This window comes from Arachis hypogaea, chromosome 4 (genome assembly GCF_003086295.3).
Source record: "Arachis hypogaea cultivar Tifrunner chromosome 4, arahy.Tifrunner.gnm2.J5K5, whole genome shotgun sequence".
In the NCBI taxonomy this organism is placed as follows: Eukaryota; Viridiplantae; Streptophyta; class Magnoliopsida; order Fabales; family Fabaceae; genus Arachis; species Arachis hypogaea.
This window is the reverse complement of record NC_092039.1, coordinates 121,732,877-121,804,965: the sequence shown is the minus strand read 5'-3', so window position 1 is coordinate 121,804,965 and position 72,089 is coordinate 121,732,877. Positions and strand designations below refer to the sequence as shown.

At 31.0% G+C, this 72,089-nt stretch overlaps 7 protein-coding genes, 1 long non-coding RNA gene and 1 pseudogene across 8 annotated transcripts; 5 read left to right on the top strand and 4 right to left on the bottom strand.

Moving 5' to 3' along the window:
* Window positions 1-7,726: 7,726 nt before the first annotated feature.
* Window positions 7,727-8,706, bottom strand: LOC112795349 (uncharacterized). The gene is made up of 2 exons (XM_025837285.1): window positions 8,565-8,706; window positions 7,727-8,403 (listed from the first exon to the last, which is right to left on the bottom strand). Exons 1-2 carry the CDS (start codon window positions 8,704-8,706, stop codon window positions 7,727-7,729), a joined length of 819 nt encoding a protein of 272 aa, XP_025693070.1.
* A 2,127-nt stretch (window positions 8,707-10,833) lies between these two features.
* LOC112795347 (glucose-1-phosphate adenylyltransferase large subunit 1, chloroplastic-like) lies at window positions 10,834-15,110 on the top strand (annotated as a pseudogene).
* Window positions 15,111-18,831: 3,721 nt separating this feature from the next.
* LOC112797717 (uncharacterized) lies at window positions 18,832-19,974 on the top strand. The gene is made up of 3 exons (XR_003199854.3): window positions 18,832-19,208; window positions 19,294-19,516; window positions 19,620-19,974. It is a non-coding gene; the product is annotated as an uncharacterized lncRNA (long non-coding RNA).
* A 4,375-nt stretch (window positions 19,975-24,349) lies between these two features.
* Window positions 24,350-25,791, top strand: LOC112797716 (putative UDP-rhamnose:rhamnosyltransferase 1). Its single transcript, XM_025840785.3, has one exon. It carries the CDS (start codon window positions 24,384-24,386, stop codon window positions 25,740-25,742), a length of 1,359 nt encoding a protein of 452 aa, XP_025696570.1. The 5' UTR covers window positions 24,350-24,383; the 3' UTR covers window positions 25,743-25,791.
* A 3,999-nt stretch (window positions 25,792-29,790) lies between these two features.
* LOC112797715 (putative UDP-rhamnose:rhamnosyltransferase 1) lies at window positions 29,791-31,351 on the top strand. The gene has a single exon (XM_025840784.3). It carries the CDS (start codon window positions 29,828-29,830, stop codon window positions 31,211-31,213), a length of 1,386 nt encoding a protein of 461 aa, XP_025696569.1. The 5' UTR covers window positions 29,791-29,827; the 3' UTR covers window positions 31,214-31,351.
* A 5,668-nt stretch (window positions 31,352-37,019) lies between these two features.
* Window positions 37,020-38,573, bottom strand: LOC112797714 (putative UDP-rhamnose:rhamnosyltransferase 1). The gene has a single exon (XM_025840783.3). The coding sequence runs from the start codon at window positions 38,539-38,541 to the stop codon at window positions 37,156-37,158; it is 1,386 nt and encodes a 461-aa protein (XP_025696568.1). The 5' UTR covers window positions 38,542-38,573; the 3' UTR covers window positions 37,020-37,155.
* Window positions 38,574-43,204: 4,631 nt separating this feature from the next.
* Window positions 43,205-44,753, bottom strand: LOC112797713 (putative UDP-rhamnose:rhamnosyltransferase 1). The gene has a single exon (XM_025840782.3). It carries the CDS (start codon window positions 44,731-44,733, stop codon window positions 43,351-43,353), a length of 1,383 nt encoding a protein of 460 aa, XP_025696567.3. The 5' UTR covers window positions 44,734-44,753; the 3' UTR covers window positions 43,205-43,350.
* A 5,273-nt stretch (window positions 44,754-50,026) lies between these two features.
* Window positions 50,027-50,868, top strand: LOC112795346 (receptor-like protein 44). Its single transcript, XM_025837283.2, has 2 exons — window positions 50,027-50,064; window positions 50,178-50,868. The coding sequence occupies exons 1-2, from the start codon at window positions 50,027-50,029 to the stop codon at window positions 50,830-50,832; spliced, it is 693 nt and encodes a 230-aa protein (XP_025693068.1). The 3' UTR covers window positions 50,833-50,868.
* Window positions 50,869-63,553: 12,685 nt separating this feature from the next.
* On the bottom strand, window positions 63,554-65,098 carry LOC112797712 (putative UDP-rhamnose:rhamnosyltransferase 1). Its single transcript, XM_025840781.3, has one exon. It carries the CDS (start codon window positions 65,078-65,080, stop codon window positions 63,722-63,724), a length of 1,359 nt encoding a protein of 452 aa, XP_025696566.1. The 5' UTR covers window positions 65,081-65,098; the 3' UTR covers window positions 63,554-63,721.
* Between the last annotated feature and the right edge of the window lie 6,991 nt (window positions 65,099-72,089).

Genomic DNA, 72,089 nt, shown 5'->3' with positions numbered 1-72,089 from the left:
CTAAATTTGTTAGTTCGCTTATTTACTTATATGCCAAATAAAATAACACACTGTTGAAATGTGGCAATCCTTCAGATTTTTGCTCCTGTTTGCCACTCGGGGCATTGGTGGTTATGGCTGATAAATACAACAAAGCAAAAATGTCAAATACTTGACCCGCTACACAAAAAAGCTCCAAGTGATGAGAGAAAGGACATTAATAAATTCACTGTAAGTTGCCTCTGTCTTCTTTACTTTAATAGATGGGTCTATTTCGTTAGTTGTGTTGGGTGTATATTGTGCACTCAGTTGGGTGTATCTTGTCCATTCATTGGGGTGTATTACTGATTTGTTTTGGTATTTAAGGGATATGTATTTTCAAGATTGATAACATATGCTGGCGGGGAACCTCTGGCAAAAAGGGAGAACGAGAAGAAAATTAAAGCATCATATGTTAAAATATCAAGGCAAAAAACAAGGTATAAATTTGTGACTCTGAACATTAAACTTTCCTAAATGAGATTTGTAATTTATTTTCTTCGTTTTCAGTTATGACTGCGCTATCTACGTAATGAAGTGGCTTGAGTTAATTGAGCCGGAAAACATTAAAAAGGGGAAGTATGAATGGGATAATTGGCCACAGGTAACTATCTTTAAAACTATATAACTCTGTATTACTTTACTGAATTAATATTTCTGTTTAAACATAACATACTTCTTAATTGTAGGAGGAGGTGGACCACTATAGAGTGGAGTATGCTTCCCGGATACTATTCAGTGAGATGAATAAACAGAGAGATCAGGCAATTAGAGAGAGTAGTGCTATAAGGCTGTCGAAGCCATCCTCTGTATTATTGAGTCCGTTTTGTCAGATTAATTCTGCTGATATAGAAACTGGGTAATCCAACTGCTGGGTAGTTTGTAAATTGAACAAATGATGTAAATATTTGCCATTTATCAACAACTTCTATTCCATGTATATTTTTTCCCATAGTTAAACTATCTGTGCTGGTAAACTGCCTGTGATGTATTCAAAAGCTGTATTACAGGTGGTAAAATATGAAGCAAAAAATCAAGGCATATATAAACGTAAATTATAAACTGTTACACCCAACGCAAGTCTAATAATACACCCAAGATTGAATAAAATATACACCCAACTGTCTGTGCTGTATTCAAAATGTATGAATTACATGTACTAAAATATGAAGAAAAACATCAAATGAAATATACGCCCATAACCTGCGAATTTTTACAGCTTTTGTTCTATATGTATCTATATAACTGTTACACCCAACGCAAGTCTAATAATACACCCAAGATTGAATAAAATATACACCCAACTGTCTGTGCTGTATTCAAAATGAATGAATTACATGTACTAAAATATGAAGAAAAACATCAAATGAAATATACGCCCATAACCTGTGAATTTTTACAGCTTTTGTTCTATATGTATCTATATATGTGTCTATATATTAATTGTGAATTATAAAAGTACACCCAAAAAGAACAGTGCTTTTACACCCATATTCTATATAACTATACACCCAAAGAGTTATCCCCTGCTGCTGGTACCCTGAACTGATAATTTATAACGTGTCCTTGATATTGGCTGCAATTTGAATGCGCCGCTGATGCAGCATCAAACAGGTTTATCTGAATATAACACTCACACATTAGCTAAACTATTAACGAGAAAAATAAACTCAATCGCCACAAATTTAAAGAACATTACATTTACCTCGCTTAAAACTTTCGTCTTCTTCTTCTTTGTGGCATTTGCAATCTGTTTCTCCAGCTTTGAACCTAGCCTGTTTTTTGGACGTTCTCTTGTTCGAATCCTTGGCAGGCTTTGAAGCTCGTTAACGGATTCCAAGTTGGCGTCTTCGTGGGATAAAGAAGATGTCCCCTTCCTTTTGGCTTTTAATGCTTCCATCTCGGCCATGACGTTATCGTACGCACGGTGCAGAATTGCAGTCAGCTCCTCCGATTCGGAGGCAAATTCGCAAATATTTTGCGAACGAAAAACCAATTGGTCGAACCTCTTGCTTCTTGGCTCCATTAGTGGCTCGTCGTGGCTGCTCTTGATGTGTGTGTGTCGCCTCTTTACCTTCTTGCTCCATCGTTCCAGTATATATCTAGGGGACACTTGGCTTACTTGTTCGAAGCTTAACACGCTTAGTGCGTGACGGCACAGTATCCCTCTCGACTCGAATAATAAGCATTGGCATTTTACCTCGGCTGCAACTGAGTCGTAGGTAACCGAAAACTTGTTGAATATTGAGCTGGAAACTTGTTCCACGACTTCGTATACTGAATAGCCTAGAGCAGAATTCTTTAATCTGGTGATGCAATTCGCCTTTCCTCTGAATTGCGCTTGGACTTCCCTAAACTTTGCGTGAGTTTACGCATCTTGAAACTGAGCTTCAATGGAGGATTTGGTTGCACACGGTATGGCCGTATGAAAATCTGCAGCATCTGATTCTCTCTCTGCTTGCTCCCTGCTTCCGAGGAAATTATCGTACTGTTTGACGAACTAAATAAGCGAGCTGTTCCGGGTGATGTACTTGTTAAAAAATGAATGCATGCTCTCGCTCCTTTGTGTGCTTCTCATCCCTACCCAGAAGTGGTGATCCAGATAGATAGGAACCCATATGTGACGGTCTTCGTACAGATCTGCATAATACACCCAAACACAGACTGTAAAATACACCCGAGAGATCATACAATTTACACCTCTGCTGCAGATTTTAAAAACACATTACCTGAAAGCCACTTGTTGTCCGCAAGACCAAAATTCAGCAGAAAATCGTTTCAATTCCTATAGAATGAGTCTTTGCTATGAGAGTTCCAAACAACATGGCTCATTTCTTGTTCGATATCGGCATGTCCCTTGTACCCGTTTAATTTGCTTGGAATCTTCTTCATGATGTGCCAAATACACCAGCGGTGAACTGTTGTTGGCATACAGGCCTCTAAAGCCCTTTTCATTGATGCGCACTGATCGGTGAGAAACCCTTTCGGAGCGTTTCCTCCCATGCAACCAAGCCAGCATTGAAATAACCATTTGAATGATTCAATTTCTTCGTTCTTCATCAAAGAGCATCCGAGAAGTGTTGACTGACCGTGGTGATTCACCCCGACAAAAGAACCACAGACCAAATTATACCTGAAACAAATTACCATGGTCCAGAATGCAAAATCATTAGGTACACCCCAACAAATGCTTCTAATACACCCAATGAAACAGCCAATATACACCTCTGCCGCGGATTCGTAAAAATAAATTAATTTAGCATCATAAACAGGGACAGTTTGTTACCTGTTTGTATTGTAGGTGGTGTCAAATGAAATGACGTCTCCGAAATACTCAAAGGCGGCTCTGCTTCTTGCATCGGCCCAAAAAGCCAGCTTAATCGATTGATCCTCCTCGAGTTCGAGCTCAAAAAAGAAATTCGGATTCTTCTCTTTCATTCTTAAGAAATATTTCCCGAATTCCTTTGCATCTTCTTGTTCGGAAACATTCCGCACTTCCCTGGTAATGTAATTCCTCACGTCCTTTTCGATAAAATTTAACTCGCGGTGACCCCCGGAAGCCGCAACAAATGATTGGTAGGTTTTGCTTGGTCTGATACCGGCCTCATCGTTATTCTCTATCGTACGACGAATGGACATGCTTAGTTCCCTGTGCTGTTTGAGCATCTCTGCTTTGCTTGGACAGCAGGGGTGTGAATGATCCAGCACAACCTTTGAAATGATCCAAGCACCGACATCCTTCAATGTGTGTATATAAATTCTTGCAGGACAGTTTAAACCGGCTGTCGGATTGGTCTTCTCGGTTGGAGATATTTTAGATTTCCATTTTCCCTCTCTGCTACATGTAATCAGTTGATTCTTAATCTCGTTTCCCTTCCTATTTGTGCACCGAACTCTTGTAGAGAAACCTGCAGCCTTGGCGTAGTTCCTGTAAAATTTTCTGGCATCTTCAAGGGTGGTAAAGGTCATTCCGACCTTCAGAACAAGCTCGTCATCAACAACCGAGAGAGGCTGCACAATACACCGTGTCAGAACTGTGAATACACCCATAGATATGATTCAAATACACCCAATCATGTCTAATATGATACACCCGAACCACAACAACTCAACTACAGAATGACCTTTAAAGCCATTAATTGTCAATACACAGGCTGCAGAATACACCATGTCAAAAACTAAAAACACACCCAATCATGTCTGATATAATACACCTGAACAACAAAAACTCAATTAAAAATAACAAAAAACCAGTAAAGTGTATATACACCCACACTTCTAGCTAAAATACACCCAAAGAAGAATTGATCTACACCCGAGCGTCTGCTATAAATTTCAGGTAATTAATCACAACTAATACATTGAATCGACAGATTTATGTTAACGTGTTACTTTCACAGTCAATGTTCAACAATTTTTAAACTACACAATGCTATACAAATTACTGTAAAACAAACCTCAGGAACTTCGTTAGATTCAAATTCATAATCCACTTCGCCTGGATTCAGCAGACAATCTGAGCTTGAATGATCCATTATCTTCAAAACGAGTTCAAACTTTGATTTCAGAAAATAACAAATCAAAAGAGAAAACGAAGCTCGAGTTGCAGAGAGAGAAAAAGGTAACGTAAACGAAGAACATACCAGTGAGAAAAGGAGAGGAAACGATCGATGGAGAAGAATGAGGGAAGACGCGCGAGAAGAAGAACAACCAAATCTCAAAATAACGAAAACGAAGAAGGAAACAAATATTTTAAATTTGGAAGTTAGATATACGCGGGATGTTATATAGCGCGTGTAATCAACGTACGTGGAGCAACGCGTATTTTGATTTTATTGTTTAATAAACTTGTAAAGCATACAAGCCCTAATGGCTTATATGTAGAGCTTTTCCGTTTTTAATAATAATAATAAACAAGTATATCACAGTAAAAAAGGAACCACGTCACCAAATAATTTATCATCCGAATTATATATAAATCAAATTGATAATATGAGGGCTAACACTACAAAAATCAATAACAAGGTTAGGGACTTACAAAACCTTTCTTAAGATCATAGAAAAAAAACGTTTATATTTGTGTGATATATAAAACAATTATCATATATTATTATTATTATTATTACATTATATATATATATATATATTATATATATATATATATAAGAGCTAAAAAAGTCCAATTGTTTTAAAGTAAAATTGTCTTTTAATATTTGATTAAATGTTCTTGTATTTAGTACTTTTTTGGCACTTCATCTTAGTTAAAAATATAATCATCATAATTTTTTAGTTATTATTGCTAGGGGTGTTTACAGATGGGATATGGTTGAAATTTCGATCCAATCCGCACTAAACTCATTAGATCAAATTTGATATTCGCACTTTTTATGTTTGGATCAGATATCAAATATATCCATAAAATAAAAAATATTAAAAATTTTATTTTTATAAAAAAAAAGTCAATAATTTTTTTGCTTACTTTTTTAAACATATTTACTTCTATCTTATTAGAGTGTGGATCCGATTCGATCCAATCCAATTACAGATCGGATCACATCCTCAAATTACAGATCAGATACGGATAAATACTCTGGATTTATATGGATATGATCTAATCTATGAACACCTAACTACTACTATAGGTTCAGTATTGCAAAAGAATACTTCTTTTATTATAAACCATTATTAGATCTTAATTACCATTAAAACAACTTAATTGTCAACAAAGAGATAATACTTGTTGGTCTCTGAAATTATGTTCATATTTCAATCCATAGTTGTAAAAATCAAACTGGATCAGCTGGTTTGACCGTTTAAGAAATAAAACCGGTGTGAACCGGTAAGAACTGGTGCAAACTGGTCTACTTGAAAAATTTTTTAAAATGTCTCCACAAAGTCTCGAACCAAGAACCTTGAAGCAAAAACAACCTCTACTTGCCATTTAGCCATTGCACTTCTAAGTATTATATTTGACAAATACTAATTATATAGTATACATAAATATCTAATTTAATTTAATTTTTGTTTTTTCTATTTTTAAAATTAATTATATTTTAATTATATACCATTATTAATATAAATATAAATTTCACTAAAAATTTATTAATTTACTTGATCTATTTTATTGCTAGTATTGTGATTAAGGTTATTTGTTTTGATGTTAGTATTAAAATCTACTGATATTATAGTTAGATGATAGGTTTTGTGAATTAATTATTTTTTTATTGTGTCAAAATAAGATACTATTGTAGTATTAAAATTTTATGGTTTTTTTTATATTAGTTATTTTTAGAAGTTGAGACTTGATTCTTCATAAAATATTAGTGAAGATATGTATTTCAGATTTTAATTTTAAGTTTTTAACTATTTTATATTTTATATTTATGTGAGACCGATTTTATCGGTCCAACTAGTGATTTATCGGTTGAACCAATAAACTAGTGAACCAGTAACTTAACCGGTTCGATCACTGGTTCGGTTCTAACAACTATGTTTCAATCTAATTTCAAAAATTTTGATTTACTCAATTTAGTCTCCCAACTTAATAGTTATGACTCACATTGGTTCCTAATCTTATTTTTGTCACTATCTCACAAAATCGTTAACGACATGCTGAGATGGACTAACGACTGCTATATTATACATTCTAGCGACTATTTGATGTGACAATTGAAATTTTTTTTACCTTATTTTTTTTAACTAAACACTTAAAACCCTAATATCAGTCATGAATACCTAAGTTAAAAAATCAAACTAAGTAAATTGAAACTTTAAAAATCAGATTAAAGCTCGAATATAACTTCAAAATAGAACTTTAACTTATGTAGTGATTAATTTAAAGGAGAGTCAAATAAATCAAAATTCAACATAATTTTTATCAATGTTTTCAAATTCGAAATTTCTATACGAAAATTAACTAGGATTTTTCTTTAAATTAAAAATTTAATGAAATAGTGACTTTAATGATCTTAACCAATATCCTAATTAATTACTTTTATATCTTAAAAAAATTGTATATGAGAAGAAAATAATTAATTTGTCTACTTTAATAAATAGTTATTTTACTAAAATGAAAGAAATTATTTTTTTAGAATTTTTTAAGAACAAATTAATATTATATATATTTTGTTACACTACATTTAGTTATAAAAATTTTATTTATTTCTAATGCTTATATTAAAAATAAAAAGAAAATTTAAATTAGTAAATCTTAATCTATAATATAATAATAATATAGTAATTATTTTATATATTATACGAATAAAAATTAATTATTTTTTTATTTATAAAAATTTTAAAAAAATTTTTTTGTGACTAAATTTTAAGAGGTTTCAGCTTGTTATATATATATATATATATGATGTTAATCTATTATCTTTTTGTTTTAATCCAAATTAAATATTTTTTTTATTGTTTTTGGAAAGAAAATTTTTTGAGGAATTTAATAATATGTGATGAAGAATACCAAATAAATTATACAGAGACCAATTAAAATACAATATGAAAACATCTTTAAAAAAAAGACGTTTTAGGCGTCTTTATTTGAGTGACCTCCATGATAAAAATCTATATCCAAATCCAGATAACAATTGAAAGGGTAAAAGTTACTATCATTAACAAGGATAGAATCACGGTCATATACTACTCTAAAGTCTAATCAAACTATGCATGCATTACCTCATTACTAATCTTAGAAATCAAAGGCACCTCATGAGTTCTTCTTCTTGTTAACCTTCTTTTTGGACTTACTAGAATCTTGGCTCTTACCCGCTTCATGTCCGTGGATCATACCATGCAGCTCGAAACCAATGAGGTAGCAAAGATAAGTATCAATGGTGATGAACATTGTCTTCTCATCCGTATACACATTGTAATAACAGCACGAGCTTTCTTCATCGTACCAGTCCAACTTCTCTTCCGGCCTCACCACGTCAAAGTGCTTCCCCAGCATTGTCTTCGCCAACTTGTCAAGATTGTATCGCCACAGATCCACCTTCTCCCCTACCTCCTTCATCCCTTCCACCGCCATCGCCCTAAGGTTCAACGCCTTCTTCAGCTCGATCCCGTGGTGCTTCTCCAGCTTTGCCTTCACCTTTTCGATCTCCATTCCCACCGCGATAACCCTAGGGTTGGCGAAGAAGTCGCAGAGGGGCCTAGGGTTTTGCTTCGCTTTATAAGAGTAGGCTTGTTGGAGAAGAGGGTAGAGGAGGCAGTGAGAGCCAATGCAGAGGGAGATGAAGTCGTAGCCGTGGTCCTTGACGCCGCGCTTGGTGTACTTGGTAAATTGGTGCTCGGCGGTTACGCCCACGATGACCGGGGTGTTTTTGGGAGTGGACTTGAGGAGGTTGGTGAGCCACTTGGAGAGCGTTTGGGACAGGGGCGGAGCTAGAAAAAATATTAGAGGGGGGCTAAAATTATTTACACAATAAAATAATATTAAAATAAAATTTTTAGGGGGGGCTAAACTGAAATTTACATATAATTTACATGTAAAAAATTAAAATTAGGGGGGGCCGTTGCCCCCCTTTCCCAGTATGTAGCTTCGCCCCTGGTTTGGGAAGAGGTGGTGTTGATGCAGAGGATGCGTTCGTCGTCGGCATAAATGGTGTAAGGATAATGGCGGGAAGTGAGGTCGTAAGTCTCGACTTCGGTGATCATGCTGGGTTCAATGCTGATCTCGAGAACCATTGTTGTTAGTGGTTGTAGGATCAGGGACTTGCAACGGTTGTCGGATCGTCTTCTTGGAGTGGCCGGGGTGGTGGAATCTGCAAAGATACTCCGCAATCTGAAAGGTATAAAGTATGAAGAATGAGCTTGTACCTAAGGGTCTCTGGCTCTCCTTTATATAGCTTATGATAGTTATCTTATCTTATCTGATTTATCCGGCTTTATATAATCTACTACTTTTTTGTTATAGTCCAAATTAAATGCTTTTTATTGTTTTTGAAAAGAAAATCTTTTAAGGAATTTAATAATATATGATGAGAAATACCGAATAAATTATACAGAAACTAATTAAAATACAATATAAAAACATCTTTAAAAAAAGACGTTTTAAACGTCTTTATCTGAGTGTCCTTTTATAAAAAATAATGAATGCTTTGTTTCCACGTCAAATAATTTTAAAATTGATTAATACGAATAATTTATTAAATTAAACCTTAAGTTTATCGGTATAACTTGAATAATTATATATTGTGTAGAGGAACTACACCGGCATAAAATAGATATAAATAAATAATGTATTATTTAATGTGTTGTAAAAAATGTTTCAAATTATTTTAAACTAATATAATAAAAAACTGACAATTTTGCTATAAAAACTTTAATTTTACATTAAATATTGTAAAAAAATTCAAATTCAAGTGTGCTTTTCATTTTGTTTTAGATAATAATAATATACAATGATAATAAATCAATTATTTATTCCCATATATATATTGAAAAAATTTAGGAGTCAGCAATTTTATTGCATTTTGATCAGTATGTAACATGAATCATTGGATGAAATCTCACATCATCAAATCATCATTAATGGCTAGTTAATGGCTACCAATCACAAATGTTGCTCGGACCTAGCATGTAGCATTGCTCATATATATTTATATATATTCATGGAGAAATTTTTTTTATACATGGCATGATGGCATGCAGTAGCACTCTCTCCTGTCACTTTTTTTGGTTATATAAATTCAACAACCTCCAAGTATCACAAATTCACAATAGTCGGTATCATTTATAATCACTTAATCAGTAATCAATTAGTATAAGTAATTTCTTTTTGTATTAGGCCATACGAGCCGGATTCAGCCCAACCCGACAACCATTCTGACCCGATGGAAAAGATGCGTGACCAAGGTCTAGCTCCACCAGAGATGCCATTGTCGCTCAGAGGAAGAACACCGTTACCGTTCCATGGATCTTAAACTGTTGTCTTAACCAGTGGTGGATCAGACGGGGCATGGTCCCAAACTTTTTATAAAAAAATTAGTAATATTTTTTTTAAAAGATAAAAAATAGTTCAATTGGTTTACATATTTTACTATGACTTAAAGTACTCAATAAATTCAATAAGTAACACTTTTTCTATTTTTAAGTTCAAATATAAAAAATTAGATATTTTTATTTATTTAATTTAATATTATTTTATATTTTACTATTTATTTAATTTAATTTTTTATATGATAAAAAATAATAGAATATTCAATAAGTATTAATATTATTGTATTTATATAAATTGATAAAAAAAATTCAATAAATATTATAAATTTTAATATTTGTCTTTCTAACTTCTTCTTTACATATTCTATAAGATATATATTCCAATTTTTATATAAAATAATAATAAAAAATCAAAGAATTGATACATTTTTTAAGAAGAAGGCTAATATTTAAAAAGGAGAACATATAATTTTTACAATATCAACACCTATAGATAGTTCTTCTACTTTAATGAATCACGAAGAAAGTGAGATACAACCTTCAAAAGTTCAAAAGTTACATATGACGAGTTTGACCTTAATTTTTTGGAACGAGACCTTGAAAACGACTTTAAATTTGACAATATCATCCAAATCAGAGAGATGAAATTAGACGAGTTTATCTTAAATGGGTTCATGTCAAAAACTTTTTGACAATTATTTTCTATCATGACTCTCCCAAAAATTTGTTTCAAGTTCCGCTACTGGTCTTAACCCACTTGCGCTAGGTTTTCTTGCTTTGAATCCGAGCTACCACTCATGTTCATCATTCCGCCAAGTCGCTCCTCCTCTCCCCCAACCCGTTTCGTGGCTGGATCGAAACCGATCGTGGAGCATGGATCCCCGTCGTAGCCGCGCTGAAGAGGCCGATTCTGGCCTGCCACTTTCTTCGCCTTCAAAACAATCTGCTTGTTCGGTCATTCTCCACCGCAGAATCACATGCTCGCCCTTTGCCATCATCGCTGCTAGTCGGAGCTCAGAGCGGTTGGTTGCGTCGACGATCCGATAGGTTTCGCGTGCTTCTATATGAGAACTGTCCAAACTTGCATCATGCATTGAGTTACCGTTTTCTGTGATGCTTGGAAAGTTTTCAGCCTGTTGGTATCGATTGCCACATTGCCTATGAAGCTGGTTGAGACGATACCCACTGTTATCGCTCCCGAGAATAGATAAGTACCCATCTGTCTGTTCTCAGTCTCACGCTTGTTAGTTGATTCGTTGCCTCCTTTGCTGCCAGAATGCCTCCCTTTGCAGGATTGTTCTAATCTCATGTGGTTGACTATAGCAGCAAGTCTGATTCTAAAAGAGGCAAGCACATTAGCTGTTAGACCATTTCATAAATGAGGCCACCAGTAACTCTTCTTTCGCAATTGTTGATATTAATATTAGTGATGTTGCTGCTTGATTATGTTGTCCGTAAATTTCGTGAAATTAATAAATAATTAATTAATAAATTAATTTTTAATAAAAAAATTAGAAATATAAATTTTATAACAAAATAAAATAGAGCTAATTAAAATAAAAAATTTAATAATAATTTAAAAAATTTGATATAAAATTAAACTAAACGGATCAAGTTAGGTCAAGGTCTAATCCATCAACCCAATAACTTAAGAAGAGTCCATCTTTTTCTCCATTTAGAAATGCTGAAACAAGCCAAGAGAAAAGAAGAGAAGATTTTAAACCCTTGATTCCACTTCAAATCACCATATCTTTTCACTTCGGACTCTGATCGCCGCACGCCCGCACCGCTTGCGGCCGAGCTCTATAAAACCCGCTGCATAAATTGGTAAGGAACCTTCATTCTCGTTCTCAGCCTCTCCTTCTCCAAAATTTTTGAAATTAAATATAGTGGTGTTGAGATTTTGGCTCTTTGATGTTATAGGATTTAATTAGCTTGATAAAAACGTTCAATCCTGTTTTTTTGGTGCTTGAATAAGGTGAGAATTCTAGAACTCTAGCTAATTCACTGATTTTGTGTGTTGGGTATTAAGTTTTGGATATATATATATATATATATATATATATATATATATATATATATATATATATATATATATATATTATGTGTGTGTGGAAATGTGAATTAACTTGGTTGTAAACATTGGAGATTTGGTGAAGTTTGGGTGTCATTGCTTTGGAGATTTTGGATCTTTGGGGCTGTGTTTGGTGCCTTTTGGTAGTGTTTCAGGTTATACGTGGAAATCGATTAAGGTATGATTTTGGTTTATCGTATTTAATATATAATGTCTTGTGAAAACTTAGGTTAGATGACCATAGGATAGGTTGGAACGCATGAGTATGTTGAATGCTTAGTGCTTTTGATGATAATGTTGTTATTGATTGAGTATTTGTTGGATGACTATTGCTTATGATGATACTAGGTTGTAGGTGATGAGTTAATGATGGTGATATGAATAAATAAGAATGGGTGGTGGTATATTGATGATTTTATTGACATTGTTGAGAAATTATGCATATGGTTGTTTAAAATTGAGGAATGGTTGTATATGGTAACTTGTGGTGGTTGTGATGTTGTAATTGGTATATTGGGGTGTTGATTTTATATATTGGTATGTTGGGGTGTTGTAATTGGTATGTTGTAATTGGAATTGAAAATTGAGTCAGTGAAGTTTACGCCGATCGAAGAATGGATGAAAAATAATTTAAAACGAGAAAGTTATGCGTGTCGAAAGTTCGATATGTAAAATTAAAATTCTGCAGACTTAGCCATTTTTTTTGATCAAACTGCAGTGTATGCGTACGCATACCCCACTACAAAATTCTTATTTATTTGTGGAAGTTTTTTAGTGAGAGTTATTATAAACCTCCATAATATATTTTAATAGTGACAATTTGTAAAACCTCCCTAAATTATTAATAATAACCCCCACAGCCCAGTTAATACTAAAAAAAATTTCTAGCCCAAATAATATTAGCCCATAACAAAAATTGAAAAAAAAATAACAGTTAGAAGAGGACTTCGAGCGAGAAAGAGAGAGGGAGAGGGACGATTCATTGCCGCCGCCGTCTCCTCCGTCAAGCGTTGCCGGTGGAGTTATGAATGGAGATCGTGGAGCTTCTGAATTTTCGTTGACCTCTCAGAGTGACGATTTGATTCATATTGTTGAGGTAATGCTTTAAATCTTTTGCTTCTCTGTCGTCTTCCACCGCGAGTTGTGCCGCTGGTTCTGCTGTTCCTCCGGCGGCTTGAAGCACTCAGAGTGCGATTTCGGCGCGGATTCGGTGGTGCTAACTGAGGAGATCAAGAAGGCGAGCTAGCGAGTCTCTGTAAGCTTCGATTGAAGCTACGTTCAAAACTATCAGATATCGTAGAACTGATTTCATGTCATGTGGAGTCATTATAATGAGGATTTGTTCCTAATTTTTTCTCGTTCTTTGCTTTCTTCAATTCTTCAATTTTTTTCAAAGATATTAGATTTTGTGATAATTTAATGATATAATTTTGGCAAAATTATACACAAATTCTGCTTCTTATGTTTTAATGTACTCTTCTCTTCTGTAAATTTTTTAGGTCAAGGCAGAGGATTTGACATAGATTGTAAATTTTTTAGGTTAAGGTAGAGGATTTGATATAGATTTAGTTAACAAGGTCTACATTCTCACTCAGCTTCACTCAACAGGCATATTGCACGTGCGTACAACTCTGGCACTGGTGTCACCTTTGGAGATGGCTATGTTGAGGTATACTTGATGGATTCTGTGTTGAAGAACTATACTTGTAATTACTCAAGACTAAGAATGCTTGTATTTATTATTTCAGGTTCTTGCTGCCACTCAAACTCCAGGGAGGCAGGTAAAAAATGGTTTCAGGGTACTGCTGATGCCGTGAGGCAGTTCCACTGGCTCTTTGAGGTATAATAATTCTATAGAAATTAGAGTAGTTACATAATCTACACTTGAACTTTTTAATCCAAGTTATGTTGTTTAACTATGATGCTGTAGGATCCTAGAAGCAAGGATATTGAGGATGTTCTGATTCCTTCTGGGGATCATCTCTACCAAATGGACTATGTGGACTTTGTTCAAGTAAGCACCGTTTCGTCCAATCAATAGTTCTTCCTTTCCTCCTTCAATACTGTTGATGCATTCAAATTTGACATGTTCTGACTCATCTTCATATCCAGAATCATTGTGAGAGTGGTGCAGATATTACTCTTTCTTGTCTCCCCATGGATGACAGGTAGGTTGGGTTAATGGTTTTCGAATCTGTTTTTAGTATACATAATCACATGATGTATATCTTGAAATACTCTGTCATCTTTCTCTGAATGAGAAACTAGCTCTTTTATCAGTCCAAATGAATAAATGATTCAATAATGTTTGTCACATATTATTGTTTAAAACTCTCTTCATATGTGACAGTCGTGCCTCTGATTTTGGTCCCTCTGATTTTGGTCTATTGAAGATAGATGATAAAGGAAGGATTCTCTCATTCAGTGAAAAGTCCAAAAGAGAAGACCTAAAAACAATGGTAATAACTCATGTTTGTGCTGCTTCTTACATATTAGGAGTTTCAAGAATAAGGTTTACAACTAATACTACTTTAAAATATAGCAAGTAGATACAACAGTTCTTGGGCTTTCAAAGGAAGAGGCTGTAAAGAAACCATACATTGCTTCTATGGGTGTGTATGTATTCAAGAAGGAGATACTTCTAAATCTATTATGGTACTGAACTATAGCAACATGTGGGGCTTTGCAGAGAGCATTCAAATAAAATAATATTAACTGAAAATGAACTGACTCATCCTATTGCAAATCTTGTTTCGCTAATTGCTACAAATTTATTAAATATAGATGGCGGTTTCCAACTGCAAATGACTTTGGATCAGAGGTCATCCCTGTCTCAGCTAGATAATTTTACATGAAGGTAAAGGAATAATTCACATATGATATTACAAGTGGTGTGATATTTATCTTTCATTTTTAGTACACTAGATTTCAATCCACCCATACAATCCACATATATATATATAACCATGAAATATTTATGAAAGAAATGGAATCCTGCCTTTGGATCTAGCAGAAAGCCTATGTTCACCCTATGAACATTGATACTGTAGACAGATCAGTATACACTGTATACTAACTGTTCAGTGATTTTTTTTCCTTTCTGTTTTTATATCCTTTGTTGTATCTATGCTTCTGGATTATGTATATGAGAGGTCAATTATGGATTTTTGATCCAATTTGTATTAGGTGTTTGGCTATAAGCTTTACTTGAATCACTAATTTCACAAAAACATCTTTTTACCTCTATGCCGTGTTTTTACTTTTACCTATTATTAATTTATTATTCCTTCTTGATTATAGTCCAGCATGAGAATATTGGTTACTGGAGGAGCTAGATTTATTGGGTCTCACCTGGTTGACAGATTGATGGAAAATGAAAAAATGAGGTCAGCATTAATATTTTTAGTCCAAAATCCCACTCAAAATCATGCAATTCTATGTTGGACCAAAGACTACTGCTGTGTGTGAAAGTGTTTCTAGAAGTTATTGAACAGAACAAATAAAAAATATTAGTTAATTAATATAATATAATATAATATAAATCCTTTTGGACTATATGTATATTATTAACTACGCACTTGAATTTTCAATGGGAAAGAAAAAGGTTCAATGGTCAAAATAAGCAACCTTTGGACCAAAGTAAGCATTAACACTTAATTTTGCTTTTGATCAAGGTTCTAATTTTGTTGCGTGTAAACCAGGATGCCGTGGTCTCTCGAAATTGACTGTCTACTTTGTTTCTCTCTGAAGGTAATTAATTCTTTTGTTTCTGTTTTTTAATGATACTATTATGGCTTTTATTTTTTCTATTTTGTTGCATTGATATTTACCATTATAAACATATAGCCTCTTATTTCAATGTGTACTCTTTCTTAATTTTTTGAAGAGTGAGAAGAATCTACTTGCAATGAGGGGAAGAGTTTTGGTACGGGATCTCAGATTAATGACAAGGGACATAAGGATGAGGTGTGCATTTTTGTTGTTTTTATTATTCTAAATGCAATGGTTGTTCTATGACAGTTCTTACATGTTTAAGGGATTATGGAATAAGGAATATATATTGGCATGTAGTTATTTTTCATACAATAGGAAATGCTTCAAGATAAGTCGCTGAAGCTGTTAGCTGGTGTATGCTTTTTCTTTCTACTATGCTTGCAATTAGAGTTATTTCTAATTTCTGGACAATGGAGAGCATGTTTCATAGAAGAAATGATTAGTGAAAACTAATTGACAATAGCCAGAGTTAGGACTTCAAGTTTGCTGTTGCTTTTTTTTTTAATTTGAGAATATGTAAATGAGATGAGATTAATGAATAATTTAAAATTAAAAATAAATAAATAATTACAAGGTTTGTGGAGGTTTGAAAATCTCACAAAATACATAATTTTTTTTAAATTAAAAATTAATTTGTGGGGGTTTTAAATTGCCACAAAAATAATTTAAAACTGTCACAAAAATCTAATATAAAACCCCCACTAAACACATACAAACCTCCACTGAATAGATTGTGGAGGTTTTTAAAAACCCCCACAAAAGACCTCGTGGCACCTCAAATTTTGGGGGTTTTAGAAACCTCCACAAACCATTTGGTGGGGGTTATAAACCTCCACAAATAAGAAAAAAAATTGCCACAAATAAACAAAATTCTTGTAGTGCCCCTCCATACGCGAAGGGTCATCTCTGTTTGGCATGTATGCATGCGCGGACGAAGCAATGCGTACGCATCATGGGCAAAAGAGACCCTTGCGCACGTGAGCATGGGGCTTCATACGCAGACAATTGGTTCTGTCCAGCGTACGCGTGATGGGCAAATTGCACTCCCATGCATACGAGTGACCCTTGTTTCAGCAAACATGAATTTTGTGTTTTAAAGCTTAATTTCAAACCTCTAAACCTCTGTTTTCATTCTTTTAGCCCTAGATCTTAATAGTATGCCTAGTAATGAGAAGAAACTAGGAAGAGGTGGTAACTTGGGGGTGAAGTATGGTTGAAAAATGATGAATTAAGTATGAAAAATGCAGAAAACTAAAGTATATGTGATGCCATGGCTATAAAGAATGATTGTGTAATTATTATGAATGATTATGAATGTTTATTGGCTTATGCATTCAATTATCTGAGATACAAGTTTTTCTGGGTAAAGTGCCGTGGCTTACCACCACGTGTTCCAGGTTGAGACTCGACACTCTGTTGACCCTACGACATAAGGGTGACCGAACACTTATAAATTCCCGGGAATGTTTTCCCATTGAGCAATTATATATAAATGAGAAAAAGTTATGCATACTCTCTTAGGGATGTGCGTCGGGGGATTGTCCAAGGTTTAACGGTTGGACTTGTTGGGTTGGCTTGATAACCAACATATGAGACTCATCAGCCATAGGACAGATATACATCATGTGCATATTGTTTGAATTGTTTGCTTGTGCATTAATTGGAAATGCCTAATTGATTATAATATGCTAATTGTTATACTTGCTATCTATATTACTTGTATTCTACTTATGTTTGCCATTGTCTACTTGTCTGTCTGTGCAAATTCACCGGACATGGAGGAGTGGAGGAAAGGTGGAGGGATTTAGTGTTCTAGTTAAGTTTTAGTTAGGTTTAGGAATCCTTAGAAGACCACTTGTTTATGATTTCTGTTTTAGCCCTTTAAGTTTTATAATCTGAGTGTCGGTGTTCTAAGATTGTATCTGGCATTCCCAAGGCCTTATATCTTATGTACGTGGTACCTTTACCATGCTGAGAACTCCCGGTTCTCATTCCATATAAATATTCTGTGTTTTCAGATGCAGGTCGAGAGGCACCTCACTAGGTGTTTGGAGCTCTGCAGCGAAGTGGATCTTTTGGGGACTTTATTTTGGTGTATAGCTTATATATGACTATATGTACATACTCTTCTAACAACTTGTTTTACTTTTGTGCCTCTCAGAGGTGTATGTAGAACTAGGACCACTTTTCTGTATTTTGGGCTATGGGCTTTGTATATATATATATATATATATATATATATATATATATATATATATATATATATATATATATCTGGCTAGCCTTAGTTTCGTAGGTTGAGTTAGCAGCTTGTTATCTTGTACTCTTGACCCTTTGTTCTCTCTGTTCTTACTTTCTGTATATATATGTTTATGAACCTTAATTTTTTCGTACGCAAGTTACGTTATTTCTGAGCGTTGCGCTTTTAATTTTGCGATTTTTCTTTACCTATTCTTCAAGGCTCCTCATATATTATATCCTTTCCATTACTATCTGTATATATTTTATTTTTAGAGGTCGTAATACCACACCACCTCTGTTTTACAACTTAAGCATAAATCTCTGTGTGATAGAGTGTTACATTGTCTGCTCTGTTTGATTAGCTGTTTAAAGTCCTATTCCAAACACTTTGTTACATTAGTATTTTTTGCTGAGCTCGTTTCACTGCTCTTTTCATCCTAGCATGACTTGCAAGGTCTGAATATCCAAAAGTTAATTCATTTACCCGATATGTACTGATAGATAAATGTTTAATGAAGTGTTTATAATGTATTTGATTATCTATCACTGGGGTTTTTTGTGCTAATGTATCGGTTGATTGAAGAAGAACCTCATTCAAACTATGCTGTTGATTGATGACATTCTTTTTCACCCTGTAGGTTAGATCAATATTCCTTCTCAATAATAAAGTCATCATCAATTTTAACCAAAATAAATAAATAAATAATCATTGTCAATGTAAACATGAATGAGGGCAGGCCAATAATTTGCCAAAACAGCAAACATCACATATTTACGAAGATAAACATACAACATACGCATCCTATACCTATACAGGCAAAATTTTTGGAAAACTTTATTCTTTTTTTTGGATAAAACAAGGGGCTCCAAGGACCAAAACAAAACAAATTAAGCTCTTAAAATTTTAGCAAACATGACTTTCCTTTTATCACCATCCAGTAAGGGGGAAAGAAAAGAGGGCGGAGTGATGAAACGATGAACACCCATAAGGAGATTGTGGGCGTTCTTCGCCAGAGCATCTACACTAAAGTTGGCCTCTCTGAAAATGTGGTTGACACTGAAATCTCCGGGGTTAGCTTGGAGATCTTTAATGGCTCGAATAAGGGAGATGCAGCTATGAAGGGGGGTTGAGCTATTCTGCAGCAGCTTCACTACACAGGTATAATCCGTCTCCATCCTTACTTTCTTGAAACCCATTTCAATGACAATCTTAAAACCTAAGTATATGGCCCATAAATCTGCAGCCGTAATAGTGACTATCCCAATGTTCATCATGAATCCTGCCACAACTATACCATTAGAATCTCTAATTAGCCCGCCACACGCATCTGAATCCCTTGCTTGAAGAACTGAGCCGTCGACATTGACCTTGTACCATCCTTCATCTAGCGGTTTCCATCCTATTAGAACAGAGCGAGAAGCTTGGAGGATGTCATTGCTTTTCTCAGTAAGAGCAAGAATATCATGGTAATTTTTAGTTATTACCTTAATTTCCTGAGCAACTTGCTGATATGGAGTGTTCTCTTGTCTAAAAATCAAGTCGTTCCTCCTTCTCGAAATTATGTTGCAGGTGGTAAGAAAAAAGTAGGCCATGAAGTCCCACTATTAGATGGAGAGACTCTGTTTATATTTTCATATAGCCAGTCTTGGAGAGTTTGGCTAGAAAAATGTTTCTGATAGTCTCTATTCAGGCTGCTGATCCAACTGCTTTGGGCTAAAGGACAACCCCTAAGCACATAGAGCAAACTTTCTTCGTGATCAATGCATCTCGGACAGTTTTCGTTGTCTATAAGTCCTCTATTTCTTCTCTTAACATTAGTTAGCAGGACATTATGACATAATAACCAAGAGAATATTCTCAGTCTTTGAGAAACTCTAGGTTTTTCAGCAAGTTTTATAAATCCAACAAGGTTCATCATCATCCACATATATAGCATTCTAGGCTGATTTGATAGAAAATTTACTTTGCGGGTCTGGTAGCCAACAAATAAAGTCTGGGCCAAGAGAGGAGTGAGGCATTTTCATAGTGCGAATCAGGTTGGTAACCTCTTTTGGGACAAATCTGGAGATCTTCACCCAATCCCAACATCCATCAATTGTAGCATAGCTATCCAACGTATCATCTTTTATGTGCTCATCAATTTGAATAAGGGGTAGTTCACTAAAATTAGCAATTCCTGGAATCCAATGAGCTGTCCAAAATTTAATGCTTTTCTCATCTCCTATACGCCATATTAGATTTCTTTGAAATTGATTCCGAACTTTCACAATTCCTTTTCAAGCATTAGAGCAATTGGTCCTGTTCATTACCTTAGGAATGAGGCTGTCTCCACACCCATATTTGGATTTCATCACCTTCACCCATAAAACTTGGCCATCATGAATTAAACCCCAAGCCAGCTTCATAAGAAAAAGATTATTCGATTCTTGAGCTTTACGTAAACCCAAACCTCCTAGCTCTTTCGGCTTGCAAACAGTGTCCCAGTTGATTAAGTGAATTTTTTTCTCCTCCTCATTCGACCCCCATAGAAAATCTCTACAGATTTTATCAATTTGATTGCAGACTTCTTTAGGCATCTTCATGGTAATAGTATAACTTAAAATTGCAGAAAGCACTGATTGAACAAGCGTGCATCTGCCCGCCAAAGAGAGAGTAGGCAGATTCCAACTCGAAAGCTTAGCTTGCATCTTGTCTAGGATAGGTTGAAAATAGATCCTTCCACGCTTCTCATGGATGAGAGGGATGACGAGGTTCTTTCCAAGATTGCTTGTCAGAGGAATACCAAGTTCTCTACTAAATTTCTCTTTAATATAATGTGGTTAATATTTTTAGAAAAAAATACGCACAACTTGTTTAAACTGACTTTCTGACCGGATGCTTCACAAAACGTGTTGAGAGCTTCTTTAATAACTCTTACTTGATCTTTACTTGCTTGTGCAAACAAAACAAGGTCATATGCAAAACATAAATGAGATAAATGAGGTCCATTCCTAGATAGCTTAATCGATTTCTATTTTTTTGTTATCAATAAGAGATGTTATCAAATGTGAAAGCTTTTCAATGCACAAAACAAAGAGATAAGGAGATAAGGGATCTCCCTATCTTATGCCTCTTGTCGGATTTAAATCCTTAGAAGGGGAATCATTCCAAAAAAGGTTCATAGAGGGGGAAGAGATGCAATGATGAATAACATTGATTAAATTCTCTGGGATGCCTATGTCACATAGGGTCTCCATAATGAACCTCCAACTTAGACGATCATAAGCCTTCTCTAGGTTGATTTTAATGGCCATGAGACCTTTGCCACTTCTTCTAGTCCTCATAGTGTGGATCACTTCTGAGCTACTAAAATGTTGTCAGCACTAACTCTACCTAGTATAAAACTTTCTTGAGTGTTAAAGACAATATAATTTAGATGAGGTTTTAACTTCTCAACAATAACCTTTGTAACAATCTTATAATAGACATTACAAAGACTGATAGGCTTGAAGTGAGCATAATTCTCTGGTGAAGGAACTTTATGGATGATAGAAATTAGGGTCTGATTCACTCTGGCAATCTCTTTTGGGTTCCGAAAAATCATTTGCACCCAATTAATAACGGAATCAGCCACAATATTTCATGAGTGTTGGAAGAATTTTGTTGGAAGACCATTCTTTCCTAATGCCTTCCAACTGCCCATGCTAAAAACTGCATGTTTAATCTTTTCACGACTAATATTACTATTGAAGAGGTCTAGGTCTGCTTCAGATAATCTAGGAAATCTACCATTCATCAACAAAAAAATTTGTAAGCACCGAATTATAATTATAAAGGGGGCATAAAGAGATTTAAAAAAAAGATACTTCTAGATCCTTTAATTCTTCTACAAATCTACATTCTCTGTCCATTCACCCTCACTATTCTTTAGAGTTTTGACCATATATTTTTCCTTCTTCTGCCATTTATTTTTTGGTAAAAATACTGACTTTTTATCTTCAAAATTAATAACCTTACATTTGGACATCTGATGTTAGTAACTCTCCTTTTGGACAATAATCACTTCGCCTTTCATAAGTTTTTTTGGAATTTTTTTAGAAAAGGATTACTGGTGAAGGATAAATTCTAGTTGACACCATCAAATCTAAACATGATTTTTTGCTTCTTAAAAATGACCTCCTTATTTCACACTTTAACTTGTTCAGTAAAAATATTGATGTTAAAGATGAGATCTCCTTACTTACACCAATTGTTTTTCACTAAATTATTGTAGTCTTCAGGAAGAATCCAAAGTGCAAGAAGTTTGAAAAGTCTGTCTGTCTTTCCTCCCTTCAAATATTGAAGTCTAATAAGATTGGTAGGTGATCTGACCCTACACTTCAATTATTACAGCACTCTCAAAGTCTAAAAAGCTCAAGACATTTTATCAATACAATTTTCCTTCACAATAATGTTCAATGATATCTTCTAGTACAGTACGGATGGATATTTTTTTTTTATCCTCCCATGCGTTCCACGCGAAATGCTCGAAGGCTATGCATTAATATTTCTTAAGATACTTTTTCATTCTTTTTAAGAAAAAGAAAGATTATTTAACTATCAACCAACAATCAATATTAAGTATATATTAAAATTAATTATTAATATATAATATATATTAAAAATAAATTAAACTATATATATACAATAACTTATTTTAATAATTAATTTTAATATATAAATAATATTTTTAATCAAATAAATATGTACAGAAGCACCTTTATTCCTATTTCAGCAGTGGCGGAGCCTCTTAGAATAATAGAGCAATAGTCCTCAATGAATAAGTAGACTTTATTTTAAAAGCAAAATTCAGTCGTTTAAATGGATAAACAAAAAAAATTAATTAACTAATTTTGCCGACTCTAATTTTATGTTCTAAAAAACCACAATAAGCTTATGGAACAACGCTGAATCATAAAAAAGACTACAAAAGTAATATTGTTATTTCTATTATAATTTTTGATGATGTAATTTTACATATCATTGCTCATAATTTGTTATACTGTATTTTTACATAAATTTATAAAAGAACAGATTATTAAAATAAGAATGAGAATATCTTTATTATCAAATATCTGCTACAAAAATGTAAGACCTTATAATAATTTAATTTGTGGGCCACATACTCGCAATAAATAGAATTAAGAAAAAAATTTATGTCAATATCAATATATTACTGTATATTAAAATCAATTATCAAAATAAAATTAATTATTAATATAAAATATATATTAAAATATAAAATATAAATTAAATAATATATATATATTTATATATAAATATATAATAATAATATTTTAATTATTAATTTTAACGTCCAACTAACATTTTTTAACTAATAATGGACATGGAACATATACAATTATTGAATCTTTAATGTGGTGACGTGTAACTATGTGGTCTACAAAAGTTAACCAACCAAAATACTCTTAAATTATTCAAACGCTGATAAAAAATATACTCGAATTTTACTATTAACAAAAATATCTTCAAATAATATAAAAACATAACAATAATACTTAACATATATATTTTCAAAAAATACTTTAAAATTAAATTTTGATGTAATTTTTTATAAATATAATTATAAAAATAAGATATTATTATACATAAAAATTGGTAATTTTTTTGTAAGTATATATTTTTTTATAATTTTTTTTGTTAACAACCAATAATACTTTTAAAAAATCACAAAATAATATATATATAACAAAAATCACTAAATTTTAAGAATAATAATATCTCATTTTTATAATAATGTTTACAAAAAATTACATCAAAATTCAATCTCTAATGTATTTTTTGAGAAATACATATTTAATGTTAGTTTTTTTACAAGATTATCTAACATTAAATATATATTTCTCAAAAAATATATTAGAGATTAAATTTTGATGCAATTTTTTGCAAGCATGATTAAAAAATAAGATATTATTATTCTTAAAATTTAGTAATTTTTTGTTGAGTATATATTTTTTTGTAATTTTTTCGTTAACAACTAATAATATTTTTAAAAAATTACAAAAAATATATACTTAGAAATAAATCACCAAATTTTAAGAATAATAATATCTTTTTTTAATTATGTTTGTAAAAAATCACATTAAAATTCAATTTCTAAGACATTTTTTGAAAATATATAGTTAATGTTAAATATTGTAATTGTATTTTTAAATTATTTAAAGGTATTTTTGTTGATAGTAAAATTTAGATACATTTTGTTTGAATAATTCAGACACGTTTTTGGTAGTTAACCCGGTCTATAAATAATTAACTATATTTGTTACAAAAAGTAAGACAACTACCATTATCACCATGGCTGAACAAGCTATCAATAACAAGAAGCTTCACGTTGCTATGTTTCCATGGCTTGCTTTTGGTCACATAATTCCATTCTATGAGCTTGCAAAACTCATAGCTCAAAAGGGTCACAAAGTTTCATTCATTTCCACACCTACAAACATCAAACGCCTCCCTAAACTACCTTCAAATTTGCAACCTTTTTTGGAGTTCATAGAACTTCCATTGCCCCAAGTAGAAAATCTCCCTCAAAATGCAGAATCAACTTTGGATGTTCCACACTACATAGTACCATACCTTAAGAAAGCTTTTGATGGTCTTCAAGGACCTTTGACTAAGTTTCTAGAGAGTTCCACTCCTCATTGGCTCTTATATGACTTTGCACCTTTTTGGTTACCACCAATATGTTCTAACCTTGGTATCTCATGCATTTTCTTTTCTATCTTTTGTGCATTTGTTAAATATTGCATTTTAGATTCCGTTCTAATAAGGGCACATAGCAACTCCATTGAAGAAATAGCTAAGCCTTTGTATGACTTCCTAAGTCAACAAAATGAATCTGGGGTCACGGATGCATTCAGACTCCAAGAAATCGTCGTCGGAGCCGCCGCCGTCGCTATAAGAAGTTGCACGGAGGTTGAAGGTGAGTCTCTAAAGAATCTTGAACGTGTATGCAAGAAACCAGTTATTCCGGTTGGGTTATTGCCACCTTCACCACAAAGTAATGATGAAGACAACAACAATGATGACAAGGATGAAAATTGGCCCAAAATTCTTAAGTGGTTAGATAAACAAGAAAAAGGGTCAGTGATTTATGTAGCATTTGGAAGTGAGGTTAAACTAAGTGATGAAGAATTCAATGAGATAGCTATGGGATTAGAATTATCTAATTGTCCATTTTTTTGGGCTCTAAAACGGAAAAATAGTCCTAATAACGATGTCAGTAGTTCAATGGAGACAAATAATAAACGTGGAATTATATGGAATAATTGGGTACCACAATTAAAAATATTAGCACATAAGTCTATTGGAGGGTTTTTGAGTCATTGTGGTTGGAGTTCCATAATAGAGTCTCTTGAATTTGGTTGTCCACTTATTTTGTTGCCCTTCTCAAGGGAGCAAGAGTTGAATGCTATGGTTGTGGAAGGAATAAAAGTAGGGGTAAAAGTGGAAAAAAATGAAAATGACGGAAAATTCACAAGATATTCCATAGCCAAGGCATTGAGAACTATGATGTTGGAAGAGGAAGGAAAGAGTTGTAGAAGCCATGCAGAGGAGAAGAAGGTCAAGATATTTGGGAAGAAGGAGCTGCATCAAAAGTACATGGATGAATTTGTTGATTTTTTGGAAATCAATGGACCTAACATTAGTTAGGGGTTAACAATATTTCTATTATGTCTTAATGTATTTAAGAGTTCATTTATGATTCTCTTCTTTTTTTTTTTTCTTCGGCTATATTATTTGTGTTATTATAAAAAAAAACATTGTATGCTTATTTTTTTAATTAAATGTGTTTTTTTTTTAAAAATAAAATTTAGCTAACATATTCTCTAAGAACACATAATAAAGTTATCATTAGTAAAAATTTTTAAATATTTTTATTTAATGAATATAAAATAAATGCATTGAAAAGTTAAATTTTTTATATTTTCAACTAAAATTTTCTTACTTTATAAAATTTAGCTAAATGCACAACATTATGTGTTAGTTATAAGACATTTTTATGAATTATTCTTCACATATAAGCATTTTTTTCATACAAGTTTTTAGAAGTCATTTATATTCACACGTTTTGTGTTATTATTGCACGTTCTTCTTCGTTATTCTTCTTCTTCGTTATCGTCGTCATCAACACCACTTCTTTTTTCTCTTCCTCTTCTTTCTTCTTTTTTTTATTGGAATTTCCTCTCCTCCTTTTATTGTTTTGAATCCAATCAAGCAGTTGAGGTGTGGTTCAATTCAAAAGAAAAAATGTAGCATTAGAGAAAATATTTTTCTGTATTTGCAACAAATTTGGGTGTAACACGGAAATATTTAGGTATAACACGAAGATATTTGAGTGTATTTTTATTCTGATAAGTTTTGTATAATTCAAAACTCTTCCTCTTCCTCCTTCTCATCTTCTGCTGCTTCTTTTTTTATCATCATCACCATCACCATCTTCTTCTTCTTTTTTTCTTATTCATCTTTTTCTTTTTGTTTTATCTTCTTAAGTTTCTTCTTGTTTTACTCTCTTAACAAGAATAAAAACAAAAAAATCACACAAAGAAGAAGAAGAAACACAATGTTACAAAATTACTTGGAAGAGAATGAACTTGCATTTATTTAACTAAAAGAAAGAAAGAAATAAGAAAAAAAGAAGAAAAAAAAATACAGCATTAGAAGAAATATTTTTCTGTATTTGCAGTAAATTTGGGTGTAACATGAAGATATTTGGGTGTAACACGAAGATATTTGGGTGTATTTTTATTCTGATAAGTTCTGCATAATTTAAAACTTTTCCTCTTCATCTTTCTCATCTTCTACTATTTTTTCTTTTTTTTATCATCATCATCATCACCATCTTCTTTTTCTTTTTTTCTTATTCATCTTTTCTTTTTTGTTTTACCTTCTCGAGTTTCTTCTTGTTTTACTCTCTTAATAAGCATAAAAACAAAAAAAAATCAAACAAAAAAGAAGAAAAAACACATAATGTTGCAAAATTACTTGGAAGAGGATGAACTTATATTTATTTAACTAAAAAAAGAAGAAAAAAATGCAGTATTAGAGGAAATATTTTTCTGTATTTGCAGCAAATTTGAGTGTAACACGAAGATATTTAAATGTAATACAAAGATATTTGAGTGTATTTTTTATTCTGAGTTCTGCATAATTCAAAATTCTTCATCTTCCTCCTTCTCATCTTCTACTGTTTCTTCTTCCTCATCTTCTAATTTCAGAGAAAAAATCAAATAAAGAAAAAAATACATAATGTTGCAAAATTAATAGAAAAAAGAAGAAAAAAAATGCAACAATAATAATAACAATAAAAAGAACCACTATGATGATGAAAACACGAAGAAGAAGGAATATAAAAAAAAATGAGGAGAAATACAAATAAGAAGGAGAAGAAGAAGAAGGAGAAAGAGCAGGAGGAAGAACGTAGAATATAAACATTAAAGAAAAAGTGTTTCTCATTTCGCATTATTCAAACTTGAAAACGTAGGTATTTACACGCTCTTTAAATTAAGAGTTATTTTTATTGAGTTTGGGTTGACTTATATAGACTTAGCTTGTATGCCAAAAAAAATTTATATGTATATCAAAGTCTCTATTTTTGTATTAGGTTCATAAATTTCTGTGTTAATTTAAAAAAAAAAATCTGTTATTTAAAAAGATTATCTCTTTAGAGTTTTGATTGTAAAAATATATGTCCGTCTCACTCCATCATTTTTTTATTTATTTATATAAAAGTTAAATACAATATATCTAATATACGTTCGTCCATTATTTAGTGACAATTTTAATAATTACCGGCAAAATCTTTTGATGGCTGAAAAAAATGTATAACATTGAGTGACTATTTTTTTGATAATTTATATAATCATTAAAAATAATTTTAAAATTATAAAATTATTTATTTTTAGTTATCATTATTATTTCTACTAAAACCTTATTATGAGGTTTATATGCATGGGTACCAATAATAATAAATATAATTAACCTCACTAAAAAATGTGTTTCTTTGAGAATTTTTAATTTAACCCACAAATATTTTCTTGCTACAAATATAAAATTTTTATTCTCACTCTGGAAAGTAGGTATTAATATTTTTATGTTAAGAGAATAAAAATCAACATATGAAATTATTTATTATACCCTAAAAAATGCATATAATAAAACAAATATATCCGTATATTATTTTTAAAAATATTTAAAATAATTTTCAACAATTTATAGTACTAACAAACAAGATTTTATTAGTACCGAGTATAGTATTTTTCAAATGTAATATTTCTAAAAGTTAATTTTTAACCTTAAATTAAACACTCTACTGGTTAAAATCTCGCATTCATATAAGTATATAGCGTGGTTTACAGTCACACATCTCACATCTGCGACTTATTGCTCAAATGAATAGTGTATTGCTGTATTTCTAATTTAATTAATTAGTTAATTAATATTTTAAACACTAATAAAGTTATAGTAAAAAATTGATATTTAATTTAGTGTTGTATCTTACATGCCTTTCATGCATATTTAGAACGTTTTTTTAGTTAATTAAATTGTTCTTACCCCACTAGTATTATTGTTACGGATAACATTAAAAAGACAATAACACAAATTAAAATTATTTTATTTAATTTAACATTTGTAATTATAAATATATAACATCATACATCTATAATTATATATGTTTATTACATTTTAAATTGGTTATTTATTTTAATAATAATTAAAAAATAATTTTTTTATTATAAATGACTACATTTTTATAAAAAATAAAAATTTTAGAGATTATATTTTTGTTCTGATTTTTTTTTACCATCTAAATATTTATTCAAATATTGTTAAAAAAATTTAGATTTAATTGATAAACTGTTTGCTAAAAATGAAAGTTTGTTTGATACTTATAAAAAATATAATATTTATTGATTCTTTTTGTCGTATTATCAAATTATTCAAGGGTTATTTAGTCGATAATATCTTTTAAAAAAATTTTTTGTAAACGACTAAATCTTTTAGGTACAAAATTGGTGGTTAACCCACTAAAAAATTGATATTTGATTTAGGATTGTATTTTACATGACTTTCAATCCATTTATGCATATTTAGAACGATTTGTTTTAGTTAATTAAATTATTTTTACCCCACTACTATTATTGTTACAAATAATATTAAGAAGATAATAACACAATTATTTTATTTAATTTAATATTTATAATTATAAATATATAACATCATATATCTATAATTATATATGTTTACTACATTTAAAATTGGAAATTTATTTTAATAATAATTAAAAAATACAAAATAAGAAAATACATACATTAAATAAAACAAAAAAAATTTTTGTATGACTTTTTATGACTGTCAAACATTTTTCATTGTTATTAATATTTAACTACCATATATTCTAAAGAAATATAAAGTTATCAATTAAAAAAACTATAAAAAAATAAAACTTAAAAATGTATTTGGTTTGTTTTTACTTTTTATTTTATTTTTCTATTTTTATTTTTATAATTATGATTTTGTAAAAAAAACAAAAAGCAATAGTAAAAACACATGCAATTGTTGAGGTCTTGAGGAACAATCACTACTATTTCGGCCACATGCTCTTCATAGTTCTGTGTCCCTATTTTAATCAAGTTGCACATCAATTGATTTCATTCCCTCTATATATATATAGTTATATACAAATGAACCTAATAACACTAAACAAGTAAACCTACACCCTACTATATATTATCACCATGGCTGACCAACCCAAGAAGCTTCACATTGCTGTGTTTCCATGGCTTGCTTTTGGTCACATAATTCCATACTTTGAGCTTGCAAAACTCATAGCTCAAAAGGGTCACAAAGTTTCATTCATTTCCACACCTACAAACATCAAACGCCTCCCTAAACTACCTTCAAATTTACAACCTCTTGTGGAACTCATAGAACTTTCGTTGCCTCATGTAGAAAACCTCCCTCAAAACGCTGAGGCTACTATGGACATTCCACAACACATAGTTCCATACCTCAAGAAAGCCTTTGATGGCCTTCAACAACCTTTGGTTAAGTTTCTAGAGAGTTCCACTCCTCATTGGCTCATATATGACTTTGCACCTTTTTGGTTGCCCCCAATAACTTCCAAGCTTGGTATCTCATCCATCTTCTTTTGTATCTTTTCTGCGCTTGGTTTTTCTTTCATAAACAGCTTTGGGCTAAAGTCAAATGATAAACCTTCCTTTGATGATGATCCTTCTAACAAAGTAGTTCTTCAACATTATGAGAACAAAACAATGTCTGAAGACCACGATGAAGAGAATGAATCTGGTGTTTCAGATATGTTCAGACACTATCAAGTACTTGGTGGTGTTGATGTTGTAGCTGTAAGAACTTGCATGGAGATTGAAGCTGAATCCATAAAAGTTCTTCAAAATCAATGCAGGAAACCGGTTATTCCAGTTGGGTTATTGCCACCTTCATTATACTTATTCAGTAGTGAAGTTAGTAAAAATGATGAAGATTGGAACACAATACTTAAGTGGTTGGATGAACAAGAAGAAAGGTCAGTGATTTATGTAGCATTTGGAAGTGAAGTGGCACTAAATGATGAAGAATTCACTGAGATAACTATGGGATTAGAGCTATCTGGCTTTCCCTTTTTCTGGGTTCTGAAGAAGCAAAATAGTAGTCCAGATGTAAGTAGTTCAATGGAGACAAAACGCGGGATTGTATGGACTAATTGGGTTCCACAATTAAAGATATTAGCACACAAATCTGTTGGAGGATTCTTGAGTCATTCTGGTTGGAGTTCTGTGATTGAGTCTCTTCAATTTGGATGTCCACTTATCATGTTACCCTTTCAAAATGAACAAGGGTTAGTTGCAAGGCTTATGGAAGAGAAAATGGTGGGAATAAAAGTGCCAAGAAATGAACATGATGGGAAGTTCACTAGAGATTCATTGGCTAAGGCATTGAGATCAGTGATCTTGGAAGATAATAAAGGGAAGATTTATAGGAATCATGCTGAGAAAATGAGCAAGATCTTTGGGGACAAAGAATTACACCAAAAGTACATAGACGAGTTTGTTGATTATATGGAAATTCATAGTCCCTCGCCAAAGATTATTGCAAAGTTGTATTGATGAAAAAAATCTTAATTAAGCCTTTTAGAGTTTCAGAGTGTTATAACAGTTGAAATGTGGGGTATTTATTTACCTCTTGCACTAGCATGATATGTGTAAGAATAAAGTTGTTATAAAAAAATTTAGCCTTTCTTCTCATTTCAAAACTAAATTAATTTAATTAACCTAAATTATTTAAATTAATCCAATTAAACTAAATCACCTAATTAACCTAATTACTAAATAATTTAAATTACCGTCAGATTTTTGGTAAAATAATTTGACCATAACATTTGTGGAGTTGAATAAAAGCATTTAACATTTTATTTTTGGAGGAAAAGTCTCTAAGGATTATTTGGATGAGTTTGTTAAAAAAAGATTTTTTGAATTATTTTAAAAAAATATTTAAAAATAAAAGTAATTTTATATATATTTAGATATTTTATATAAAAAAATTTTTATTCATTAATTATATTTGAGTAAAATAATATAAAAATATTTTTTATTTATTTATTAGGTAAAAAATACTTTTTTAAGAAAAAAAAGATCTTTTTAAAAAAGATATAAATTGTAGCTTCTCAAAAAATATATATTTTTATTTTTTTAGTATTTTTATTTTTACAATTAAAAATTTGTCAAATATACTAAATAGATATATTTTTTATTAATTTTTTTTTCTATTAATTCAATAGCATCCAAACAAACACTAATTTAATGGTAATTAATATTAGAATTTCATATTTTTGCATGTCGTAATATATATGTTTTAGAAAAATTTGACAAAAAATTTGACCATAACGAACGTATTTTTAGTAGGGTGAAAAATGTTTAAATCAATATATATATATATATATATATATATATATATATATTTAATATATGTCTTTAAAATATAAATTAAAATTATTAAATAAAAAGGTTTTATAAAAATTATAAAATTTAATTTTTAATATATTTATTATGTATTTATTAAATTAAAAATTTTAAAAATTTATTAGTAATAATTTTAACATGTATTTTTATAATACATACGAACTAAATTTTAGATATAAATATATAATATTTAATTTAATAATCTAATTTTTTGATTATATAAACACTTCATATATTAATTTTTTTTTGGTTGATGAATTGAATAACTTTCAATTCTAAATATTACACACACTCACAAATACTATATCAACACATAAGATATTTTTTTTTTTAGTCAAATTTGCATTAAATGAGATTCAAATTCGAAATCTCTTAATAAAAAACGGGGACATATATTATTTGAGTTAAGGTTTATTGAGAATCTGCTCTGACTTAATTTGAGGCAAACAGCTTTACCCCTACATCACACATGCCTCAGCCACATTTGTAGCCCATCTTGAAAGATGGTAAATTGAAGGAGATGCACATAGAGGAAGTGAGTTAGTGAGGAACATAATAATTCACTCCATTGATGACAATTGACTCATACGCAGATACGCTTGTAGTTTTGCAATGATTGAGGAACAATCACTGTATCAGCCACATGAGCTTTATAGTTTAGTGTCCCTACTTTTATCACATTGTACCTCAAACGATTTATTTGTTGGCACCTAATCTCATAAAAATGCTAAAAATAGTTTCTCACAACAAAATATTTGTGTTAAACGAACACAACATTTGAATTTTCAGTTTGTGAAAATCAATAGATATAAGAGTGATAGGAATACCATGATAAAGCTTTCACATTGATGAGGATATTGTTGTAGCTTTGTAGCGGCGATGTTCCCAAATTCTTACAACTTTTGTACTTAATTGATCCTGTTCTAATAAAAATGGTATATTATCTATGATTGGATTTTGCATATAACTTTTGTTCTATTTTTAGATTTCTGCTTCTGTTCTTGATTATAAGGATACTAAATGTTTGCTAAACTGTAGTGCATATTTGAATCTTGTGTGTGCTAACTACAGTAAATTATGTTATAACTTTTGCCACTAGAAGCTGAAACAACAGCTTTAATTTTGGATGGATTTAATCAAAATGAAATGAGATTTAGTATCAATCTTGTTTTGAAGCCTTGCTTTTTTTTCATTCATCAAAATAATATGAGTAAATGCCCTTTATAGTTTTTAACGATTTGTCCGATGGACTTCTCATCCCCTAAAAAATCTAAATACCCAAATCAATCCTTATCTATTATGATTTTTATACGTTCCAGTCCCTGCAATCAGTTTTGAGCAGGTTACTAGCTGATGTGTCAGTAACTTGTCCACGTGAGTTCCTCTCCTTCATAATTGGGACAAATTACTCCCTGTACATTTGTTGAAACGTTGCGTTTCATTATAAGCAGTTATCTCCTGGGTGTTCATAGTTATTTAGGTTTTTTTTTTAATTCTTCGTTGTCTTCATTGTGTGTAGAGTGAAGATAAGGGCTTTTCTCCCACTACAAGAATATGGCCGATTAGCTACTACAAAAAGAGTCGTAAAATCATCGCTAATCTGACGCAAAATATAATTTGTGACGGATTAGCTACCGCCTAGCAACTAATGGTTTTCTCGCTAATTACAAGTCGCAGATCAGTGACGCAAACACAACAGTCGCTAATTCATCGGAAATTTTTTTAGCTACCGAATAAATAGTCGCAAATCAATCACTAAAGTAAAAGCTAATTTCGTAGAAGAAATGGACTAAACGGTAGTCGCTAATTAGCGATAAACTCTACTGCAGCAGATTCATCGCTAAATGCAAGCTAACTGCGTAGACAAAATGGAATGGTTGGTTGACGCTAATTAGCGAGGAATTTTTTCGAACCTAACTCGTCGCAAGTTGTCCGCTAATATGGTCGCAAATCTATCACATTGTGTAGCAAATCTATAGCTAATCTTTAAAAATCCTTAATCAAATTTATAGGAATTTTGTCGCTAAACCAAAGCTATTCGAAATGATAAAATAGAGTTATGAAATAGTCGCTAATTTGCTAAGAAATAATATGTAGTCAATTAGTTGCAATATTATCGCAAAATGTCATCGCAAATTCCTTTTAAAATTGTAACAAGTCGATAGATATCTCAATTGTTTCAGTCGCAATAGAGTCTTTAATTTGTCACCATCATCAACAGTGAGTATGTCGCTAATTTTACCAGAATATCTGTTAGAATTCCAATTTTTTTGTTATACTAAAATAAAAATCATATTATTTTTTATTTTATTGATTAAAATGAAAGATTATAATGCATAAAAATAAAATTAGTTCCTAAAAATTATACATGTTTAAAAAAAATTCAAACCCAACATATTTATTAAAATAAAAGACTAATGCAGATACTTCATAAATAAAATATCAAAACAAGCTGGGAACAATATGGTTATGAAAGTCAGAGACTCTTCTTTACGAACTGTAGAGTAAAGCAATGAAGTTGGGAAGAATTTGTGCTGGAGTCCGACTCTGAGTTCCACTGGGAGTATAGGAGAAAAGGCAAACCAAGGCAAGAAAAGATTTGTAGCACCCAGATGTCATTGTGGCACATATGCAATATTGTTTCAATCTAGCACAGCAGAAAATTCGAACAGACTTTTTTTTGGTTGCTCTTTATTTAAGGTAATCATTTTTCAATTTTAGTTTTGTTTCAAAATTCGTTGCCATTACCATGGAGTGTTATTTGTTGCAGACCGCAGCTCCACATTGCAAATATTTTACTTGACTTGATGAATATGTTGAGTCATATTCACATAAAGCTTATGTTAATCAGAATGGTGTGGTTGAAAATTTGAAGACGATGGAAGAAAGATTGGAGGCACTGAAAGTAATGATGGCAAAGCAGAAAATTGAAAAAATATTTGGAGGCAACATTAAATGCAGAATCTTAACCACTTTTTTAATTGAAATTGCAGTTACACTTATAATTTCATCAATTTGTAGTGGGTTAATTGAGAAAAATGTGAATTTGATTTAGCGTGCAAAGTTATGTAAATAGAAGACAATTACTTAATGTATTATTGTTGAATTCATAGCTTGTATGAAGACAACAACTGATGTTATGATTATTTACTCTAATTCAGTGATACTTAATTTATTTTATTTCATGTAGTTATTAGAATTTAAAATAGTGTATTGAGATATTATCATATTGTATTATTATGAGTTTGTGAAACACATGTCTATGAAGATAACAATGTAAATAAATATTCAAATATGTGAGACATTTGAAATTGCACTCCATTTCCTGAGAGTTTCATAAAAGTTGAAACGAACATATAAAGTGATTAAGTGATTCACAAACCAAAGCATGAGTGTTTTACAAAAAATTCACTCCTCAGAGTTTCATAAAAGTTAAAACCAACATATAAAGTGATTAAGTGATTCACAAACCAAAACATGAGTATTTTACAAAAAGTTCACTCCAAAATATGAATAGCTCCAGAGTTTCACTTATAAGACCATGTGTGTTTTTTCAACTTGATACTAAAACAAAAACAAAAAAAATTGACTGTATCCTAAATTAATCTTGAGTATTATGTAGACTTTAAACCAGAACCTAATCATAACATCAACACTATAACCAAAATAACTAAGATAGAGTCTCCCCTAAACCAAAGTTGTACATTCTCTAAACAACATAATATCCATATAACAAGTTCTTTCACTATTTTTTTGGTGGAGGCTTCATTCCTGGAGTTGGAATGAACTTGAATAGACCATGGATCAAGTCAGTAAATTTCTTTGTATTCTAAATAACCTAATCCCCTGAAGAGTTCTTCTAAGTCCTTCTTGTTGACAAAATCAACATTCATGAGTGAAAATTTCTCAATCTTTTCATCTACGTACCGTAACACTCTATTTGGATCTTTCTTGAGTATCCCACCAGGATGAAAAACAGGAATAACAAACACAGACATCTGTAAAAATCCAAACTATAACTCAGTAATAGAGCTAAACTTCAAACTTAATCAACAGCAAATAAACTAAAATGTCTATCAGTTAAGAATTCTTAACTCATCAATAAACAGAAAGGTAGAAACTTTCAAAGTTAACATCACTATTATAGTTTCGTAACAACCCTAACTCATCAAACAAAGCTAGTGCTTCACCCCATCCACCCATAATCACCATGCAGAGGAGAACTGAGTTATCAAAGCTAATTTCACTCCCATTATGTGACACACTCCTCAACTTGACTACAATGAAAGATAAAGTAAGTAGAAGAGAACGAAAGATTCCTTACCGTTTCAAAGAAACTTGCCAAATGCAGTCAATGTCTTCCCACACAGTGGTGCAGCACGATCGCACGTCCTCAACGTAACGCTCTTTTGGAGGGAAGGAGAAAGGCTTCAGAGTTAGGGCCAAATGTAAATGAAGAGAGAGAGGAAGTTGTTTTATGGAATAACGCTCTTGTTGAAATGCAACGTTTCAACAAAGGTTAAGGGGGCGATTTGTCCCAATTATGAAGGAGAGAAACCCACGTGGACAAGTTACTGACACATCAGCCAGTGATCTGTTCGGAACCGGTTGCATGGATTGGAACGTACAGATATCATAATAGATAGGAATCGATTTGGGTATTTAGATTTCTTAGGGGATGGGAAGTCCATCGGACAAATCGTTAGGAACCGGAAATGCCATTTACTCAAAAAAATATTTCTTTTTCCAGGAGAGTGTGTTTATGATATGAAAAATTATTTAGGAATTCGAGTAGGTATTTTCTGTTGTATTAAACCTTTTTATTAAGTTAATTTAACTATTTTAATTATTTTTCAAAATTTTCATATTTTGTATTAATTTAATTATTAAGCAATTTTGTTTAATTAAGTTAACTTAGGTAATTCAGATTAATTCGGTTAATTTAGTTTCAAAATTAGAAGAAAAAGCTGAATTTTTGGATAACAACTTTATTCTTTTCTTACACATAATGCAAGTGCAAAAGGTAATTAAATACCCTACACTTCAATTATTACAACACCCTGAAACTCTAGATAGCTTAAGACATTTTATCAATACAATTTTGCAATAATCTTTGATGAGGGGCTATGAATTTCCATATAATCAACAAAGTCATATATATATTTTTGGTGTAACTCCTTGTCCCCAAAGATCTTGTTCATTTTCTCAGCATGATTTCTATAAATCTTTCCTTCATCATCTTCTGACATCACTGATCTCAATGCCTTAGCCAATGAATCTCTAGTGAACTTTCCATCATGTTCATTTCTTGACACTTTTATTCCCACCATTTTCTCTTCCATAAGTCTAGCAACTAAACCTTGTTCATTTTGAAAAGGTAACATGATAAGTGGACATCCAAATTGAAGAGACTCAATCACAGAACTCCAACCAGAATGACTCAAGAATCCTCCAACAGATTTGTGTGCTAATATCTTTAACTGTGGAACCCAATTAGTCCATATAATCCCGTGTTTTGTCTCCATTAAACTACTTACACCTGGACTGCTATTTTGCTTCTTCAGAACCCAGAAAAAGGGAAAGTCAGATAGCTCTAATCCCATAGCTATCTCAGTGGATTCTTCATCATTTAGTGCCACTTCACTTCCAAATGCTACATAAATCACTGACCTTTCTTCTTGTTCATCCAACCACTTAAGGATTGTGTTCCAATTTTCATCATCTTTACTGTCTTCATTATTGAATAAGTGTAATGAAGGTGGCAATAACCCAACTGGAATAACCGGTTTCTTGCATTGATTTTGAAGATATTTTATGGATTCGGCTTCAATCTCCATACAAGTTCTTACAGCTACAACATCAACACCACCAAGTACTTGATGTAGTCTGAATATATCTGAAACACCAGATTCATTCTCTTCATTGTGGTCTTCGGACATTGTTTTGTCCTCATAGTGTTGAAGAATTACTTTGTTAGAAGGATCATCATCAAAGGAAGGTTTATCATTTGACTTTAGCCCAAAGTTGTTTATGAAAGACAAACCAAATGCAGAGCAGATAGAAAAAAAGATGGATGAGATACTAAGCTTGGAAGTTGTTGGGGGCAACCAAAAAGGTGCAAAGTCATATATGAGCCAATGAGGAGTGGAACTCTCTAGAAACTTAGCCAAAGGTTGTTGAAGGCCATCAAAGGCTTTCTTGAGGTATTGAACTATGTGTTGTGGAATGTCCATAGTGGCCTCAGCATTTTGAGGGAGGTTTTCTACATGAGGCAATGGAAGTTCTATGAGTTCCACAAAAGGTTGTAAATTTGGTGGTAGCTTAGGAAGGCGTTTGATGTTTGTAGGTGTGGAAATGAATGAAACTTTGTGACCCTTTTGAGCTATGAGTTTTGCAAGCTCAAAGTATGGAATTATGTGACCAAATGCAAGCCATGGAATCATAGCAATGTGAAGCTTCTTGGGTTGGTGAGCCATGGTGATAATAATGATCTTTTATTTGGTAAGAGTTAATCACAGTAGGGTTTATATTTAGTATTATTGTGGTCATTTGTATATATATAGAGGGGGGAATTGAGGTGCAAAAATATTTATAAATATATAAATATATATAATTTAGTTTACTTTTAATAAATATTTTATATTTTAATATATATTTTATACTGATAAATAATTTTAAGAGATAAATATTGTTTTGGTTCCTAACGTTTAGGATCAGAATCGAAATCGTTCTCAACATCGTTCTCAACGTAATTTTTTATTTAGAATCATTTTAAACATTTTTTTTTATTAAAATCGTCATTTTTAAATTTTTTTACTAAATTACTCTTATGTTAATAAAAAAATTATAAAATTTAAAAAAAAAAGAAAAGAATGCATGGGGAAAGGGAGAAAGGAAAGGGAAAAGGACGGGGGAGGAAAAGGGGAAAGGCGCCGGCGAAGTTTGGAGCCGTCGTTGTCGTTGAAAATCGCAAGGGAGGGAGGAGACGCAAGCCACTGCCGCCGCTGACCTCACTACTACACCTCGCCGCCTCACCGCTGCACCTTCCCGTTTTTACTTCTGCTTCGGCTTTTGTATCTTGCTTCGGCCTCTGCTTTATGCTTTTGGGTTTATTTCTTCTGCTTCTATATCTATTTTTGTTTCAGTTTTTGTTTCTAATTTTAATTTTGATTTGTTATTTTTTGATTTTATTGTTGTTGTGTGTTGATTTTGTTGTTGAATTTGATGTTGTTATTTCTGGATTTGAATAATATGTTATTGTTGGTGTTCTTGAATCTAATTGTTAGCATTTGATGACAGTTAGGGAGGTGGTGGTGGTGGTAAAGGTGTTGTAGAGTATTTTTTACCGTAAAAGTTAAAAGGATAATTTTAATACGGAAAAAAATATTTAAGACTATTCTAAATAAAAAATTATATTAGAGACGATTTTAATTCTAACCCTAAACATTAGAAACCAAAATAATACTTACCCTTAATTTTAATCATTGATTTTGATTTGCATCTAATATAATTGGCTTTATAATGTTACTCACGTATAATTTTTTATAAAAATTATTATTTATATACTAAAATTATTATTAAATTCAATTATGTTATATTTATATATAAATATATATATATATTATTTAATTTATTTTTAATATATTTTATATTAATAAAAAATTTTAATAATTAATTTTAATGTATATTTAATATAATTATTTTTTTGTATTATATATTTAAATAAATTTGTAAATAAGATAAAATTATCAAAATAGAAAAATAGAAGTAGCAAATAGCAACATTATTTTTTCTATTATTAAACTACGCACACTAAACTATGAAGTGCATGTGGTTGATTTAATAATGATTGTTCCTCAATAATTGCAACAACTACAAACGTCTGTACCATATAACGGGCAAAGGCTAAAAAAAAGTGTTAGGTGCCATTATTTTATATAAAAATATTATTTATATTACTAAATTAATTATTATATTATATATAAATATATTTATTTAATTTATTTTTAATATATATTTTATATTAATGATTAATTTTAATAACTAATTTTAATATACATATAATATAATTATATTATAGATATAAAATAAAATTATCTAAAATAAAAAAATTAATAAATTAATAACATAAAAAATTAATTATTTTTAAATTAAAATAATAAAATTCATATAAAATAAAAATTATAAATTAAATTTAATAATAATTAATAATTTATTTTATTATTTTATTAATTTTTTCACTTTACAAATATCTAAATTCATTTACGTTATATTTGAACTAATATTTTCCAATTGTCGGGTTTTTCATTAAAAATTTTACCCTAAATTTCCCATATAATAAAATGATGTCCTAATAAATGGAAAATATTGTCTAATAATATAATAAAATATTCTAAAGTATAGACAATTCATAAAGAAATAGCGATAATATATTTTTTGAAACGTTTGTAAAGTGCGGATCCTAATCATTCCCTTATGGAATTCAATCCCTTATTTAAAACGGCCAAATGTACAATATAATTTTTTTAATGTCAATTATTGTCACTCTAATAAGATTGTGAAAGAGTGAAAAAATATTATATATTATTGTTGTATTATAGGAGAATAATGCTATTTATTTATTTATATTAATTACTAAATTGATTTTAAATTTTAAGATAAGCTAAATTAATCAAAATTTTTAAATAGTTCTGTTAAAGAAAGAGAATAACTAACTTAGAAAAAGATAAGTTTAACAAATTTTGTTTCTAAAAAAAAAGATAAGATAATAAATAAAAATAAAATAAGAATTGAATATGCCCCACAAGTTGGTGGATAGAAGATATCAATAATCCACAACTTGAATAAATTTCAATGAAATAGTTAAAGAAGACGTGGCGTGGTGATACAGAAATATAGAAGGAGATGTTGTATTTAAGGGAGAGAGAGCAAGATCTTTAGAAGGCGCGTAGAGCGCAATGATAAAGGGTACATAGAGCGCGATAACAGAGGGCGCGTAGAGAACGATAATTTTAGGTCTATTGGACTCGAAAGGATAAGAAAAGAAAAGATAAAGGTGATGCAGAAATATAGAAGGAGATGTTGTGCTTAAGGAAGAAATAGCGAACAACAATTTCAAGAGTGCGCGTGGAGCGCGATGAGAGTGATCTTCAGAGGGCGCGAAGAGCGCGACAAGAGTGATCAGAGGGCGCGTAAAGCACTACGGGAAGGAGGTGCATACGGAATTGCCAGAAAAGAGGCCCAGACGGAACTGTCATAAGGAGGCACAGATAGAACTGCCATAAAGAATTGCCCAAAGAAGGAGCAGACGAAACTGCGGGAAAAAAGAGCCGCAAAATGTACTGTCGAAGAAAAGGAGACGTAGAGGAAACTGCTGCTAAGAAATCTATATTTATTTTTGAAAATTATAACCATAGTGAATAATTTATTCCATGAATAGTAGTTGTTTACTGTGAAAACAGAAATAATCAAAGGCTGAGATCAGTGGCGGAGTTTGAAATAAAATTTTGGAGGGCAGATAAAAGATAATTGTCAAGATGTTTTTAATATAGACCTCATCTAAGATAAGCTCCCCTAACCTCATCTCTCTAATTTGAGTGATATTGCCAAATTTAAAGGCATTTTCTAGGGTCTCGTTCCAAAGAATTAAGGTCAAACTCATCACAACTCTTTGAACTTTTGAAGGTTGTATCTCACTTTATTCGTGATTCATTAAAGTAAAAAAACTATCTACATGTGTTAATATTATAAAAGTTATATGTTCTCCTTCTTGAATATTAACCTTCCTCTTAAAAATATATCAATTCTTTATTTTGTCATGATTATTTTATATAAAAATTTGAATATATATCCCATAAAATATGTAAAAAAGAAGTTAGAAGGACAAATATTAAAATTTATAATATTTATTGAATTTTTTTATCAATTTATACAAATACAATAATATCAATACTTATTGAATATTCTAATATTTTTTATCATATAAAAAATTAAATTAAATAAACAATAAAATATAAAATAATATTAAATTACATAAATAAAAATATCTAATTTTTTATATTTGAACTCAAAGGTAGAGGCAGTGTTGCTTATTAAATAGAGAGCTACGAAATGTGAATACACTCAATTCAGTCCAAATCCAACAAAGTTTGAATGTCTAAAACTAAAAATAATTGTGTAATAAAAGTAAGAGATGAAAATTGAACTTTAGTATTTTAAGTCATAGTGAGCTACGAAATGCGAATACACTCAATTCATTCCAAATCCAACAAAGTTTGAATGTCTAAAACTAAAAATAATTGTGTAATAAAAATAAGAGATAAAAATTGAACTTTAGTATTTTAAGTCATAGTAAAGTATTTGAGCCAACTGAATTATTTTTTATTTTCTAAAAAAGTACTATTAATTTTTTTAACAAAAGTTTAGGAGAGCCATGGCTGAAATAAAATTTTTATTTAGGGATTAATAGAATTCTAAGCTAAATTAAAAGATTGATTATTCATTGTGGATGTAGAGTTTTGGTGTTTGAGCATGGTGCTCATTGTGTGAAGGGAAATAATCCAAAATGAGAATTGGAGAATGGTGAAAACTTAGAGAGCTCCATTTCCTTTTTATCATATTTATATATACAAGCTAACTAACATGTAAACTATCTATTCACACACTAGCTAATTACAACTAAGTTCTAATGTGCACATGCCCTGCATATGTTAGCTGCACTATCAATAACTAATTTAATTTAACACAACATGGTGATATAATTCTAACTAGTTAATTATTGAGTCAGTATTCCGGATCACAACCTCCAATAGAGTGAACGGTTTATGAGTTAGTATTCTTTTGGTTAGAAATTCTCTTTGGATAGATACTTTTTCAGTTAGGATACAGAAAAAAAAAGTGCCAATGTAACAAAATGATTGAACGTCAACGGATAAACCGATTCTTAAAAAATTAAAAATCTTAAATCAGTCTCTGTTTTGGCAAATTTTGGAACAACACGATCTATATTTAGTTATTTACAAAGTTAAACATACAAGTACATATACAGCATCGCAATCTTGATGAACAACGAACAAAAACGAACCTTCAATCTATATCTATCATAAATGATGAGTTTTATTTTATGCATTTTATGCTAGATAGGGTAAATTCTTAGATAACTTTATTTTTACACATCATGTAAGTGCAAATAAAAGGTAATTAAATACCCTACACTTCAATTATTACAACACTCTGAAACTCTAAAAAGCTTTAGGCATTTTATCAATACAATTCTGCAATAATGTTCAATCTAACATACTACTCTTTGGCGAGGGACTATGAATTTCCATATAATCAACAAACTCGTCTATGTACTTTTGGTGTAATTCTTTGTCCCCAAAGATCTTGCTCATTTTCTCAGCATGATTCCTATAAATCTTCCCTTTATTATCTTCCAAGATCACTGATCTCAATGCCTTAGCCAATGAATCTCTAGTGAACTTCCCATCATGTTCATTTCTTGGCACTTTTATTCCCACCATTTTCTCTTCCATAAGCCTTGCAACTAACCCTTGTTCATTTTGAAAGGGTAACATGATAAGTGGACATCCAAATTGAAGAGACTCAATCACAGAACTCCAACCAGAATGACTCAAGAATCCTCCAACAGATTTGTGTGCTAATATCTTTAATTGTGGAACCCAATTAGTCCATACAATCCCGCGTTTTGTCTCCATTGAACTACTTACATCTGGACTACTATTTTGCTTCTTCAGAACCCAGAAAAAGGGAAAGCCAGATAGCTCTAATCCCATAGTTATCTCAGTGAATTCTTCATCATTTAGTGCCACTTCACTTCCAAATGCTACATAAATCACTGACCTTTCTTCTTGTTCATCCAACCACTTAAGTATTGTGTTCCAATCTTCATCATTTTTACTAACTTCACTACTGAATAAGTATAATGAAGGTGGCAATAACCCAACTGGAATAACCGGTTTCCTGCATTGATTTTGAAGAACTTTTATGGATTCAGCTTCAATCTCCATGCAAGTTCTTACAGCTACAACATCAACACCACCAAGTACTTGATAGTGTCTGAACATATCTGAAACACCAGATTCATTCTCTTCATCGTGGTCTTCAGACATTGTTTTGTTCTCATAATGTTGAAGAACTACTTTGTTAGAAGGATCATCATCAAAGGAAGGTTTATCATTTGACTTTAGCCCAAAGCTGTTTATGAAAGAAAAACCAAGCGCAGAAAAGATACAAAAGAAGATGGATGAGATACCAAGCTTGGAAGTTATTGGGGGCAACCAAAAAGGTGCAAAGTCATATATGAGCCAATGAGGAGTGGAACTCTCTAGAAACTTAACCAAAGGTTGTTGAAGGCCATCAAAGGCTTTCTTGAGGTATGGAACTATGTGTTGTGGAATGTCCATAGTAGCCTCAGCGTTTTGAGGGAGGTTTTCTACATGAGGCAACGAAAGTTCTATGAGTTCCACAAGAGGTTGTAAATTTGAAGGTAGTTTAGGGAGGCGTTTGATGTTTGTAGGTGTGGAAATGAATGAAACTTTGTGACCCTTTTGAGCTATGAGTTTTGCAAGCTCAAAAAATGGAATTATGTGACCAAAAGCAAGCCATGGAAACATAGCAATGTGAAGCTTCTTGGGTTGGTCAGCCATGGTGATAAACAATGATCTTTTGTGTGGTAAGAGCTAATCACAGTGTTATTGTTGTCATTTGTATATATAGAAGGGGAATTGAGGTGCAACTTTATTTTTTTTATCAAAAATATTATTTAATTACATAGCAAAATTAATAATTATATATTTATATATAAATATATATATATAATTTAATTCATTTTTAATAAATATTTTATATATTTAAATATATATTTTATATTCATAGATAATTTTAATTTTTAATTTTAGTTTATATATCTAATATGATTAGCTTTATAATGTTACTCACATATAATTTTTTGTCAAAAATATTATTTATACACTAAAATTATTATCAAAATCAGCTATATTTTATATTTATATATAAATATAAATATATATTTAATTTATTTTTAATATATATTTTATGTTAATAACTAATTTTAATGGTTAGTTTTAATATAATATTTTTATTATATATTTAAATAAATTTATAAAAAAATAAAATTGTCAAAATAGAAGTAGCAATATTCTTTTTCTATTATTAAACTAAGCGACTAAATCCCCATTTTGGTCCCTGAGATTCACGCGATTACTCATTTTGATCTTCGAAATTCAAAATTACCTATACTGGTCCTCCAGATTCAAGTTTTGGCACCAATATAGTCCTTCGACTCTTTCCGGTGATGATTAGGCAAATGGAGTGTTGAGATGACACCCTTCCTGTCACGTTGGACGCTGTAACGGCTAGTTAATGTGGCGAGGGTTGTATTTGTATCCAATTTAGTCCCTCTTATTAAAACTTTGTCATTATAACTCAGATAAATAATAAGATAATTAGGGTTTCATAGACTGAATTGGATACAAATACAACCCTCGCCACAGCGTCCAACGTGACAGGAAGGGTGTCATCTCAGCACTCCATTTGCCTAATTATCACCGGAAAGAGTCGAGGGACCATATTGGTGCCAAAACTTGAATCTGGAGGACCAGTATAGGTAATTTTGAATTTCGGAGACCAAAATGAGTAATCGCGTGAATCTTAGGAACCAAAATGGAGATTTAGTCTAAACTAAGCACACTAAACTATGAAGTGCATGTGGTTGATATAATAATGATTCTACTTTAGTTGCTATTGGTCATGAATTCACTCTGAAGCACATTGATGCCATCTTTGATGGACTAATCCTATTTCTTTCTTCTGTTATGTCCAAATCTAAAGATATCACACTTTTAAAAGTATAATTCTTGTTTTTTGGGGATAAAGATATGTTTTTGAGATTTAGAAAAATTAAACCTGGACAAATTCAATCCAATTTTTCTCAAATATCATTTGGTAGAGATTTTAGAAGAGGTTTTTAATCAAGAAAAAAAAAGGAGTTACTAGAAGTTATGATAGAGGATCACAATTCTAGAATTTTTTTCATCAAAATCACAATGTCAATTTTGTGGTAAGCTTGGTCATACAGTCACACTGTAAGTTCATGCTTTTACCAAAGAGTTTTTACTTAAAGTAAAATTTGATTCTTATAGAAAGAAAACATACATTCTTATAGAAAAAAAACATACAGACTTAGTAGAACAGTATATCCCTATTTGAATTGATAAGAAATAGATTTGTTAGTGGATTCCAACTCAAATGAGATCCACGCTTTAGAAAAAATAAAAATAAAAATAAGTAGTGGCTTATAACCACGTGTAATAAAAAGAAAAAGTAAACAAGAGAGAGTTTCGGCGTGAAAAGAAGAAGAAATTGAGGAAAAAAGAACAGTTTTATTTTGATTTTATTGAATTAGTAAATTTGTTTTAATTTTTATGAAATTTTAGTATATCATTTTTAGTGTAAAGATAAATATTAAGATATAATTTATTAGTTATATTGTCTTTTATTTTATCTAATTTGAGATACTTACTTTTATAGAAAGTTTATGTTGATTCTATCAGTTTTGATGATATATTTTAATTGATTGTTGAAATGTCTTAGTACTATTAAAAAGACTGATTATATACCTATTATTTTGATAGTGAAAAGTTTTATTAAATTAAGTTCTATTGTTCTTTTGTCCATCTTTTAAAAATATTTCATGATAAAAATTTTAGTATTTGATTATTTAATTTTTGCTATTATATTTATTATTTAAAATATTTTTAAAATTATCTATTTAATTATACAAATTATAAAAAAAATTAGTTTTAATGCTTCTACAGTTAAACAAACTCTTATCTAAATCTTAATTTTTTTCAACAGATTTTAGAGACAAAATTTGGAGGGCGAATTTTCGGTGAAAATTTTGACGAATTTCTATTGAAAAGAACAAAATAAATTTTGCCAATTTCTTTTACAAACACAATTATCAGGCAGTGATTCTATTGGTAAATGTGTATGTTTTCTTGTGCTAAATTATTATCCATAGAAAATCCATCAGTATTTTAAGAAGTAAAACACAATATTTTAATTTTTTTTTTAAATAATTTAATCGAATAAATGATTATTTTTTATTATAAAAAATACAAATACCGACAAAATTGAGAATTAAAAAATTAAATTAATGTTATATTTATAAAAAAATAATTTTTTTAATAAAAATATTTAATTATTAAACTTTTATTGATACTGTTAAAAACATATTAAATTTTTATTATTTCTGTTCTCATCATGTTTAATCTCTTCAGACATTTAACGCAATTACTTATTCAAAAAGTTAATGAATTATAATTCAAATGATATAATCTCTCCATATTTATATAAGAGTTGTGAGTCCAAATCTCCTTATTTTTAATTAAAAAAATTACTTATCCAAAAAAAAAACTTAACCCAACTGCATTAAATAAACAAAAAAAGCATTTGTTTGAGGATAAAAATAAGGATATCAGAGTCAGAATAATAAATGTTGAAGAATCGAAGTAGAGTAAGGAAAAAAGTTTTAAAAACAAAAGATTGAAACATCGTCGATGAAAATAGTTAAACACAAAATATAATTATCTAATTCATCTTTGAAAAAAAAGAAATAAAAAAGGGGATGAAAATAAAATAAAACCCTACATTTAGTGATCATATTAATTTGTCCATACTCAATATTGGTACCCATATACTATTCATCAATACTTAATTAATCGATTTGGATTAATTGAATGTTTAATTTATTCGTTCGTTTAAATAAATGTCAGAAATTTAAATTTTGTATTGTATATATAATTTATTGGCCAGTGATAAACTTTTAAATAAAATTTAAATTCACAATGAATTAATTATTGACCAATCAGATTAGTGAACAACCAAAAAAGATTTTAGATTTATAGATACTTAATTAGACGAGAGAAAGTTGAGATGTTTTGATTTGTTATTAAAAAAAAAAAAAACCCTAAAATATAAGAGTTGGTGCATATAAAACTTTATAATTTGCGTGTGCTCAAGAGTAAATAGCGGATGTGATCCATGATTTGCGTAGATTTTGTGAAAACATAACTCGTGGAAAGAATGCCAATTTTTTATCCATTATTATTGTATTCACAAATCAACCTATCCTTTTCACTAAAGGTATGGTTAAATTCCAAAAAAAAGGGGCAAAACTTTGGTGATAAGTTTTTATTTTAAGTCATATGTATAATTTTTTTTTTTAACAATTTAACATAACAAAATGGAGCGATAAAAAGATAAAATCACAAACATCAACATCCAACAAAACATAAATAGAAAATTATCTTTAGTATTATTTTTGATATTGTTATCAATAATAAAAGATTCATATTATTCCTCTTTCTATAATTGGTCAAAAATTTGTAAAAAATCTCTTCTACACTCATTTCCTTAGTTTGTTATTAAAGATTCATCTGTTTTTCTCTAGCCAAATGTTCTAAATAACTGCAAAAAAGTATATGAGTCACTTATTACGCTCCTCTTTTCAGTTAACGATACATGTCCGACTCTCAAAATGTTCTTTCAGCGAATCCGGAGCAGACCACAACTCCCAAAGTCAGATAGTCATTCACATCACACCTACCAAATAAACTCAACTAAAAAACAAGTGATAAATATGTTCAACGTCTTTTTTTACACAATACATACATGTTATCACCGTGACTAATAATTCATAGCATATGCAATCTTTTTTTAGTATTCACTCTTCCTATCAAAACAAATCAAATAAATAACTCTACTCGTGGCAGAACCAAACCTTTTCATATGGCTCTGGTGAAACTATAGCTGGTGATATCTCCCTGGAGTGTTTCTAACTGCACCACCTGCATAAAAGAGTTAGTTGAAAAAATGCTTTGTCAAACTTCCACACAATTCTATCTTCCTTATCATATGCTAGTTTTACAGGCCTTAAAGTCTCATGCATTTGATCCACTAATTACAACTCCCATTGGATTAAATTTCACCTCCACTGAAAGTTCTAAATCTTCTCTAACTCATTCCAAAATCCATAGTCTCCTATGACAGATTTTCTTTGGTTTGAAAACTGTTTTACACTGACAATGTATCAAAATTAAATAGTTTAATTATTCCGTCAATTTTTATAGTTTCGCCAAATTTTCAATTAGGTTTCTATATTTTTTTCAATTGAGTTCCTATACCATATCAGATTTTGTAACTAAGTCTCTATCGTGATAAAAACATTAGAATTAACAGAATATTCTGTTAAATTATACAGAATATTCAAACAAATATTAGACATATTTATTTTGTTTAATAAAATATTTTATTAATTATTGTAACATTTTTATCACGATAAAGATTTAATTACAAAATCTGATATGATATCGAAATCCAATTAAAAAAAAATATATACAAACATATATATAATTAAAAATTAAATCAAATTATAAAGATCGATAGAATAATTAAATCAAATCAAATTCATATAAATATATAATAATAACTTATTTTTAGTGTGATATAACACTTTTAATTTATAAAACTATACATTAATTTGTCCGCTTCTATTTTTGTCCCTTTATTTTATGATTGATTGCTAATACTATATACTTCAGCCTTAGCTTATTTGAAGCACTACATGGCACTGTTGGATCTTCTGTATCTTGTAAAATTTTCTGATAAGAGAATGTGGCATTTTCTGCTCATCGTATGTATGTATGGTGGTGGATACATGACCACCCTCCCCCACTGCCGCGCCGATGTCTTGTCATCACAGGCACCGTTACATGGCCACCCGTTCACACCATTCTTTTTAATTTTGAGTAATGTTTTAAGTTAGTTTTAAAATATGGAAAAACTACTATTTGTACCCATGAATTTTGCGAACGCTGACAAAAGTACCTATCAAACAAGAAAACTAACGTTGTATCCATGAAAGATGGGTTCCGTGTGACAATAGTACCCAAACCGTGATTTTTCGTTGACTTTTTAATAAAATTTCCAAATTACCCCTTTTATCTTCTTCCCTAAATTCCAAATTTCATAACCCTCATTCTTCGTCTTCCTCCTCTGCTGCTGCCAGCCACCTTGTGGAACGACTACTATCCAACCTGAAAGGGGCAATCTACAACAACGATCGCATCTTGAAACTCTCCCTAAGCAACCTCTCTCTCGGAGGAACCATCTCTCTCTTCCTCTCCAACTGCACCTACCTCCAATCACTCGACCTCTCCTCCAATGCCCTCACTGGACCCATCCCTCCCGACATCCAGTCCCTCGTCAACCTCGCCGTCCTCAACCTCTCTTCTAACCAACTCCAGGGCCAGATCCCGCCACAGCTCACAATGTGCGCCTACCTCAACGTCATTGACCTCCATGATAACCTTCTCACTGGTCCCATTCCCCAGCAATTGGGCCTCCTCGTCAGGCTCTCCACCTTCGATGTCTCTAATAACAGGCTTTCTGGGCCCATACCACCTTCTTTATCCAACCGGACCGGCACTCTGTCCCGCTTCAACGCTACCTCCTTCTTGGGGAACAAGGATCTCTATGGCTACCCTCTTCCGCCCATCAAGACCAGGGGCCTGTCTGTTTTGGCCATTGTTGGGATCGGACTCGGGAGTGGCCTTGCCAGCCTCGTCCTCAGCTTCACTGGGGTTTGCATATGGTTGAAAGTCACGGAGCACAAGATGGCTCTGGATGAAGGCAAAATCAGTCAGCTCATGCCTGGTGGCTGACAACAGTAGAGGAGGAAGATTGGCAGTAGTAGAGGAGGAAGACGAAGGATGAGGGTTGAGAAATTCGGAATTTGGCGAAGAAGATAGAAGGGGTAATTTGGAAATTTTATCAAAAAGTCAATGAAAAATCACGGTTTTGGTACTATTGTCACACGGAACCCATCTTTCATGGGTACAACGTTAGTTTTTTTGTTTGATGGGTACTTTTGTCAACGTTCACAAAATTCATAGGTACAAATGGTAGTTTTTCCTTCAAAATATTTTTTATTGAATGTTTTTGTCGTTAGTAAGTGAATACCCATAATATAATTTATAACTAGTTGTTTGGATTTAGATATTTGATAAATTGTTAATTGATTCGATTTGTTATATCGCTCAACCAATTCCATAAATTAAATTCATCTAATTCGATTTACTGTAGAATATAAGTTATATAAATGCCATCAAAATAAATGTTGAGTGTTTATTATAGTGGAACTCACAATGACTAAAAAAATATAAACTATATAGATTTTTTTAGTATAATAATTCAATAATACATTTTAAGTTCACACTTTTAAATATTGCTAGTTATTTAATAATAAAAAATAATAAATTTTATTTACTTTCTAGTATTTTTCTATGTAGGTGAATTACTAAAAGTTAAAAAAATATATTTTTATATTACACCATCAATTTCATGAATAAAGAATTAAAACGAAAAATTGTAACATTAAAGATTTTATTTACTAACCTCGATTTTTTAATCAAAACAATAGATTATTTTTTGAACACTACGATGAAGAAATTGATTGGATCTCTACCGATTGTTGCAATTATAATTATTGCGTAATCAATGATAAATATGAGATATTAAAGAGATGCATAAACAACGAAGAAAAAAATGGATATTAGGTAGATGGATAAAGATGAACAAAAAGAATGAAAAAATTGATAATCAAAGAGATTGATAAATAATTCCAATTGTAGGATTGGGTAATTGATGATAGATTATTTACCAATTTATAATCTTAATATTAAAGAAAAGATAATATTAGAGTATCTAAATCAAAATAAAAACTTAAAAATCGAAGATACAATTTTAAAAATAAGATAGATGAATAATAAAATAATAATTTATAAACACGAGGAAAAAATTTAGAATGGTATAATATATAACATAGTACACGGGTAATACAACCAATTGATTGAATTGTGAAAATCGATATTGATGATTTCAGTGGCTAAGAGAAGGAGGAGGTTGAATCTTAGCCCCTTTTCACTTCAGAACACTTGCTGGTCTTTGAAATAATTTCTAGAGATTTTTTATTTTTGTCTCGTCCCTAGCCACGAGACTTTTTATTTTTGTCTCGTCACTTGGCACGATATATTTTGCGGTTTTATCTCCTGTGCAGCAGAAACAGAAAATGGAGTAGAAGAGAAAGAGAATTACACCCAGATATATTCTGGTTCAGCTGCTAAGTGCAGTGCAACCTACATCCAGTCTCCATCACAAAGATGATAGAATTTTACTATAATCATTCTTGATTACAAGCACTAATTCTCCCTAAGAACTACCCTTCCTATCTGGGACAAGTCCAGAATTCTAAACCCAATCCTGAACTTGACTTGGTCACTGCCAAGCTTTCAACTGTAAAGTGCTAACCCAACTTACAAGGGGATTCCCACAGAATAATGAAACACAACACAGATGTACAAAGGAACTCTAAGGACATTTATGGCTTTTTCTTTTAATTTTGCACTCTCTGCCTTTTTTTGCTCTATGACTTTTCCATACAAACCTCATTGTTTGTCTTTTTTCATAAGACTCAAGACATGACTAAATTAAACAAAAAAATACAAAACAAAATACATTGAAGGAGAAGAAAATATGTTAGCTAAGGTAGCTCTGAGAACACTGTGCCTTGCACTCTCCCTCCTTTCTCCCTAAATCAAACCCTGACTGTTCACCCTTACTTATAGGGAGAAGCCTTCAAGGTTGAAACCAAACAAACCAAGCTAATCTCCTTCTTCTTCAAAACAGAACCGGTTCAGCCAGAGAGAGAGAGAGAGAGAGGAGATAACCCATGCAAAATCCAACATGCAATTACCTCTAGTCCTTTCTTGGTCACCAATCTTCATCAATCCGAGCCCTTCATCTTTTCTTGCTCTCTAAGATGAACTCCTGGTCCTTGATGCTTCATGATGATGATAACTTCATCTGCTCCTACCTCTGCCTCTTCCATCACGTAGCCACTGTAGCTACCTTCTGTGGTGGTTGAGCAAGATCAGAGACAAGTCATTCCTCCAAGGATCTTCTCTTTGCTGGCCGAAATCTTCTTCAACCATTTTTGGTATGAAAAAGACAAGATCTCATCACCAAATCTTACCATAAGTGGTGAAAATTTTAGCCACAGCATACTTTTAGTTTTCTTTTTCTTGCCATCATTTTGATGGTCTTTAGGCGTGCTTCTTCTTCTCTATGGTAGCTTGCTATAGCTTCCATTGTTGCTGAGTGATATGACCGAAAGAGAAGAGAGGAAGGATGAGAGAGAAGATTGTATTGGAAGAAAAAGCAATTAAATGAGATTAAACAAATTAATTGAAAAGAAATTGCTTTTACTTTCCTGAGTAGCGTGTAGCATTAATGCTATCAATCATGTCAATGACAATCTCTCTCATAGTTCCCATGTATTTATTAACTTCACTTTAATGAGATTTGAATTCCATCACATGGTGAAGCATGAGATCCGTTGGAGGCATAAAGCAATAAAAACATTTGCTTTCCTTCTCAATTGGTTTCGGATCATGCATGAGAGATAATTTGGACTTATGGTAATGTTTGAATTCTGGCCCAAATAATCACAAATTGCTTCAGCCACTTGATATAGGGAACTTTCAACAAGGCTGAATGGTTATAAGCACATTGGGCCTGCAATAGTGATTCGGACTAGCCCAAATAATCACAGTGATTTTAATCAGTTTGTATCAATGTTGAATTACAATCAAATTGGGCTTGCAATAATTTTTCTTTTCCGTTCGGCCCAAATAGAAATAAAACCTGCACAGCAAAAATTATTTTAATTAACATATATGGATCAAAATTGAATTAATAATTTTGCTGTTAATAATGTTTGATCATCATCAATTTAAAATAGAGTTTTCCAAACTCATCATATATTACTTTGAAGACATAAATCGATTGAGTAACACAACCAATCGATTGAATTGTAAAAACTTATATTACTTTGATGACTTCAATTGATAACACGAACAATCGATTGAATTAGAAAAAATCCACATGCCTTGCAAAATTCAATCGATTGTGTAGCAATTTCAATCGGTTGAATTTTGGGAAACTTAGAAATTTAATCGATTGTGTTGTATGTCCAATCGATTGAATTTACAAGAAACACGATTTTACTGGCGTTTACGGATCTAACGGATCAAGGATAAAATTCTAATTGATTAGGATTACCAAAATATTTATTATGATTAATGAAAGATTTAATTTGTTATTATTTTTATCTTTGATTATTAATAACATGATAGATGAATGATAAAATAATAATTTACAAAATAAAAAATAGATTTTATAATTAAATAATATATAAAGGATTAATTTGTAACTAAAATTAAATAAGGACAACTATTTAGGAATTATTAAAAAATTTAAAAAACATATTTTGTTATGGGACCATTTAATGGTCCAAACGTTATGGGACCATCGAATCCTATACCCGCAAACATCAACATCTAACGAAACATAAATAGAAAATTATCCCTAGTGTCATCTCCGACATTATCATCAACAATAAAATGGATCCATACTACTTCACTCTCTATAACTGGTCAAAGATTTGTGAAAAACCTCTTCTACACCCTCTTCCTTATTATTAAAGATCCGTTTGTTCCTCTCTAGTCAAACGATCCAAATAACTGTAAAGAAGTATATGAGCCGCTTGTTGCCCTCCTTTTTCCTGTTAACGACACATGTCCAACTCTCAAAATATTCTTTCAGCGAACGCGGAACAGACACAACTTTCCAAAGTCAGATAGTCATTCACACCACACCTGCCAAGTAAACTCACAACCAAGAAACAAGTGATAAATATGTTCAACGTCTTTTTTACACAATATACACATGTTATCACCGTGACTAATAATTCATAGCCTATGCAATCTTTTTTTAATATTCACTCTTCCTATCAAAACAAACCAAATAAATAAATTTACTCGTGGGGGAACCAAATCTTTCTATATGGCTCTGGTGAAACTATAGCTGGGGATATCTCCCAGAAGTGTTTCTTACTGCACCACCTGCATAAAAGAGTTAGTTGAAAAAATGCCTTCTTTGTCAAACTTTTACACAACTCTATCTTGCATATCATATGCTAACTTTACCGGCCTTAAAGTATCATGCAATTGATCCACTAATTCTAACTCCCATTGGATTAAATCTTGCCTCCACTGAAAGTTCCAAATCCACTCTAACTCATCCCAAAATCCACAATTCCCTATGACATATTCTCTTTGGTTTGAAACAGAGAAGAGCCTTGGAAAACTCATCTTTAACGAACCACTTTGTAACCAAACATCTTCCCAGAAGCGAGTCCCCCTTCCATCACTCACCTCCATAGACAACCAAACAATCATCTTATCTCTTACATTACGATCCTTAAACTGCAACTGACAGATATCCTTTCCTAGACCCCCTCTAATAAGCAATGTCTAAGATGATAGCATCACATTGAAATTCAAGCTATAACAAGAGCATATAACATTCTTCTATAATGGACACTTCTCTTTTAAAAAATGTCACCACCACTTGAAGAGTAGTGTTATGTTCCTAACTACGACATCACTCACCTCCCAATCCACCCATCTTTTTAGGAGCCTTAACTACTGCCCACTTAACCAATGCCAAATCATTCCTATCTTTTTTCTTACTCCATAGAAATTTTTTCTGCAATGAAATCAATTTTTCTACCACTATTTTCGATATCTTATACAGAGTCAAATAATACATCAACAAGTTATTCAATACAGATTTAATAAAGACTAACTTACTTATTTTATTGAGTACTTTTATCTTTCACAAACTAAATTTTTTCTTCGCTTTATCAATTAAATCTATTACGTATATTTTAAATTTGTAGTTTGAAATCACAATTTATATACAATTAAAAAGGATGCGAATATAATTTTTTATTTTAGAATTATATGTAATATAGTATTTATTTTAATTTACTCGTGTAAAAAAATTTCAATAAATATATTTAAATTTATTTTTTATATAATTGATTTTAGTGTATCTTTTCAATTTTTTTAAGCGTTATTAGTCTTATCTTATCTATGGATATTCTATGTTATCAGTAAAAATAAAAAATTAAATATTATATACGTATTTAAAATTAATCACATATATTTATATATAAATATATATTATTTAATTTATTTTTATTGTATATCTTTTATTTTATATATATTATATATGAATATAGTTTATTTTATATATAATTGTATTTTTTTTTACTAGTAATATGGTTGAAAAATAAATAAATAAATAAATAAAAGTAGGGAAAAGTTTGTAAGTGCAGGTCCTATTATTCCCTTATGGAATCCAATCCCTTATTTGAAATGGCCAAATGTACAACATAATATCTCTAATAATGTGAATTATTGTCTCTCTTTTGGGGTTAGGTGATGCAAAGTATATTAGTATTTTTCCTAGTAATAATAATATCATGTAATTGTAAATTTTTTAAAATAAATACATCTCAGTATTTAATTTTATTATAAAAATTTAAAAATTAATAATATTTGACATTCTTATAATAAATTACATCTCAATATTAAATATTTTATCAAATGAAATAAAAAAATATGAGATTTATGTTCTGTTTCTTCCAATATAGGGAACGGTTTATGAGTTTGTATTCTTTTTGTTAGAAAATGCTCTTTGGATAGGAGCCTTTTTACTTAGGATAAAAAAAAAATAAGTACCAACCTAGAAAAACGATTAAATAAAGAGGAGTGTTAGGTTAATAAGTTTTATAATTTGTAGCTATTAATTAGTTATTTTTAGTGTTTTTGATGGTGTGAGATTATATCTAATGATATAGAATTGTTTACTTTCTTTTTGTTGGTTAAGTAGGGGTGGCAAAACGAGTCGAACTCGTCGGGTCGACCAGCTGAACCTGCTAAAAAAAGCGGGTCAGGCTAGGATTTGGAATCCGCCAAACCAAAAAAGTCCGTCAAACCCGCACCGCTAAATTTGCGGGTTTTGACAGAGTGGGGAGGGCCGGGCCGTCGGACCAAAGATTTTTTATTTTTTATTAAATAAAAGAGTGATTACTACTACAAAATTAATAATTATATAATTTTCAAACACTTTTTTTTTATTTTTTGTTTTTATTCTTCTTTTAGTTATTAACTTTATTTATTTTATTTTACAATTTCGTATACATGCTCAAATTATGTGACTTATTTTTTAAAATAAATATGGTTCCATTGACAAATATTATTTTAAAAAATTTTATTGAAGTTAAAAATTAAAAGAAAGATAGTGAAAAAAATTATATTATAATATGATTATTTTTTATTTGTATTTAATTTTTTAATTATTATTTTTTAGTTAATTTTAATAAATTTTATTTTTCAAAAAAAAGTCAAGTGGACTAGCCCGTGATCCGCTAATCCGCCATAAAACGGGACGGGCTAGTATTTTGAACCCACTTTAGTGGTGGGGTGGTCCGATTTACTCCATTTATGGTGCGGGCCTAGGCGGAGTGGGACAGGTTGGCGGCGGACTGACCCGCTTTGCCATCTTTCTTAGCCAAATTTTAATAAAACTGTTGACGATAGACTTTTTCTTAAATAAATAATTGAGTAAATATTTATTTCGATCTTTAATTTTTATTTTGAAAAAACAAAATAATTCTTTAAAAAAATTAAAAATTTTAAATAAAACAGTCTCTATTTTTACAAGTTTTGGGACAACACAATCCTTTCATTCGTCGAGTATAACATTAAAGGCGAATCGAGAATGCCTACATGAATTGTTAAGTGAGTAATGAGGTGTCCATTATGTATTGCGCTGATAACCCCTAAATTGGATGCGGAGTTGGGGACTGATGCGAACCACAATAAAATTGGATAAGGAATTATTTGTCTAAAATTGTTCAAAAGATCAGTCAAACTACATCATAATATAACGTGCGAATTTTAGTGAGGCGGGACGGTCCGTTGGACTAAAAATTATTTTATTTATTTATTTATATTAAATAAAAGAGTGATTAATGTTAAAAATATATTCTTTATTTTCTTTTAAATACGTTAACATTTACTTATATTTATAAATTCATTCTTAAATAATATTTTTTATTAAATAAGGAGTGATATGTTGTTTATTAATTAAATAAATTTTAATTATTTATTTATTATATCTTATATTAATGATTTAAATTTAGAATTAAATTTTAAGATTTAGAGTGTTTTATTTCGTTTTTTTCTTTGTTTTATTTTTAATAACAAGTTAATTTTCAAATAACAATATATTATTTATTTATTTATTTTTAGAGTGCATTAGTATGCACCAGATCTATAGATAACGGGATATTATGAGCAAACAGTGTAATTCTTATCATACAGCAATCTACTTAAAATTAAAAGAGTGTACAAATTAAATATATTAAATTTTGATTTAGAAGCAATCTAATAATTAAGTATTTATTTTATTTTATATAAGTAAAAAACTTAATTAATATATTAGATGTTACGTAGGTAACCTGAGATAGGTGGATTAGGCTAAGATTGGCCCAAACGTCAATGAAAGGTGGTCTCCGACTTGTACGCGTCCAAGAGCCGTCGTCCGAGCTGGGTATGTAAAAGAATGAGTGGGTGATACCTGCAAAGACACTCTGATGCCTAAGTTAGTAAGGGATTTCGCAGGTTTAGAGAGTATTGGAACTTAAAGATACCTGAGGGGTATCAGTGTATTTATAGTGGTGATCCAATAACCACCGTTGGAGTAGTTCCACTTCTGAAGGTGGATAACCGTCCTTTTATCTTAGGGTGGTTGAGATATTGCTTCTGGAAGTGGGTGAGAGATTTTAGGAGAAATTACTTATTTGAATAAGCGTTATCTGCCAGAGTATCTCAAACCCGACCTCTTTCTGGAGAGATCAGTTGGGTGTTAAGGCCAACCTTTGGATTGGGCCTTTTTGGTTTATTTGGGCTTGGGCCATAGCATTGGGCCAAGGTATGAACAGTGCCCCTACTCGAGTCCGATCTCTTTTTCTTATGAGTTGCATTCGGAACTCGGGTTTGTAACCGACGTGATTTAAATTTCTCAATCGTCATGTCTAATCAAACGTCGCGTCCGTTGGGAGTTTCACATTTACACGTGGGGGCAGTTACATTGGTAACGGCGCGTTTCTTTAATGATCGCGTTGTTTTACCACTATGCACATGGCGTGTTATAAATACTTTTCCCTTTCTTTTCTCTGTTTTCTTTCGTCTTCTGAAGCTTTTTGCCAACACTCTTTGTTTTTCTCATTCAAAAGCAAAAATTCTTTAGCCTTTCTCCCCGGAGTGCTTCGTTGTTGCTGTGCCTGCTCCTCTTTGCGTCTACAGATAATTGTTAGTCCTTTCTATATCTTCTACTATCACTTATGTTGTGCTTTGCTTTGCATGTTGGAGGATTTTTTCATGCTTTTACTATTCCCTTGCTCGTAATGTTCGCAAGTTAGTTTGTCGCGTTGGTGGTTCTTTTATTTTGCCTTTTTTAGGAAAGTCTGCTTTGTCTTTGGAGAGTCCTGTTTCTTGATAATTTTTTCTTTTTATTTTTCTTTGTAGGTCTTGTTGTTTTTATACCTACTTCTTTTATTGGAAAGATGTCTTCCCATATCCCTGAGTTTCTGTCGAGATGGGTAGATGATATTGTACTTGAGGAGGAACCTTTAGTAGACACCGACTACCTGACCCAACTTCGCATTCACCATAGGATTTGTAGCTTAAAGGCCAATGAGCCTAAGTACGAACTGTTGGCCCCGAGTCCTGGAGACCGGATTTGTTGTGGGAGGGTTGTTGATTTTGACCCTCATTTTTTCTTTATGTATGATTGTCTTTTCACCTGCCTGGGGGTTTTCTTCCCCTTCTCCGATTTTGAAATAGAGGTGTTATCTCATTGCCGAGTCGCCCATACTCAACTCCATCCCAACTCTTGGGGTTTTCTGAAAATTTACCAACTCATCAACCGAGAGCTTGACTTTCCGACTTCTTTAAAAATCTTTTTCTATCTTTTCTATCTGACCAAACCATTTAGTGTCCAGAATAATAAACAGCAGTGGGTATCCTTTCGGGCTATTCAAGGGCGGAAGGTATTTTCAATTTTTGACGACTCCTTCCATGACTTCAAAAATTTTTTTTTCAAAGTCCGAGCCGTAGAGGGCCACCACCCTTTTTTCTTAAGTGGTAACCATGAACCCCGATTTCCTCTTTACTGGTTAGAGGCCTCTCCTGTTGAGAAGTATGGCTTGGATGACTTGGACGAGGTTGAAGAGGCCGTCGTGGGATTTTTCCGAGAAGGTTGGGGGAGATCCCCCAATTTGGACACTAAAAAATTTCTTCTGAGTTATCCAAGTTTTGTGCGGATCCAACTAGGTAGCTTTTTCTTTTTGTAGTTGTTTCTGAATATTTCCCGACTTGTGATGTTTTCCGACTTGTAATATAATTGTTTATTTATTTCTTCTTTTCAGAAATGATAAAGATTGGATCCAGTGCTTCCTACTAGAAAGTCCAGGATGCCAAGAGAAGGGCTCGTGTCCGAGCTGATGCGGCTAAGATCGGGGCTGCTGGTGCTCCTCCTCCTCCTCATGACTCGGGGACCTCCTCTCGTCTGATCTTGGTAACCTCTGCCTCTGCTTCTCCTCTTCCTCCTCCTATCCCCCCAGTCCGACTTCCCTCCGAACCTAAAAAAAAAAGGAACGCAAGACCTCGAAATCTAGCTCTTCTCCTTCTGGGGAGGCCAACTTTGATGGTCATAAATTCGTTCGGAAGCACATCTTTTCTCATAGCCAAATTAGTATGGATGATGCTTTCCTTCGAAACTATCTTCAAATTATGATTCGGGGGGCGTTCGAACTGCTGGGGTCTGCACCGCTCTTCTTAATATTCTGGACAAAACTCCTTTAAATTCTTTGGGTTCTACCCAAAGGACTGTAGAGGAGCTTGAGGGGAGGATTGTCTTGTATCAAGAGGAAGAGAAGCGGCTCCAGGGGGAGGTTACCTGGATGAAGGAGGAGTTGGCTCGGCTTCAGAAGAGGGGGAAGAAGCTTATGGGTCAGTATGCTATGGCGGAGGACCTGAAGGAGAAGGTGAAGCAGAACTATGTCAGGATATTTTTTGAAAACATTGATTTACAGCGGGAGCTGGAGAAAGGTCGGGAGGCCTATCAGGAGCTTGAGGATTCGATTGTGGAGAGCTCGGAGGAGGCTTGGAGGGTGTTTAAGGAACAAGTCGGAGTCATTGCTCTTGGCTTGGACCTTTCTTCTCTCCATCCTCACAAGATTGTTGTAGATAGAGCTATTGTCTCTCCACCTCGCCCTGAGACGGATTCCGAGCTGAAGACTTGTGGACAAAGGCTTATTGAGTTTCCTCCTTGTGAGGAGCAACAGGAGGAATTCCTGCCGACGTCTTCAGAGGCTCCGACTTCTACTGCCAAAGAGATTGCTCCGACCTTTCCGACTCCTGCTGCAGATCCGAACTCTCTTCCGCTTGGTGATTCTAATCCTCCTTCTCATTGATTTCAGCTATTTGGGGCCCGACTTGTTGGCCCCTTTTCGAACAGTTTATGTTTTTTATATGCTCGTTTGTGGTGGTAGTACCTGACACTTTTTTCGACCTTTTTACGGTCGTTAACAAAAAATTGCTCTATATGGTTTGCCCCCTTTTTTGGATAAGGGTTTTTGAGAAATACCTTTCGTGTGCATGCTTTGATTTTTATAAGGCTTTTGTGAAAAATCCTCTTTGATTTTGTGAAAATCTTTCCACTAGGTTGTTTTTGTCTAAGTTATTTGTATGATTTTTTGACAACAACCTTTTCCTTTTGAATGATTTTTCTTATCTCTTTTGTATTCCCCACATATTCAATTTTTGTTTAATGAATTGCTTTCATGACTTAGGTTATTTTTGCGATGCATTTCAATTCTTCTCGGGTTTTCCAACTAATAGGTCGTAATGTCTCTGAGTTATCATGATCGTCTTTTATAACCTCTTTACACCGACTTGTACCTCGTCGTTTTATCCTGCTGACCACGTAGGTCAGTCACGGAATTTTTACGTTTTTTCGAGCTTAAATCTGCGCGTTTTGTAAAATAATGACAGTAATGGAATTATAAAGATATGTAATGAAAGATCTTTATTTATTTGATAAAGGTAACTTTTGCTACTAGGAGAAACTTTAAGACTTATTTTTCCCTACCCTCCACTTTGATGCCTCATTAAAACCCCCTGCAGGAAAACCCTTTTTGGGAAAAAACCGTGAATTCGTGAAAAAGAGTACATCAGGGAGTGGAGTTCGCTTCTAACTATAGTACCTCTTCATATTACAAGCATGCCACGACCTTGGTAGCTCGGTACCACTCAAGTCGGTTATCTTGTAGTATCCCTTTCCTAAGACTTCGCTTATCTTATATGGCCCTTTCCAATTAGCAGCGAGTTTTCTTTTCCCCGACTTGTTGACGCCAATGTCATTTCTAATCAAGACCAAGTCGTCTGGGATGAAACTTTTTCGAATGACTTTCTTATTGTATCTGTTTGTCATCCTTTGCTTCAACGCTGCTTCCCTTATCTGGACTTGTTCTCGGACTTTAGGGAGTAGCTCGAGTTCTTCTTTATGCGCCTGGATGTTGCTAACCTCGTCGTAGAATCTCACCCTTGGACTTTGCTCATTGATTTCAACTGGTATCATGGCTTCTCTGCCATAAGCAAGTCAGAAGGGTGTTTCTCCTGTGGCAGACTGAGGTGTAGTCCAATATGTCCATAGTACTTGAGGGAGTTCTTCAGCCCAGGCTCCCTTTGCATCTTGCAATCTTTTCTTCAACCCAACCAGTATGACCTTGTTGGCTGCCTCAACTTGCCCATTTGCTTGTGGGTGCTCTACCGATGTGAACTACTGCTTGATCTTCATGCTGACTACCAAGTTTCTGAAGGTAGAGTTGGTGAACTGAATTCCATTATCAGTGGTGATGAAGTAGGGGACTCCATACCTTGTAATGATGTTCTTGTAGAGGAACTTCCAACTACTTTGAGCTGTGTTGGTGGCTAATGGTTCTATTTCGTCCACTTTGTAAAGTAGTTCACTCCCACTATTAGATACTTCACTTGTCTAGGTGCTTGGGAGAAGGGCCTTGATAGGTCCAATTCCCATTTTGCAAAAGGTCATAGAAAAGTTATGCTAATGAGCTCCTTGGGGAGGAGCGACGTGGAAGTTCGCATACATTTGGCATGGCTGACATCGACCTCTTTCTGGAGAAGTCGGTTGGGTGTTAAGGCCAACTTTTAGATTGGGCCTTTTTGGTTTATTTGAGCCTGGGTCATAATATTGGGTCAGGGTATGAACATTAGATATACTGAATTTGTTTTTTTACATAAATAATAGATAAACAAGTATTTTTACAACCAAATTTCTAAAGAGTTATTGTTTCTTTTCAAATAACGAAAATCTCTCTTAAAATTAATGTAGAAATTTTATGAAATTAACATAAAAATTTCTTATAACGAACCAATATAAAAACTTTTGAAACAAAATACACAGAAATTAAATAAAAAATTGATAGAACACAAATAACAGAAGAAGAAAATAAGAAGAGAATCAAATATACTCTTAAAAATGGAGTGCTATCCCCTAATTAATGTTAGGCCTATGGATTTCCATAAAATCAACAAAGTCATCTATGTACTTTTGATGCAGCTCCTTCTTCCCAAATATCTTGACCATCTTCTCCTCTGCACGGCTTCTACAACTCTTTCCTTCCTCTTCCAACATCATAGTTCTCAATGCCTTGGCTATGGAATATCTTGTGAATTTTCCATCATCTTCATTTCTTTCCACTTTTACCCCTACTTTTATTCCTTCCACCACAATAGCATTCAACACTTGCTCACTTTGGAAGGGCAACAAAATAAGTGGACAACCAAATTCAAGAGACTCTATTATGGAACTCCAACCACAATGAGTTAAAAATCCTCCAATAGACTTATGTGCTAATATTCTTAATTGTGGTGCCCAATTATTCCATATAATTCCACGTTTATTATTTGTCTCCATTGAACTACTGACATCATTATTAGGACTATTTTCCAGTTTTAGAGCCCAAAAAAATGGACAATTAGATAATTCTAATCCCATAGCTATCTCATTGAATTCTTCATCACTTAGTTTAACCTCACTTCCAAATGCTACATAAATCACTGACCCTTTTTCTTGTTCATCTAACCACTTAAGAATTTTGGGCCAATTTTCATCCTTGTCATCATTGTTGTTGTCTTCATCATTACTTTGTGGTGAAGGTGGCAATAACCCAACCGGAATAACTGGTTTCTTGCATACACGTTCAAGATTCTTTAGAGACTCACCTTCAACCTCCATGCAACTTCTTATAGCGACGGCGGCGGCTCCGACGACGATTTCTTGGAGTCTGAAGGCATCTGTGACCCCAGATTCATTTTGTTGACTTAGGAAGTCATACACAGGCTTGGCTATTTCTTCAATGGAGTTGCTATGTGCCCTTATTAGAACGGAATCAAAACAGAAATATTCAACAAATGCACAAAAGATACAAAAGAAAATGCATGAGATACCAAGGTTAGAGCATATTGGTGGTAACCAAAAAGGTGCAAAGTCATATAAGAGCCAATGAGGAGTGGAACTCTCTAGAAACTTAGTCAAAGGTCCTTGAAGACCATCAAAGGCTTTCTTAAGGTATGGTACCATGTGGTATGGAACATCCAAAGTTGACTCTGCATTTTGAGGGAGATTTTCTACGTGGGGCAATGGAAGTTCTATGAACTCCACCAAAGGTTGTAAATTTGAAGGTAGTTTAGGGAGGCGTTTGATGTTTGTAGGTGTGGAAATGAATGAAACTTTGTGACCCTTTTGAGCTATGAGTTTTGCAAGCTCAAAGTATGGAATTATGTGACCAAAAGCAAGCCATGGAAACATAGCAATGTGAAGCTTCTTTTTATTGATAGCTTGTTCAGCCATGGTAGCAATAACGGTAGTTGTCTTACTTTTTGTAACAAATACAGTTAATTATTTATAGACAACATAGTTACACATGATCACATCAAAGATTCCATAATTGTATATATGTGACATGTCCATTATTGGTAATTTGGTATCATATTTATTCTTTATGGTATAATTACTCTATTAATTTTTATAATTTTACTAAATTTATCAGGTTTTTATATTTTTTAATTGATTTTTATATTTTTTATTTTTTAATTAAGACATTGTATGTATAAAAAATATTAAAATTAATTAAATATTTTTTTATAAATTAAAAGTATCCACAATTAATACTTAATTAGATTTTTAAAAAAAATATTTCATTAATTTTAATATTTTTTATACAAAAATAACATAATTAAAAATTTAAAATAATATAAAAATCTAATTAATATATATATATATATATATATATATATATATATATATATATATATATATATACTCAATTGTAAATTTTGTAAAATTATATAACTAATAGATTAATTAAACCGATGATAAATATATTGTTACTTTTATTTTAATAATTTGTTATAAACTTGTGTAAAAATACAGTATAAAAAATTATGACCGATAATTATTAAAATGACATTATAAAAATATATTAGAAATAACAATATTACTTTTTTTGAATTTTTTTTTATGATTGTATGTTGTTCCATAAGTTTATTGTGCTTTTTGGAACATAGGTTACTAAAAGTCTAAAACACATGAAACAGATTTATGAGAACTAAACCGACAATCAATTCCAACAGATGATTGCGTCATTAAATTACGGATTTAACCAATAAATTACAGGTTAAATCGATTAATCTTGTCATAATTAAATAATTGTATAAAATTTAATTTTTTTATTAATTAACTTATTTTTTAATTCATTAATTAATTAGTATCTATTACATTATTTAAATATATATTAAAAAATATTAATATTAATAGATTTCATATAATTATAATAACAAAAATATGTTATAATTAATAAAAAAAACTTTTGTTTATCTTTTTTTTAATTTATAGATATTTTAAAAAGTTTAATGTTTGTTTTAATGATCATATATAATTAAAAAATAATTAATTTAAGAAAAAATAAATATAAATAAAAAAATAAATTAAATTAATATGAACACTATTTATTAAAATAAAAAATACAAAATATCTTAAATTTGTATGATTAAAAGTTAATACATTAAGTTATTAATTATGATATGTCTAAAAGTTAGTAATATATTTATAAAAAGACACTATATATTACAAAGAATAAATTTAGTCTAGTGATTGATGTGCTGACATCAGCAAATTAATCGGTCTGATTTAATCTCTAAATTTGACTGAATTTTTTGAATTTGATTGATTCGTCGTCCGATTATAATAATAGCGATTAAATTTTTGGAAAAAAAAGGCAAAAATCAATTTATAATAATAGCGATTAAAATAAAAATTTTAAAATATTAAATTAAAATATATAGATAATTATAAAAAATTAAAATTTAGAAATTATTGCCCTATCCTTCCAAGAGGCTCCGCCACTGCCGAAATAGAAACAAAATTCTTATATTATATACATATTTATTTGATAAAAATATTATTTATATATTAAAATTAATTATTAAAATTAGTTATTATATATATAATTTAATTTATTTTTAATTTATATTTATATATTAATATATATTTTATAATTATAATTAATTTTAATAATTAATTTTAATATATACTTAATATAATTATTATTGGATGGATAAATTAAATAATCTTTCTTTTTCTTAAAAAGAATGAAAAAGTATCTTAAGAAATATTAATGCAACATAGCCTTTTGAGCATTTTGCGTGGAATGCATGGGAAGATTAAAAAAATAATATATCCGTCCGTACTGTACATCCACTTTTTTTAGAAGGAAAAAATCTAAGAGATTAATATTTTTATTAAAATTTAGTCGGTATTTAACTAATAAAAGAAAAATAAATAATTTTATACTATTAAAAATATTATTAATAATTAATTAATAATTACAAATCATAAGATCTACTGCATTATTGTCAAATTCTCGAATTAATTTGTAAACTCTCGAGTTAACTTGCGTACGAGTTTACGAGTTTAAGTATTGAAATCGAATTAATTTAGACACAAACTTGTTTTTGAATAAATTCGAGTAGACTCAGCTAGACTCGCATAAATTCGGTCAAACTCGCGAGTTTGAGAGCGAGTTAGCGAGTTTGCGTTAGGTGTCCATTTTGGCAAAAAACAACGTCGTTTTAGCATTTTGGCCCAAAAAAAAAACCAAAAATGCTACCCACTTATCCTAAATCCCTAATTGGCTCAGTGACTCTCTCTTACCTCACTCTGTGATGTTCTCTCTCTCCCTCACTCATTGTTTTGACTTCACTCGTCTGTCTTTATTGCCGTTCTCCGCCGGCTAGCACTGCTGCTTCTTTGTCTGCTCAGCTTCGCGCACAATCCCACGTCTCACTTTCTACTCTGTTTCTCGCCTTCTCCTTATCTCTCTCTCTGTTCTCTTTTATGCACGTCGAGCCTCTACCGTCGCACAGAGTTGTATACATTCATCGAGCCTCTGCTGTCTTTGTTAATCTGCTCTGTTTTGCTGCCATCGTTCACCGTTTCTCTACTTCCACTGCTGCACAACCTTTTCGCTTCTCTTCCTGCATGATCACGCCGCTTCACTGCCTTCATTCAGGTAATTTTTTTAAAAAAGATTTCATAATTGTTACTTGATTTTATTACTGACTTCCTAAATTTTCTAGTTGTTACTTATTACTAATTTTAATTTTTTAGTTGTTCTAGCCTTTAGGATTGTATAAATTATGAATGTTTGAATTATGATCATTATTAATTCATTCTTTTGAATATCTAAATTCTGATCATTGAAAGCTATTGCAGTTACAAATTTAGTAAATTACAGTGTTACTGTGTGCCTGTGTTAGTATATGTTATGGTTCAATGTTCATAGTTGATTATTTGATTTAGGAGAAGAATTTTTATATAGGGACAAACTTACTAATTTGATTATTTATTATTGTTGATTTAGGGATAAAATATTTAAAAATATTAGTTCAGGGACAAGATGGTGAAGATGAGGATATTGATACCATAGAAGATGAAGATATCGAAGGATTTCAGTTCGACTTTTAGTTTATTAGACCATTTACTTGTTATTTTGTTGTTTTCTTTTTTCCAGTTGTGTTATTTGAAGCTTTGATTATATGTGAGTTCAATATTAAACTAGATGCATACTTGTGAAGAATTTGAATGTGTTCTAAAGTATTTGTTATAACTGTGGTACTATTTTAATTTATTATATGTTTTAAAGTTGAACTTATTAATTTTAAATACCTAAATTTGAGTATATATATATATATATATATATATATATAAAATTCATAACAGGTAAACTCGTACAAGTCTATGAGTCGAGTTTAGATCAGCTCTACGAGTTTATTTAGACTCGCGAGTTTGACAATCTTAATCTGTTGCCCCAACACTTCCCTTCTACAAGATATATCATGTGTAGTGTATTGTCCCGATTAAATTCTGATTAATTGATAAAAACAGATAACTAATTTAACTATTGTTATTTTATTTTATTTATTCTAGAATCTAATCTAACCAACCTTAACTATCTACTTTTTAATTAGAAATATTGTTTTTTCTTTCACCTATTTTTAATAGTAAGAAAAATGCGATTTATGTCATTATTAGAATAAAATTTAAGAAAGTGAAAATAATTATTTGGTATAAATAGGATTAATAAGTAGAATTTTAGTTTTTGAGATTTAAGTCGAAAAATTTATTTATTTTTAATCTTTTTTTATATTTAAATTCATTTCTAAGACTGAACTTAGTTTTAAATCGTTTTCTTACTTAAAATTTAAAATTATGGACCAAAATATCTCTAACAAAAAACTATAAAATAAAAAAGAAAAAAAATAAGAGAAAGCAATTTGAAGTTGAGAGAGAGAACCACAAAAAAGAAAAAGAAGGTAAAAAAAGAAGGGGGAAGAAGAACCTGGCAACGACGCCGGTGAGAGAAGACGTCGTGCACTGCCATCGCGATTTCTCTACCCCTGTGCCAGTGTTTCCATAGGCGGACGAAGATGCTAGCAGATCGGCAAAGGAGGATGTCACACGTTGCATCATTGTTTCTGCTCATGTGGCCATGTTCGACGTCAACGCCAACAGATCAGCAAGGAAGGACGTCACGTGCCGCCATTGTCGTTTCTGCTCCTCTTCAGCTCCTTCTTTTTTGTTGTTTTCTTGTTTGCCATCTTCTATCGTCGGTTTTATTTTAGTATTGGTTTTTGTTTCTGTTTTTTATTGTTTATTTTTTGTTGTTGTTGTCGATGTTGGTGGTGTGATTTCTGATTTGAAATTCTTAACCAATATTATTAGTGGTGCAGTTTCTTAACCAATATTCTTAGTTAAACCTTTGTTACGTTGCTGATAGTGTTTTTTTTTAATGAAAAATATATTTAAATTTATTTCAGTATTTATGAAAGCAAAAACAAAAATTTCGGATGAAGAAAAAGAAAAATAAGAGAAATTGGATATTTTGGTGGAAAGATTATTGGAGAAAGATTGTTAGAGAAGAATATTTTGATTCGAAAAATAAAATCAAGTTAAATCTTAAGAACGAATTTAAATACAAAAAATATTGTAGACAAATAAAATTTTTGAACTAAATTTTAGAAATTAAAATTATACTTAATTCTAAAAAATATTTAAAAAAAAATTTTATTTTTTTATATTATTTTATAAAAAGTTTTGAAAAGTAATATTATACAATTAATAATAACTTAGAAAATCCACTGTTTAGTAATTACTAGTCAATTTAAGTATGGCCAATTTTGTGGTATCTGTAATTTTGGTGCCAAAATTATCGAAATTATTTTTTATAATAAATTTTAAATATTAAAAAATTATTTATTTTTATATTTTTAATTTAAATATTAAATTTTATTTCATTTTAATAAGTTAGACAAATATATAAACACCATAGTATAAACCTTTAAGTATAGCAAATTGTTAAACAAGTCTAACTGAGTAGTCGACCACTAAAGAAGGATTTGTCTATGGTGAAGAAAGAATTTTATGATTCTTTAAGAACTCATTAATAAGATTCTAAATTTGTGGCTAATATTACATCGTACAATAATTATATATATTTGTAGTGTGGTCCAAAATATTTTTTAATAACAAATTGATTCCCTATAATTCATTGATTTGTTGGTGTATATTCTTTATTAATAGCCCGTACATTATTATTGAAAGTCCGAAAGAAAAATTTTATGAATGAATATTTTTTTGTTTACTATTTTTTTGGGTGACTATATTTTTTTTAGTATAGTTTCGATAAATATTTTTTGTTTTGTTATATTTATTTGCCAAATAATAATGAAATAAGTAAGAAGAGAAGAGTAAAAATAAATTTGTTTTCAAAATTAGGTATCATCCGATTTTTTTTTATTGATGGTCTATATAGTTTTTTTTTTTAGTTCGAAGGAGGACTATTTATTTATTTTCAAATATAACTCGAAAAAATATATATATAAAAATGACGTTGAAATTGATTAAATTAATCTTTTTATAAATTTTTTTATTCTTTTATAATTAACTTAAAATTTTCATATTTTTTAATCTTATTGATTTTAATCTCGTTTTTTACACTTGGACAAGTAAATTATTTTCACTGTTATAATATTTATGTCATTATGATCGAGTAAAATTCCAATGGGAAACTTAAAGAATGATAGAGAATTTGACTAATATAGATGAGACTATTTTTTATTATGTATTACTCTTTCTTTTAAATATATTACATAACTATATATTATATTTTTTAATTCATATATATAATCTAAAACATTCAATTAAATATTATTTTTATATTTATTAATTTTTTATTTTATATCTATTTTTTAAATTAATTATTTTAATTTATAAAATTTTTAAAATAAATATTAAATTGTATTAAACATCTATAAATTTAAAAAATAAATATTTTATGATTAATAATTTTTTTGTTTACTTTTTATAGATGTTTAATAAAATTTAATATTTATTTTGATAATTTTGTACAACTAAAAAAAGTTAATTTTAAAAAAGTGAATATAAAATAAATATAAAAATAATATTTACTTAAATATTTAAGAAATATTAATATTTTAGAATATATATACCGATTTTGTTGTGCAAAAAAAAGTTAGAAACGACCTATATTTTATAGACTAAAATTATACTTAACCCTTATTATTATTATCAATAATTTTATTATTGTTAATATAGTTATTATTTTTCTAGTTAAGCAACTTTACTTATGAGTTTTAATTCATAAACTATCAACGTAAGAATTTTTTTTTTATACTAATGTTCGATATAGGTTTTACATATGAAGTTGAAAATGTTATTTTAACCTAATAAGAATAAAAATTAATATTTATACACATTTTTTTTAAAGTTTATTTTACATTGTGAATATAATATATACTTCACAAGTTTGTTGGGCTTTTATAAACAATTAACAAGAAATGGTTTTTATATGCCCAAAAAATAAAAGTAGTGCCATGTGATTAAAATAGAAGTTTTTCAGAAAAATTGTTATTAACCAAACAACTCCCACACTATTCTATATTATGAAAACATCCACGTCCTTAAAGAACCCAAAGATACTTTCCCTACCTTAGAATCGTCCACTAAAAAAAAAGCAAAAAATAGTTTATTAGTTTCTCTCTCCCTCACACTCCAAACTACATCCCTCGTGGTTCAGCAATATCTAAACACTGTTGGGTGAAGATATACGGAGTTCAATGAGCTGTTATGAGAGTCGAGAGATGTTGTTCACTTGTTCTTAGTTTGACTGCTGTTGTACATCTCAACAATTAGATTGTTTGACCTTTCTATTGAATGATTTTTTTGTAAGTTTAAATTTTGAATATTTTTTAATTAAATTTCAGATGTTGTTTTAATAATT

Excerpts from the sequence above, each read along its gene's own strand:
- LOC112797714 (XM_025840783.3), bottom strand. The coding sequence starts at position 38,541 with ATGGCTCACCAACCCAAGAAGCTTCACATTGCTATGATTCCATGGCTT.
- LOC112795346 (XM_025837283.2), top strand. The coding sequence starts at position 50,027 with ATGAAAGATGGGTTCCGTGTGACAATAGTACCCAAACC. Across the intron at positions 50,065-50,177 it reads GTGACAATAGTACCCAAACC|CCACCTTGTGGAACGACTAC; the intron begins GTGATTTTTCGT and ends TGCTGCTGCCAG.
- LOC112797716 (XM_025840785.3), top strand. The coding sequence starts at position 24,384 with ATGGCTGAACAAGCTATCAATAACAAGAAGCTTCACGTTGCTATGTTT.
- LOC112797713 (XM_025840782.3), bottom strand. The coding sequence starts at position 44,733 with ATGGCTGACCAACCCAAGAAGCTTCACATTGCTATGTTTCCATGGCTT.
- LOC112795349 (XM_025837285.1), bottom strand. The coding sequence starts at position 8,706 with ATGGTTCTCGAGATCAGCATTGAACCCAGCATGATCACCGAAGTCGAG. Across the intron at positions 8,404-8,564 it reads CACCTCTTCCCAAACCAGGG|CTCCGCCCCTGTCCCAAACG; the intron begins GCGAAGCTACAT and ends TATTTTTTCTAG.
- LOC112797712 (XM_025840781.3), bottom strand. The coding sequence starts at position 65,080 with ATGGCTGAACAAGCTATCAATAAAAAGAAGCTTCACATTGCTATGTTT.
- LOC112797715 (XM_025840784.3), top strand. The coding sequence starts at position 29,828 with ATGGCTGACCAACCCAAGAAGCTTCACATTGCTGTGTTTCCATGGCTT.